The following is a 70,559-nucleotide window of genomic DNA, read 5'->3' on the forward strand; positions in this document are numbered from 1 at the left end:
TGTTAAAAATGAAAGACAAAGGTTATTTAATACTTCATGATGCAGACAGTCTCTATTCAGAGTCACAAAATGGGGTGGAAAGTCAAGAAGCTTTCATAAGATCAAAAATAAAGAACAAGGAAGAGAAAAATACAAGATATCTGATATGGCTGGGGCCACATAGTCTACCTGGTTTGAGGTGAGAAGGAACAGGGAAATAAGTTTAGAGCCAGAGTTGGCTTGTGTTTGGGAATTGGCTGACTGAATATACTGCATTTATGCTCAAGTGGAGTATTTACAGGACATAAAAATTATTTAAAAAATTTTGGTTTGCTGACATGGCACCCAACGTAGAGTAGCTCCATCTTAAGCCTAGAAAGTGATTTCAACAATTGTCTTTTTCTTACTGATTTATAAGGATTACATATTTAAGGAAAAAATCATTAAGGATATGAATTGAAAATATTTTTCCAGGTAATTATTTATATTTGGATGCCATTCATTGTATTTTTTACCAAGAAGAATTTTTTCCCACTTTTTATTTCTCTTGATATTTTGGCCAAGTTTTTTCTTTTTGTGATGTCTGGATTATGGTCTTACTTTAGAAAGGCTTTGTTATTAAATCAACAAATTATTTAAGGAATGCAACAGCAACAATTCCCTTGATTTCTTGTATCTTTATAGTTTTATATTTTACTAGAGGCCTGGTGCATGAATTCATGAATAGGTGGGGTCTGACCGGCCCTCCCTGATTGGGCCAAGCGGCTGCACCAACTGGGTGGAGGTACTGTGGGCAGTTGGCAGGTCGAACTCCCTGTTGAACTCCCAGTTGAACTGGTCAAGAGGACAATTTGCATATTAGCCTTTTATTATATAGGATTTAAAACATTTTAATCCAGATGAAATGAATATTGGTATATGGTGTGGTGTACGTAGTGATGCAGTTTCTAACTGGTAACAGTGGGTGCCTTTGTAGACGATGATCTATTGGCTGTGGAACAAGAGTAGTGGGAGACTGGTTTTTCAATAAATATATTTTTGTAATTTTGAGTTTTGTACCTTGTTCATGTGAAATATACCCCAAACTCATTGAAAGAAGTAACTTTTGGGCTGTTATGAAAAAAAGTTACAGAAGGTAGGCAGGCTCTACTCAAAGACTCAGCTCCAGTTAAATATCACCCGGCAAGAATATGGAAACTGTGTTGTCAGATCGTTCTATTTTTTTAAAAGAAGCTGAAATCTGGATTCTCATATGAAATCCCCTGATGTTTAAATGTCAACAACTAATTCAGAGTTTTAAAAACATTGCGTGGGCCAAGAAAAACACATCTGCATGCCAGATGGGGTGCACAGGGTGCCAGTTTGAGACCTGTGGTTTAGACATTTCTTCCTCTCATCCTCAAAGATTCATCTACGTGCCTTTTCTATGGTATATAGTGGGCTGCTCTACTATAATGTGGTCAGCTCTTATCACAATGCATTTGAACTGATTGTTGGTGGGCCAGTCTTTCTATTGAAGTATAAGATCCTAGAAGGCAGTATTTATAGATTTTTGAGGTCGCCAGGGTCTAGTAGTGTCTTGCACCTAGTAGACAATTAATATGAATGTTTGTTGAATGAATAAATAAATGGATAAATGAATTCCATTGAAAGTTGAATCCCTGCCAAACATATGGGCAAAGTAGCTCAGGGTCTCAGAGGTTACCTGGTTGAGAGCACGCCCCTCCCTGCCAAGTCCCCAGTACACCATGCAACTAAACCATTCTACCCCACAGCAATTTAGTAGGCAGTTGTGAATCTTGGCCACTAGATGTCTCCCTTTGCTTAAAGGACATTCCGAATCCCTGGGGTTTATTTGCAGTTTGCTAAAAAGAAACAATACTTAAGAAGAATGTCTTAATCTCAGGCCACATCCTCTTCAGATGTTTGTCCCCATGAGGAAGTTCAGTACAGCACAATGTCAAAGAAAAAGTGCCGGGACAGCATGACAATTATTTTGTTCTGGGAGAGCTTTTCATCCACCAGAATGCACTGTGGGGCACTGAGTGGCCTAGTCTGTTGGATTTTGTCCTCTAATCCAGCAGACCCAGGACTGTTCTGAAGCCTGTTCGGGGTTATTTTCTCTGCTGCTTTAGGCCAGCTGTGCAGAACTGCATGTCGCTGTTAAGGGCCTGGCACTCTAGACCTGTCTATTAAAAGCAGGATTCTTGTGAGGTCTATCAGACAACTTCTCCGCTGAGGCTGCCCTGCCCCCATGTGAATTCTGTGCATCATATGAACATGGGGTATGTGTTCAGTTGCCTGTGGTTGTGACTTTTGTGCCACCGCAGGATGGTTTGCTGAGCTTGGAGAGGTGGGCTATGTGATGCTGTATAATTCTTATTTTAAAGACAAGTGGAATGAAAAAAAAAAACCTCATTACTTTCATAGTCCATAGCTTTCTCTTCTCTGCATTATCTCTGATGTTTAAATACTGTACGTTCTGAACTGATTCAAGGCAATGGGTGGAATCCTGCTAGGCTCTGTTAAATTGAGCCAGGGCCTTGAATTTAGTGACTTTTGAAGCTTTACTTGTTGAATGAAATGGAAATGTGGATTCTGTAGGGTTCCGGTGGTTCTCCAAATTATTATGGAAGGCGCAGACGATAAGAATGCTGTCTCGTTAGTACTTGAGACACAGCTTTGCCTTTGCCTTTTCTTTGGTTATTTTGCAAGGGTTGGATATTTCTACTTGTATTGCGCATCGGTCTTTGAGAAGCAGCAGAGTATAGGTTAGGAACACAGACTCTGAAGTCAGGCTGTGTTGGGGCCCTGGCCCATCATTTACTTTACCCCCCTGTACCTCGATTTCCTCATCTATAAAGTGGGGATGATAATGGTGACTGCCTCCCAGGTTGCTAGGAGTATAAAAGCAGATGGAAACTGCTCAGACAGTACTTGGGACATAGTAAGTGTTCAGTAAATGTGAGCTAATACTCAGTGCTTGGTAGTTCATCTCTTTTTCTAATTGACTTCCAGGCCACTTCTCATGTCTATACATTGTTACCCTTGTCTCTGATATGGATAAGATTTCCTACAGTTTGCCAAACCGGTTTGGCTCAGTGGATAGAGCGTCGGCCTGCCGACTGAAAGGTCCTGGGTTCGATTCCGGTCAAGGGCATGTACCTTGGTTGCAGGCACATCCCCAGTGGGGGCTGTGCAGGAGGCAGCTGGTCGATGTTTCTCTCTCATCGATGTTTCTAACTCTCTATCCATCTCCCTTCCTCTCTGTAAAAAATCAATAAAATATATTTAAAAAAAAAAAAGATTTCCTACAGTTTTGTGACCTTTCCTTTTGTTCATTTGGATGCTCTTTATTTAATGGTAAATAGCAAGACAATTATTATGCAATGCCATCCCTCCCCCAAAAAGTTTCTATGTTACATTGACCAAGCTTTGCCCCCAAATGGTCTAATAATTCCCCATCCACCTCTTTAAATCCTAGTTCTGAGTGTTAAGAGACTACATCAGTTTTGATTGTCTTATTATATTAGGAAAAATTCTCTCTAATTTATGTTTTATACTCAATTCTTCCCCTTTTTGCTCCTCCTCTCAAGTTTCTTAATAATTTTACTTGAAACATTTTTATTGGGTTTAACCATTTCACAATTATGGAATAAAGCCATTTGAAACAGTTTAGGGTCTATCACACCCTTGAATCACCACATCATTCAAAGCGTCCATTTGTTTTTGCAGCCCCTGGAACAGAACTTCTATAAGACCAAGCTCTTCTGAGTATAGACACTGCCATCCAGGGTCCAACTGCTCAGGAAGGGTTCATGCCTCCCCCCTTCCAGGTGCACCTGCTGATCTGTCTAATCCAGATACTGCCTCACACCCAGTAGTCTTTCAGGGAATCTTGATTGACATGAGAAGACTCAGAGGACTAGTTCCTTCGGGGCCTCAGGTTTGTTCTGTTTACTCCAGTGACTCTGCTCATTTGCCGGGAAATCAAACGACCAGACCATTCAGGAATCCAACACAAACAGGTGAAGCTGGAAGGCTTGAAGCTCTTCTTCAGCCCCAGGTCTTCCTTCTTGTTCTTCTGTAGCATCTGTTGGATGCCTTGCCAAGGAAGCTCTGATGTCAAGATCACCAGAGAAAGAGATGTGAAGTAGACCAGATGGACCAGAACACATTGGGTTAGCTGTCATTGTGCACTCAGGTGAGTACTGTGCTCCTGCTTCATAGGTGAGTGTGTGTGAGATTTTGTGGCAGAAGGAGCTTTATAATCACTAGAGGAGCAATGCTTCCATTGGTGATCAAACTCATGCTGCTTCCCTTGCTTTATTTTAAGGTCGTTTGATTTCCTGGCAAATGAGCAGAGTCACTGGAGTAAACAGAACAAACCTGAGGCCCCAAAGGAACTTTAGCATGTAAGCCACCTTGGCAGGGACTGAGGAGCCCCAAAACCTAACCAGGAAGTACTAAGAAATTCAGCATCACATGCTTTAAGAGATTATTAGGAGGAAACTAGAAGGGGTAAGTAAGCAGTTTATTGGTGAGTCACCAGTAATTGAAAAGCATACCCTATTTGCTAAACAACCTAAATATTGGGCATACTATGTGTTAGGTTAGGTGGCTCAGGAGACGGCGTAGGAAATAAAGAGAGCTGAGTTAATAAGAAAAGGAAGAAAGGAAAGGCTTTATTCTGCATCCCCGGGTGACCCACGAACCCCAAAGACAGGGCACGTGGATCCGCGCCAACAGGGAGGGGGGCACTTTTTTTAATACTGCGGTTGGGTGAGGGGCGGGGACATGAGCTGAGGTATTCAGCTGAGGAAGTTTCCGCTGCTGGGGGTCAGCAGGGGTATTCAGGAAGGAGTCAGTATCTGTGTGGGGGTCGTGTTGATTCAGGGAGAAGCCAGTATCTGTGTCTGGCATGCTGATCTGTTAGAAATGCCAGGGGGAGTCCATTATCTCATCACACGTCTGCATGTATCCGATCCTGGGCTCTCTCCGACCTAATACTATGATCTTCTATTAAATATGGAATTCACAAACTAGCAAATGCATTCATTTGTTTGGATTTAAATTGTCACCCCCGGCCAGTGTACTCATGGAAACATTGATGTTTACTGGTTGCCTTATTTTCTAGAATCTGCTAAAATGTTTTTGGGCTAATAAGGAACTGTAGGGATCCCTTTGGTTCTGAGGGCCAGTCCTTAGGACATTGCTGGGCTTCACAACACAGTGAGCCGAAGCTGAGAACCAGAGCTTCCATCCGATTTCAAGCCCTTATCACCTTAAGCTCCATGCTGATTAGCCATTTTGTCTGCCCCACTACTGGCTTATTCCTCCTTCCTGGCAGAATCCAGTTCCACAGCCACTTTTCTCCCTAAGTAAGTAGTAAATTATTTAGTCACATTTATAAACACATTCCCACTAAGGTGTCAGTGATGTCTGTGCTCCTGCATGAACTTGCATTTTAATAGAGACAATAGGAAAAGGGCAGTACTAGGCTGAAAAGAAGCCCTTGACTGACCTTTTGTATTGAAAGGATATATTTTGTATATCCACTTACAATTGGTGGATCCTGAAAACAGGAAAAACCCAGTGGAAAAGGCACATGAGGAGAATGGAATTCACTTGATTAAATTGTGAGATCAACTCTATTCTGCCCAGGCTGGTTGATGGACAAAGGAGCAATGGTTGATACCCTTAAACAATGAGGGGTTGTCAAGAAGGCTGTGTTCTCTTTAGAACTTTCCACTGGACTAGACGCAGACCTGAGTGTGAAGGGTTATGATATAGACCAAGGGGCTCAGCTGGTGTTGGACACAAGAGGATAACATTGTGTTTAAGGCTACTTGGCACTAAAGGTCTTCAACCTGAAATTATGGGCTTCTATCTTATTAGCAGTTCACATGAAAAAAAGGTGTTTCTATTAGAATTTTGTGCTCCAAGGACCATTTTCTCCTTCCTGAGCAGATGGATGCTTCCTCTGTTCTGATAAGAACAATGTACCCAATCAGCTTTCCCTTTTCTTTGACGGCTAGGAAGCTCCATCCCTAGAGTTGAGTGTCAAACTTACACAATACTACAGATAACTCATAGGTTTTTATTTGCATTCTTTTTCTTAATTGACTCGTTACTTTTATAGTTTTCCCCTTTTTATTATTTACTTATTTTATATAGAACTTTTATGGTTTGTGTTCCTTTATTTCTATTCTAATATAATTTTATTTTATGCGTTAGCATGTAAGACACCTCAAGTAACTTGTAAAATATGGAATGGCTTCAAGTATAAGCCACCTCAATCATTTGTATACATGGAATGTTTATTTTCAAAGTTGATGACTCTTTAGAAAGGAAGAAACCTTTGTTAAAGAAGTTAATAAGGTTTAGCTCAAGGTTTTCTAAGGACAAAGAACATACTGAGAACATTCACCTGGGGGCAGACGTGCACACTGCTCTTCTCTTTTGCCAGCCTCCACCGCATATTAGCCCACCAGGAAGTCCGGGGTTCCTTTGGGAAAGTAGCAAGTTCATTCTTCAGCTTTGAATGAGAAAGTTGGAAAAAAAATGTCTGCCCCTACCCTCACCCCATTGGAATTACCTACCTCTCCTCTTTGGAATTATAGACTAAGGGCTGCATTCCTTTTGCTTTATGGGGTATGACCCTGGTATCCAGAGGATGGACATGAAAGTTCAACAGAGTGGCATTTTGTAGAAAACTGATTGAGAACAGAAGTGTTCCTCATTCCCCTAGAGCAGTGGTTCTCAACCTTCCTAATGCCGTGACCCTTTAATACAGTTCCTCATGTTGTGGTGACCCCCAATTTCATTGTTACAAATTGAACATAATTAAAGCATAGTGATTAATCACAAAAACAATATGTAATTATATATGTGTTTCCCGATGGTCTTAGGCGACCCCTGTGAAAGGGTCGTTCGACCCCCAAAGGGGTCGCGACCCACAGGTTGAAAAACGCTGCCTTAGAGCATGTTCCTTCTGTGGTTTCAGAAATCCATCCGTACCTGCCAGGGGAATTATCAAATCTTGGGCTCTGAGCTGCTTCCTCTTACCTGGCTGATATGGACTCAAAGCGGGAGGGAGGGAGAGTCAGCAGAAAAGTATTTCTCTTTTCCTTCTTGAAGGGGGTGTGTCCTGGGCTCCTTGGTGCACTAGGAGTTGTTCATGAATCAGTGACCTGTATGCATGCCAGAGGGCTGCTGTGATTCAGATATTAAGATCGTCTTTCCAACCAGCTTAAGAAGTGATTGAGCCACAAGTACGCTGGAGGAAGGGCTCCCTCGGGCTGTGATGTGAGGAGAGAATCACCAGGTAAGCCCAATAGCGGTGATTTGATTCCTTAGAACGTGTATTACTATCACAGGTACTACCTGTTTGTTTGAGATTACTTTTTCCTTCTGGGGAAGACTCTCAATATCTCATTTCCTGAAGGGAGGTGAAATAAAGGAACATAGAGTGGAAAGAGCAATGAGCAGCGATAACAGACTTCCGTGTCTTGGTGACTACATAAATTGAGGTATTGGCTTCAGATTCAAACTCCAGGTTTTCAGTCTCAAGGCACGGCCTTCTCAATTATAACACAGCACCCCTATTCTTTAGATGTGCTGGGAGTTAGATCAACTGGAATAAAGAAAGTTTCACTAAAGATAATTGTTAAAAATATTAATCATAAGGATTTCACTAGTGAGAAATATATTAATCTTAGCAATCTGTTTAAAAATACACTTGAGAGATTTAAGTTTATTTTCAGTTTAGGATGGATTTATTTAAGCTTTGACTGAATCAGTATACATCTGGGAAGCATTTTTCAATTTAACTCCCTTTCTGGACTCTGAAAAAATCCCAAAATTGATCCTTATAACCACTTACCCTGCCATTACCCCAAATAAATACAAAGCAGCACACTGTATTTTTTAACTGACAGGCCTTGAAAATTCATAATTTTTCTTTTCTTTTTTTCTATGGAAAATCTATTTATGTTCTATGTAATCTACCCGTGCCAGAAACTAAATGATGGGAAGTTACTTAAGGAGGTATAGAAAGAAGGCCAAGGTGGAAGAAGTATGGAGAATGATGACTTTGGCTTTTCCATCGTGACATCCATTAAACTAAACCTAATAACAACACACATAGGCTGGAGATCACAGACATCAGAGAACAAAAAACAGATAAAAATTTATCCGATGATTTGTCAGAATATTAGCACAGCCTTTTGTTATGCTCCTTTTTGCTATAATAAAACCACTACTCATTATTTATAACCGTAACTAAAATTAAAAACAGCTTCACAATAATAGTCTCAGAATACTTTATTAAACTAACAAATAATATAACTTTGGGCAAATTATTTCACTTTTCTTGCTTCGGTCGATTACTTTGCAACAAGCATGGAGATTTAAAATGGGCGTGTATTCATGTTGAGTCTTGGAAGCTTTGATATAAGTTGTTACTGACGTGCTTCCTAGGTTATGTATGTCTTGCTTCTCTAAAAAAATGGCATTTTAAAAAAAAAAATCAGGGGCAGGGTCTACATTACAGGGTGTCTCTTGCTGTGCTGAGTGAGGGTAAGGGAAACACCATGCTTTCGCATCCATATACCCTCTGATGTAATTCATTTCACAATTAAATAAATGCAAATATCCTCCTGGAAAAAATAAGTGGACGCATTCATGAAAACTCGTGTATCAGTGACTGATTTTGTCACTTTGGTGTGAGCCAGTGTAAATGGGAAGAAGTGAGAGGGTGCTGGGTATCCAAGGCCATTAGCAGTGGGTGGGTGCGTGTCACGGGGGTACATGGCCCCGGAAGTGGAGGGTGGCCTCCCCTGGAAAACTGTCACTGTATTCCCAGATTTGCCGAAGGCCACTTCTTGTAAAACCATGTTCCACCCAATCTAAACACATGTGTTTGCAACTTTCAACACATCTTGCCTTGTTCCCTTTTAGCTCTTTGGCAGGAAATACCCATAGCTACTGAGAAGGGGAAACCCTATTCCCAAACATACCATGGTGTTCTCTTAGATTGAGCTTGAGTAGCAACGTGCTCATGGGATGTCAAGGTCTTCACAGTTCTGGACTGGATAGCTACACAGTTTTAATAGCTGTGAAAATAATCAAGAGAACTGGAGGGATAGTGCAAAAGGTCTATAGCAAGCATGTCAAACTCAAAGGCTAACATGGGCCAAATAAGTGAGGCCCGTGGCCTGCGGGCCACGAGTTTGACATGCTTGGACTCTATAACGTAGAACATGCACAGCTGGTTCTAACCTTGCTTAGTGCACAAAACCAGTGTGGAGCTGAGGCCCTCTTACCAAACCTGCTCCCAGTAAGCCACAGGTAATCTCATAAAGGCTCCTATCCAGTGGTAGACGGAAAGCTGGGCGCTGACATGCTAAGAAGGAAAATCCTTTAGATTTAATACATGTGAAAGTGTCCTGGCATTTCATAAAATTATAGCAACTTGCCTGTGCACAGTCAGTTGAGTAAATAAAGTACAAAGAGGTGAGCAGTGGCAATGAGATATGTAGCCCTCAAACTGTGCAAAATTGAGTTAAATCTTGCTGATGAGGGTTATTAGGTCCCCGTGGGCCTCTGGGTCCTCAGTGAAAATGTCAGTTTTTAATCTCCAAAGGCCCACACGACGTAGATTTTTGGTTTTGGTTTAAATAAAGCCTCTTAAAATAAACACTTTAAATTAAATCTTTAAGATAGTTCATTTTTTCTTATAAAATTAAAAAAAAATCTGAGTTCCTTTATCGTTTAAGGATAAGTAGGCATTAACTATAAATTTGTGGTGTTAGGACAGCTTGTCACAATGGAACAGACTTACTCCTTCAAAATTTTGGATAAAGAGACTTTGTATTAAGCAGATTTTATTTTCTATGAAAACCTTTTGCACTAGTGTTTAGACTTTAGCCAAATTTTGCTTGAAGACTTCCCTATGCTCAATCTCTTAGAGAATCAGACTAATTCTTTCTCTTTTTTTAATGTTGAATTTTCTTTATTTTTATTTTTTATTGTTGACAGTATTACAGATATCCCTCATTCTCCCCCTTCCCCTCCTATTCCTTCCTAATAAGAAACTTAGTGATAAACCTTTTAGACATGTTTTTGACCAAGATACCAATTAAGCTAGTAACTGGCAAGAGAAATGGTATAGAAAGCAATAGAATTTAAAAAAATTATTTGTCATAATTTTATTATATGACAAAGTGGCCTTTAAAATTGATAAAAATTATCAAGATGATCTTGATAAAGAATATTTAGTCAATAAACATAATTGGGAAAACTGGTTATTCATTTGGAGGAAAATGAAAGTAAACCCTTAGTTCATACTAAAATCTGAAATAACTCTAGAAGGAATGAAAATTTAAATGCATTAAAAATTTAAAGAAGAAAATATAGGATGATATTTTTACAATCTTTTTATAGAAAAAATTTAAATCCATATAGACAGATTTGATTTCATAAATATTTTAAACTTTTGTGCAGAACAAACATAAAAACTTAAAAAAACCAAAGACCAATGATGACTAAGTATTTATAACCCGTGACAGAGAGTTAATATTCATGCTATATAAAAAGCTCCTAGGAAGCAGTTCTTAAGAAAAAATGAACATTCTAATAGAAAAACTTAGAATGACTTAAATAGACAAATGGCCAGTAAACATTTGAAAAATTATAGTACTAATAAGCAAAGACATGAAATTTAAAACCATTAGAAAAAATTTTGCCTATCAGTTTGGCAAATATTAAAAAGATGTTGGGGACAGTGTGATGAAATAGGCATTTCTATACCTTACCTGGGAGCATATACAGGTACAAATTAGGTGGGCAATTTGGACAGGTCTATAAAAATCCAAAATGTAGCCCTGCTGGTATGCTCAGTGGTTAGACCATCGACTCTGAACACCGAGGGTTTGAGAGTTCGATCCTCTCTCTCTCTTTTTCTCTCTTTCCCTTCCCTGCTCCCTTTCACTCTCTCTAAAAATCAACGGGGGAAAAAAATCTCCAGATGAGGATTACCAAAAAAATATTTTTAAAAAACAACTCAAAATGTATAAACCTTTTGAAGCTGCACTTTCATTCTAACCTAGAAAGATACCAGTTTGCCTGGAATTAAGGATGCACAAAAAGAAGCTGCATAGAAGGAACATTTGAGGGCAGATTCAAGGAGTCCAAAAGATGAATTTGCCTTGACAGCATGTTTTCATCTGTACATAGTATGAGCCTGGAAGGTTTTGTTTTTTTAAAATATATTTTATTGATTTTTTTAACAGAGAGAAAGGGAGAGGGATAGAGAGTCAGAAACATCCATGGGAGAGAAACATCGATCAGCCACCTCCTGCACACCCCCCACTGGGGATGTGCCCGCAACCAAGGTACATGCCTTTGACCGGAATCAAACCTGGGATTCTTCAGTCCACAGGCCGACGCTCTAGCCACTGAGCCAAACCGGTCAGGGCAAGCCTGGAAGGTTTTTGTGTATAGATTGACATGATGTTTGCAGGATAGGCGAGAATGCCGGTCAACTCATTCTACTTATAGAATCATTCAGGAATGAAAAACTGGCTCTACACAGTAGGAAAGTATGATGAAAATACTGTTAATATGCATAGAAAAACTTAAAGAATGTTTTTTGGTTTTTTTTTTTTGTAGGCTTCAAATAATTAAAGTTTAATCAGTATAAGCACTGCATGAAAAATCAGGTATTTGGCCTTGGCCGGGTGCTCAGTTGGTTGGAGCATCATCTCATACACTGAAAAGTCATGGGTTTGATTCCCAGTCAGTTTACATATCTAGGTTTTGGATTTGATCCCTGGTTGGGATGCATCCCAGAGGCAACCAATTGATGTTTCTCACATCCATGTTTCTCTCAGTCCTCTCCTCTCTCTCTAAAATGAATTAAAAAAGTCAGATATTTGGTTTATTCTTATTTAAAACAGACCACCCAAGAAGAGTTTGTAACATATTTACCTGAGTGCTCACATATGAAAACCCCACAAAGCCTGTTCTGTTGGTTCTTTCCAGTAGGCCTGAGTATCCTTAGACACACAATAACACTCAAATTTATTAGGAGATCAGCTTTGAAACATTTCTCCTCCTCCTCCTCCTTCTTTTAGCAGAGAGCTTATTTTTAAAGAAGTAATGAAAATTCCATTAACAATTATGACTTTATTAAAATCATTCCCTGAGCAACAAAATGAACTGACCCATAGCCTAAGAGAAATATTAGATTTTTTTGGAGAAAGAAATTTAGGGAAATAGAATTTAAGTTGATCCTTCTCATTTTCTGCAAGTGTGAAAAGGAAATAACTCCCATGTAATTGGCAAGATTGCCAAACAGTAGAACCAAGGCATATGAAAGCATTTTATAAATTAGAAAGAATTATTCTTATTTGTTCTTATTATAAAACTATCACCACCCTTGAGTTGCTGTTCAGATACTTTTTCAAGTAAACAATCCAAAAGGAAGCCCACATTCTCTGGGCTTTACCCATCCTATGTAAGCCAAGCGGAGTGGGGAAGGTGAGAAATGAGCCTCACCTGGGAGTTCCCGGGGGGGGGGGGCGGGGGGGGGGGGCGGGCAGGGGCCTCAGTGCTGAGCTGGAGGCTTGGCTGGAAGAAAGCGCTTGGCACCTTCTCTGGAGGCCATTTATTATCTTTTAGGGCTTGGTGGTAACTTGTGCTCGACTGAACTGTGAGTGACAGGAGAAAGTCTTCAGTTACAAGGGGTTGGAACAGAGCCAGCCCTTGAAGCTGGCAGGCTGTTTAGGAAGGGATTGAGCTGGACTCGTCATGACTTGTCGTCTGTGAGACATGGACTAGCTACTAGGTCACCAGAAGAAGTACGAGGTAATGAGTTAAGAACAAAGTAGCATCCTGGGTCTCTTCTAAGCTACAAAGCGCAGACTAAATAGATTTAAAAAAACACACCACCCAAATCCTTGTTAGGAGGGGACAGACAGCTGGCTTAGGCTGCCGGCTAACCCAGAAATGCTCTCCAGCTGAAGTTCCAATTAGTGGAAAGGACACACAGACTTCTAAAATATGTACCTCAATTTTTGGATCAAAAGAGGTCAGTTGAGGGGTGGGGGTAGGGTCACAAATTGGACTCTGAGGGAGAGCCATTCAATGAAACATCAGAGTTAAATAGGGACCCTGGAACAAAAAGGACTCCAGCAACCAGCGTTTGTTTTCAAAAGTGGGTCTGGATCACTGCTTTGGGGTTTCTCTTAGTGGGAGGAGCTATAATGAAGGAACACCTGCAGGAGGATGTGCCTGGCACGGCGCCTGGGACATTGGAAGCTCTCATTGTATAGTGGCTGACCAAATTAAAGTTGAGTCAAGTGTCACAGGGAAGGGACTGAACTAAGTAATTTCTTTGGTCTCTTCCAGCCTTATAATTCTAGAATTCTTAAAAATTATACCTCTATTCTCAACCCAACGACTTAATTCTTGGTAGATTCTCAGCCTATCTCGAAAGAGGTTCAAGAATTATATAACCACAGACTCATAGATACAGAGAATGAACTGACAGTTGTCAGAGGCTGGGTGAAAAAGGTGAAGGCATTAAGCAAAAACAGAACAAAACAAAACAACTCATAGACACAGACAACTGGTGATTACCAGAGGGGAAGGGGTGTGGGGGAGGTTGGAGAGGGTAAAGGGGTGATGGAAGGAGACTTGACCTTGGGGTTGTGAACACATAATACAATATACAGATGATGCATTTTGAATCGTACACCTAAAATCTATATAATTTTCTTAACCAATGTTACCCTAATATATTCAATAAAAAATTTAAAAAAATACCCCAGAAAAAAAAAGAATTATAATAACCAGTTTGAGAAGAAAACAGGAGTAAAGCCCAGTAAAATTTTTTAATCTTTCCAGGCTTAAATTCGATGACTGATGGACACTAATTAAAAGAACAATGAAATAAATAATGTGTAAAGAGGAACTGAGAAACGGGCAGGTAATAATAGAATCTGAATGTGAATGGATCTGATCTCCCCTTATTTTATAAAGGAGGAGACTGACTTTCATGAGTTCTAACAGATGAGGGACAGACTTGGGGTTAAGGTTGAATTCATTTTGGTCTCTTTCTACTGTGTTTATACTATGTAAACATACTAACACATGCTAAAATATAAAATATGTATTTAAAATTTTACTGTGCACAAATGTTTATGCAGACACTCAATAAAGTTGTAAATAGCTTTACATTATAGTCCTTCCAGAAGAAGTTTGTCTAGCCATAAAACTGACCAAACTTCCAAATTTTTTTTTCAGATATAAAATTGGTTAACTTTTCTGTTCCCCATCTATATTTCCACCTGTCTTCTCTACTGTATCTGCCACTTAAAAAGACATAAAGTCACTCTTCAAGGCAAATGGCCCAAGGATTTCTATGCAAAGACAGATTTCAATGCAAAGGTTACCAAACACATAAAATAAGAGGTAAAATAAAACCAAGGTTTTACAGGTCCTTTGCCTCAAAAACAATCAGCTCTATTTGAGTCATGATTTCGTTCAGATCCCAGCTGGAGACCTACTCTTTCCATTAGCCTGTGACTGAGAGGAGAGAGACAACTCTACTGGAAATTCTATTTATAGGAAAAGAAACATAATCCCATCAATATTGATGCCAGGGAAGCAACCCAAGAGTTGAACTGGGCCTAAGATTAGATTGTTGCTAAAAGTGCTGGAAAGTGTAGGTGTGGGCAGTTCCAACCAAGCACCACTGTTGATAAGGAGACCGCTGTTGACGAAAATAAGTGATGTTTGGAGACCATAAATATATAACTGGAAGAATGGGGAGACAATGGTCAGCCGTCTCCAGGGGCTTAATAGCGAATTCTGATTGTTTTCTGTAAATTGAAGGACAGGGATTATCAGCAGTGAATTTACTTGAATGAATTCAAGGAAGTGGGCGGTGTGTGTGTGTGGTGGGGGGTCCTACCATGACCAAGCCTTCCCAGGAAGCCAGTGTCAACACAGGCTCCACTGGCCCTGGGGGAGGAGCTGCCTCAGAGCGAGGTGTGACATAAACATGCGTACTCTGATGACAACAGCTCCTCACCTGTGTCAAGGACACACAGATTCTGAGAGTTATCTCTATATATATATAAGCCTAAGTGACCATTACGACCAGTCAACTGAATGACTGGTCGCTATGACGATGCACTGACCACAAGAGGGCAGATGCTCAATGCAGGAGCTGCTCACTGGTGATCAGTGTGCTCCCATAGACAACCTCCCTTTGTCCCTCCCCCCGGCCGGTGGGCCACAATCAGCCCGATTGGTCCCGATCACCGGCCAGGCTGAGGGACCCCACCCATGCATGAATTCGTGCACTAGGCCTCTAGTTTTTAATAATTAAGACTCTGCCAGCTTGAAAGGGAAGTGCTGAAAATGCCATGGGGTTCGCATCATCCCAGAAGCAGCTTTTATTTGATAAGTTCACTTGACTCTGAATTGAAGCCAAATTCTGACCCAATCCAACAAGAAACTATAAAAATACTGGTGGTAAGATTGAAATGCTAGTAATGCTAATATTGATGGCTAATAGTTGGGGCTTAGCACCTGTTTGGTGCTGTTCTGAATACTTCATATGAATTTCAGAAAAAACAACAAATAATTCTGGACCATAAATAGTGTAACACTAAAAACTTACTTGTTATTTATGTGAAAATCAGTCTTCCAACCCTATCCCAGAGGGAGTTGTATGCACCAAGGAAGTGAAGAAAAAGTTTTGATTAGTTTAAGCTTGGGTCCTAACTCCCCGAAGAGAATTCAAATCACAGGGTTAACTTAGGTGTAGAACCCTTTTTTTCCTATCTAAGAACCAGTCTAGAATCAACTCTCAAAGCTACTGGAGGTCAGCACCACTTGGGTAGCTTTAATAATGCATAGGGCTGGGACTGGGCTGTCTAGGATTTAGTATGTTTAGGGTGGGATGGGGGCACCTGTATTTTCTAATGGGCTCCTAAATGCCTTCTTTTCTTCTCTTCCTGTTCCTTCCCTCCCTCCTCTTCCTCCCCATCCTCTACCTCCCCCTCTCACTCCTCCTCATGGCCTATGCTTTCTGCTTTCCAAAAAGGATGGATATTTGTCTCTAGAGCAGTACTTTAAAAATAGTTTTGACCAGGCTCCATAGAAATAAATATGTATTTACATGCACACACATAATAAAACATGTGCATGTCAATAAATAGCTTAGTTCTTCATGGTAGGCCTACAGAGCAGTGCCTGGGAGTCGCTGGTCTGAAACGCTGATTGTAAATTAAAGTTTACCATTTCTACCCAGGCTGAAGAGACAGCCCAGAATGCACCCTCCAGCGTGGGGGGACAAAGGCGGAGAGTATGAGAATTTCCTCACAGTGCCCAGCACTGTCACCAGGCCTTCTGCAATTGGGTTTGTAGCCTCAGGCCTGGACTGCATGTGGGAGAAAGAAGATTGTTCAGAGAGTAAGAGACGGAGAGAAAGAGTCAGCAGAGGGCCAGGCCTCCCATTTGGAAGCAGGCCCTGGCACAGAAAGGGGACAGATCACACCTACACACACCAAGACAGTTGCCTTCTTTGAAAGCTCCAGCACTAAGACCATGGCCCCAACAGTCCCCAGGAATTCACAGTGAACATTTTCCCTGGGAGAGGAGGAAACCCGGGAAAGGGGCTGGAAAGAGCACCGCTCCCTCTCCAGTGTGGCTGACTCCAAAAAGGTATTTGGAAATCAATTTAGTAAAAAAAAGAAAAAGAAAAAAATAAACTAAAAAAATAGAAAATATACAAGGGCATGTTTCAGAGGAAGAATTAAGTTCTATTTCATAAAACTGTTCAGTTATTTTATGTAAATACTAGAGGCCCGATGCATGAAATTCTTGCAAGAGTAGGCCTTCCTTCTCCCGGCTGCCGGCACCGGCTTCCCTCTGGCACCCGGGACCCGGGCTTCCCTCCAGCTGCCAGCAGGCACCCAGGACCCGGACTTCCCTCGCAGCCCCTGCTTCGTCCAGAAGGTCTCCAGAAGGACATCCAGAAGGATGTCTGGTCTAATTAGCATATTATGCTTTTATTATTATAGTTTATTATAGATATACACACATTTTATTATATGTATACACACACACACAAATATATATTTATATATATATATATAAATATATACACACACACACACACACACACACACGTTTTATTATGTGTGTGTATAGATATATATTTCTTTCTATGGGACCTGGTAAAAAATATTGGAAAAACACTGCTCTAGAGACCAATAGCCACCACTTTTGGAGAGTAGAGAGCACAACCAGAGGCCATAGGGCACAGAGCAGGTAGGTTTTGGGATGCAGATCTGGAAGAATGAGGTCTGGAGCACAGGCTGCTGCCCAAAGGAAGTTAAAGCAATAGATCTAGGAGGAGTCTTGGCAAGGAGGGATGGGGGCATGAGAGGACTGCTCACCTTAGGAGGGAGGCAAATACCAAAGTGGTATGTGCTCCACCGCTTCTTTTCCTGCTTCCTTCGAAAGCCCCAGAAAAGATCTGTGCTGACATGGGGCCATGTCTTTGGAAGTCAGTCCCCGCCCCCTCATGTTTTTCTCTTGTCTTGTAGGTCAGAGAGCTAGGTGTGGGGCAGCGCTGTCAGGGATGGCAGGGTTTGTATGATCTTTAAAGTGCACCAAGGGCCTGGCCGGCATGGCTCAGTGGTTGAGTGTCGACATATGAACCAGGAGGTCACGGCTTGATTACCGGTCAGGGCACATGCCTGGGTTGTGGGCCCGATCCCTAGTGTGGGGCCTGAGGGAGGCAGCTGATCAATGATTCTCTCTCATCATTGATGTTTCTACCTCTCTCTCCTCCCTTTCTCTTTGAGATTAATAAAAATATATTTAAAAAAATAAAGTGCATCCAGGAAGCAAGATGAGGACTGGAAGGGAGGGCCCAACTCTGTGTTTAGTGCTGCCAAAAAAAGGCACTTATTCTAAGGATGGGTTATTGAGTTTGGCAATCACAGGTTTTTGTCTTTTCCTGTGGAGATGTGAAAGAAACACTGAGAGGCCACAGGAAGTGATTCTTCATGTCCAGTAAAACTTTAAAAAAGTCATGCTAACAAACTCACATAACATAAAATATACCAACTTAACCATTTTTAAGTGTATAAGTTCAGTGGCATGAAGTACATTCACATTCTGTGCAACAGATTTCTAGAACTGTTTCATCTGTCAAAACTGAAACTCATACCCATTGAATCACAACTCCCTGTTACCCCTTCTCCAAGACCCTGGCTACCAACATTCTACTTTTTGTTTCTATGAGTTTGACTTCTTTTAGACAGTTTGTACAAGTGGGATTATAACAGTATTTGTCTTTTTTGTGACTGGATTGTTTTACTTAACAGAATGTCCTCAATGTTTATCCATGTTGCAGAATGTAATAGCACTTCCTAATTTTTAAAAACTGAACAGTAATTCATGCCTAATAAAACATTTGGCAATGATGGAAGAGTTTTTGGTCTATACTGCCTGACACGGAAGCCACTAGTCACATGTGGCTACTGAACACTTGATATGTGGCTAGTGTGACTAAGAAATTGAATTTTTAATTTCACTTTATTATAATTAAAATTTAGATTGCCATGCATGCCTAGTGGTTAGCATACTGGACACAAAAGTTCCAACTTACTGTGACTTTTTTCATTCACATGAAATAAGTTGGGTATAAGTGATTAATTTTTTGACCATGACTATATGCCAAGTTCTGTCTAAATTATTGTGTGATAACCATAAACTTGAGGACAGTTTGTTGCACATTACATTAATTATAAAGAAGGAAATTGGCTGGATTGGTTCATGATTATTTTTTATGCTTAAACACTTATATTCTATCCTTATATTAATGGTTCTAAGAGTCCTTGATATTTTAATGATTTTATTTATTTATTTATTTATTTACTTATTTATATTTTTTTTACTGAGATGAAAAGGAAACTTCAGGGAAATATAAAAGTCTGGATGTTAAATACACCTAATTGTAAAGTTAAGCAAGTTATGATTTTAAAATAGTGTAACCTATATGAATGTCTACCTGCTGTGCTGTGTCCCTAAAGCTAATACAGAAAAGTGTTGAATACAAACTATAATAAAAAATGAAAATTATTATAAATAATATTTATAGAAATCTCAGATTTGTAAAGATGTAGCACATATAAATTGAATTTTGTGGGTTTTAGAATTATGAATTGAGTTTTATTCTTTTTTTGTTTATCCCCATTTTCTATTTTTCTTTTTTTATACTGAGTATTACTTTGCAATAAACAACAAAATTATTTTTTTGATGTAAGGGAAAAAATACAAGTTGACCCAGAAAAACAAAACAAAACCGTGTTTAGTCAAATTTGATCACCTAGAGGAAAGCTCTTGAGGAATTGTCTAGTACGTTTGTAGAGACAGAAATTTGCTACTTTTCAATGGAAATCACAGTATCTCAGGTTGGGTCCGGGAAGTGGAAAAATTATTAAACACTTAGGGCTTTTGATCAGTTAGGCCCTACTATTGTGTGCATTCAATTTTTTAGTTAGAATCACTTGTTTTTGTGCCTCAGCCTTGCCTGGTACACCTTGTCTAGTCACAGACTGTGACCCAGCTGTTTATGTCCAGACCAGGGACCCGCTGAAGATGAAAGTCCTGGTCTTCTGGCTCATCTCCCTCTTCACGATCACTGAGGGCAGTGATGGCTTCTTTGGGGTGAGTTGGCTTATGTCCTGTTTTTTCTCCCTACTACCTCCCCTCTTTCCTCTGGCACTTCTAGAATCCATCCCTCTCTAGGTAACTGAACCCACGTAATGAAATAGACTTGGAATCAGAAGTTCTGGGTTCTTGTCTCAACATTAGCAACATTAGCTGGGTGGCCTTGGAGCTTAGATGACTTAACTGCAAAATGAGGATCTTGGACTAAACCACTGGAAATCTCTTCCAGCTCAATTCATCCACTCCTACGGCCTCTTTGATAGAGAACAAGCATAGAGATTGGCATTAGCAATCCTTGGACTATCTCATTCCTGTCTATACATACTTTCTTGATGCTTTTATCTAGGGCAGTGGTTCTCAACCTTGGCTGCACATTAGAATCACCTGGGAATCTTTTAAAAATCCTGATTTCTGGGCCTCATCCTTCGGAAATTCTGTTTCTTTATTATGGGGTGGGGCCACAACGTTAGTAACAAAGAAACAGAATTTCGGGAGGATGAGGCCCAGAAATCAGGATTTTAAAAAGATTCCCAGGTGATTCTAATGTGCAGCCAAGTTGAGAACCACTGATCTAGGGTCACAGTTTTAATATTCTCTATACTCTGATGACTCCCAAATTTATATTTCCATCTCAGGCCTCTCCCTTGAACGCCACATTCATATACATACTACCTACTTGATATCTCCAGTTGGGTGCCCAAATAGGCCCCTCAACTTAATCTGCTCATATTAAACTCTTGACTTTTTTTTCTCACCAAACTTACTCCTCATTTTCTATCTCAGCAAGTGGTATCACCATCTCTCCAGCTGCTTAGGCACAAAATGTATTTTTATGCTTGATTTTTCTCATAATTCATATCTAAACCATTGGCTCTTTTTTGTTTGTTTTGGTTCTGTCCTTAAAATATATCTAGAATTTAAACACTTCTCACCACCTCCCTGGCTACTATGTTATCCACACTTTCTCTATCTCTCACTGGTATTATTTCAGAAACTCCTGGAATGCTCTCATTGCTTCTGTGCTTGACTATTCCCAATATGGCTGCAGGATTGAACCTTCTGGAAAATAAAGTAGAGCATGTCTTTCCTCTGTTCAGAACTCCCCAGTGGGTTCCAATCTCACTGAAGTAAAAGCTTAGCCCTTGCCATCGCCTATAAAGATCTACACAACCTGCCTCCCCAGAGATGCTCTCTGACCTCACTTTCTGCCCTGTTCCCCTCACCCCCTCCCTTTAGCTACTCTGGCCTCCTAGCTTTCTCTTCACATGCTGGGCATGGTCTTATCTCAGCCTTTGCATGGGCTGTTCCCTCTGCCTGGAAAATTCTTTCTCCAGGGATCCTCACTTCCCTACCCCCTTCAGGTTTGTGCTAAAAACTTGCCTCAGTGAAATCTTTTCTTGCCATCTCCCCACTGTCCCTGACTTGGATTTTTGGTGCAGGATTTCCGTTTATTGGGGAAATCCAACAAGGCCTTATGAAGTACAATGTTACAAAGCCTTGCCATAATTCTTCTTGTTTTCTTTTTAACAGCGAAACGATGGCATCAAAACAAAAAGAGACGTCACAGTGAATAAGAAAAAGCACCTAGGTGAGACACTACTCCAAGAGAATGGGGTTCTAACCCCAATAGTGTTTCTGACTGGTTGTATGATCATTGGCACATTATTAAACACCCCAAATCTATAAAGTGAAAATAACAGTAATCCCTTCTAGCAAAGCATTTGTGAGGATTAAACAATATAATAGAAGCAAAGTATCCTGTACCATACCTGGCAAGTTGCTCCATATTCTTCCTTTCCTTCCTTGTCTTGATCCCAACAGTGCAATTAATGGGCACAGCCTTCGGTCTGTGGTCTGAAATTTAACTTGTGAGCCTGATATTTTAAGCACTAAATGTGTTTCTTCATGGAAACAGTGATGCACGCAGATGGTTGTTAAGTTCCTAGGTCAGTTCACAAGCCTTTCTTTGGTAAATTTGCCAAACAGTGACATGCTACAGTGCCATAGAACTTAACCACCATGTGAAGCTGAGATTCTTCAGAAAAATGAAATAGAAATTTAAGTTGGACTGCAATGGATACATTTTCCCTGACAGTAATAATACAGCTAGTATTTATTGACCTATTACTATGTGCCAGGCATCATTTTAAATGCATTAGATGAAGTCAATCCTCACACTGACCTTCTGAGTTCGGTGCAATGGTCATCTCTATTTGGTGAAATTAAGGTATAGTGTTAAGGAGCAGGGGGCATGATTCAGGCCCAGTCAATCAGCTCCAGATTGACATTTAACATTCCCTTACTTTCAGGTGTACAGCACAGTAGTTGTATGACTTACACAGTGATCCCCTATGTCAGTCAATTTGGCTCCAGAACCACTGCAATGAGCCCCTGACCATGTGACCAAAGTCAACCGCTCTCTCATTCCATACTTCTTACCTGCTTGGGCTGTGGGAATGGAATCCTATTAGCTCTCCCTATGTGGGGTGACTCCCAAGGCCTGGGCTGAGGTTCCGATCTGCAAGGAGATGGGGCAGTAAGTGATGGAGCTGAGGCTCTATGGTGAGAGATGTGGGAGGTACAGCAGACAAGGGTCTCTTGTAAATGTCCTGGGACATGCCTCAGCCTCAGCTAGCTTCCTGCTACCCTCTTGATTGCCTTATGAGAAGCCTGAATTGAGTCAGCTGCTTTTCTTCACTATAAATCTCCTTTGTGCCTACCCCCTCAGAAACGGGGCAGTCTCATAAAAGCTCCTCATGTCATCTGTCCCTGCAAAAGCACAGTGGTGTCCTGAGAAATCTATTAGCTTTCTAAGAAATTTTACTGCCAATGGCAATAAAATGAGACCAGGATAAGAGGATGTTCACCTGTTGCCTCTTTTTCTCTAAGGTCCTTCACATCCTTAATCTTGGGTCCATAGAGGATCTTGAAATCCCATGGCACCTCGTGCTAATTTCATGTGACTGTACCTAAATCAGCCCTGGTGGGAGAAGACTCATAGGACTCTTCTCCCAGCCAAAAACACTTAACAGCCTCTCTCTATGGAAACAAAAGGTGCTGCTCAGAAATGGACCTAGAGTAGTGGTTCTCAACCTTCTGGCCCTTTAAATACAGTTCCTCATGTTGTGACCCAACTATAAAATTATTTTAGTTGCTACTTGATAACTGTAATGTTGCTACTGTCATGAATCGTAATGTAAATATCTGATATGCAGGATGTATTTAGGCTACCCCTGTGAAAGGGTTGTTCGACCCCCAAAGGGGTCGCGACCCACAGGTTGAGAACCGCTGACCTAGAGGGTATTATAATGAGTGAAATAAGTCAGAGAAAGACAAATACCATGTGATTTCACTCTTTTGTAGAACCTGAAAAACAAAATGAACGAACAAACAAACTAGAAACAGACTCAAAGATACAGAGAACAAACTGACGGTTGCCTGATGGGAAGGGGGTTGAATGGCTGGGTGAAAAAGGTGGAGGGATTCAGAAGTACAAATTGGTAGTTACAAAATAGTCTGGGGATGTAAAGTACAGAACAGAAAATATAGTCAATGTAATAATTACATATGGTGTCGCCTGAGTGCAAGACTTACTGGCGGTCATTATGTAAGTCATACAAAAATCTAATTACTATGCTGCACAACTGCAACTAATACAATATTAAATGCCAACTGTAATTGAAAACTTTTTTAAAATTAAAAAAACACCTAAGAAATGATAAGGTACAGATGAGGATATGTAAGGGACCAAGTAAGGTTGGGTTTGTTTTTGAATTTGCTATAAATACATTTTTACAGAAGGAAGGGTTCTTTGGAGGGGAAAGTGTGAGACCGATGTTTTATACAGAAGATACTTCAAGGAGCCCAGAGCTGGGGGGGGGTGAAGAGAGGAGTGGCTAGGATTTTCTCACCTCTTCTCCCTTCAGTCTTGAAGCCTTGATGCCTTGACTCTGGATGTGTCCTGAGGAAGTGCATCAAGTCAGGAGGGCAGTGCAGGTGCGGGTGAGAGAGCGCGGGAGCAGCTGGCTTGGCAGAAGTGAGAGGGTGGACATTGTCAGGCACCTGTGTGCTTGTCCTGGATGCTCATTTTTAGTCAGTGTCTGGGTGGGCAGAAGTCAATGGCAAGCAGTGTGGCATTATCTAGGGCCTGCAGGCTGAATCTGCTGATAATCCCTTGGTCACTGCTTCTGCAGTATTTCCCTCCCAGACTGAGCAAGGAGGTGTCTGACAGTCTTCCTGTCTTTAGACCCAGTGCAGGAATATGAGCTGTTGCTTCAGGTGCCCTATAGAGATTCCAAGGAGAAAAGAGACTTGAAGAAATTGCTGAAGCTTTTGAAGCATCCATCATTATGGTTCTATGGGCCAATGAAGATCATCAGAGTGAAGGCGACCACATGTAAGCCAGCTCTCTGGGGACAGAGATTGGAAGTGGGGAAGGTGGGTGTATCAGTGGAGACAGGTTAGGTTATGCTATGGAAACGATCATCCCAGCAGCATCTGTGGTTTACAAGAATAAGTGCCATTGCTTCTCCATACTACATGTCCATTGCAGGTTGCAAAGGGGCTGAGATTGCGATGGTCACTTGGGGACCTGGGCTGATGAATCAGACACTATCTCAAATACACCCATTCTGAGAAAAAGAAAAAGAAAAAAGAAAAAAGGAGCATTAGAGGGTTTAACATTGGCCGTTGAATTTTCTAACTCAGGAATTGACACACATTAATTCTGTTCACAACTTATTGGTCAAAGCTGGTGCCATGCCTCCACCCAACCTCAGGGGCCAGGTTATGCAATCATGGAAGACAGCATGCAATATCTGGCAAACAGCACTAATGACCACAACGGTGGGTCTCAGAGAAGTTAAATGCTTTGTCGAAAGCAAGAGTTCTCAAAGTGTGCTGCCCTGTCCAGCAGTAGCAGCAGCACCAGGGCTCCATGTTTCTGCCCTTTGATGAGAAATACTTGCTTCAGATTCTAAGTCAGAGCCGAGCATCAGAATTCAGCAGTCAGTAGTCGATTCATTAACCAGGCCCTGTGAAACCAAGCTCTGTTTTTGTGTGTGCAGACTGTGGCCACCAGAATGGGGTCCTCCGCTGTGCCTGTGAAGATGGCTATACCTGGTTTCCTCCTGCATGCCTTGATCCCCAGAAATGCTACCTTCACACGGCTGGACCACTCCAGACTTGTGACTGTCATCTCAAGAACCTTACCAGGAGTGTCAATTTCTGTGAGAGAACAAGTAAGCACATAAAGATACCAGGAGGGAGCTCTGGGCCGGCATCTCTCCCACCCCAGCAATGACAGGGAGAGAACTCTATCTAGCTCTTTGCCCATGTGTTTCTCTGTCTCCCCGAGCAGAGCTAGTGTTTGCAGGGAGATTGAAAGACACTGATGACATCCCCGCTAGGTTTGGCTGGACACAGGGAGAGCTGCATCGGTGCAGAAAATTCAGGAATGCAAGTTGATGTTTGGGCACCGCTTCAACCTTGCTCCAGCTCAGCTCAGCAAATATATGCTTCTTTGGAGATTTAACAAGATTCACTTAAATCCCAAGTTGGGGAACTGCTTGAGTAAATACAATTTTTCTCCCTGCCTTCTTTTCAGCTCTTTTGCCAACATCAATGTTCAGAACAGAGAAGTCTAGAGGTATGAGAGCAAGGAGGAATGCATAGTGATTATCCTGAAAGTAATGCTCAAAATTGCCAATGAATATGTGTACTGAATGCAATGCCAAAACAAAACAAAATTTAAAAGTCTAGCTTTGGAAACCATGGGAAGCTGAGGGAGCTCCTGTTGGCTTAGGTGTATGTTCAGTGGATGACGAGGTGTGCTAAATGATGTGGGCTCCAAGGCTTGAAAGACTTTCAGAAGTTTTCCCAAAGTCTAGTTCAGTTCTCCCGAAGCTCTGGCTTTTGGTAGAGCTGAGCAAAGAGTGAGAGAGGACATGAAATAGCCCAGTTTCCTGGGTATCCCTGCTTGCTTTCCCAGGACTGCAGCAATTCAGGTTAAGGCGACATGCATTTATTAAGCACCATCTTTATGCCCAGATTGGGGGCAAATTCTGGCAGGTCACTGAAGCATTTATCTTGCGATTGATGAACTCGCAGGCTACATGGGGAGGTCAGGATGTCGATGCAAGAAAGACAATGTCATTTCTTCAGCAATGTTGAGGAAAGCCTACGTTTTGGTCCACATCTGATCCATCATCAGACAGGAATCACATTCATAAAGAGCTCCCCAGAGTAGAACAAGGGCACACATACATGAGACATGTTCACAAATATATGTGCAGGTGCAAGAGGTGTAGGGAGCTATGGATAAAGTCCTGTAGGAGGGAAAGACTGTACCTGGGGAGCAGGGAAGGCCTTGGAGAGGAGATGCTTTGACTAGGCCCTGAATGAAGGATAAACGAGGTATGTCCAGACGGAGATGGGAAACAAGCTGTCCCAGGGCAGAAAAGCAAGGTAAGAAAAAGATAGGCAAGCAAGGGGTGTGTTGGAGTTAGCAAGTGGTGATTTAAAAAAAAATTTTTTTTAATAGGGCAATTTTTAAGTTAGATGGGGATATATTTCAGTGTGAAGTGACTGCCTATTTATTTATCATTATTATTTTCTTAAAATATATTTTTATTGATTTCAGAGAGGAAGGGAGAGGGAGAGAGAGAGATAGAAACATCAATGATGAGAGAGAATCATTGATCAGCTGCCTCCTGTATACCTACCCCCCCCCACCCCCCCACCCCGCCCCCCCCCCCCCGGGGATAGAGCCCACAACCCAGGAATGTGCCCTGACTGGGAATCAAACCATGATTTCCTGGTTCATAGTTTGACACTCAACCACTGAGCCACGCCAGCTGGGCTATTATTATTATTTTAATCATCACCCAAGGACATGGTAGGAGAGGGGAGGAAGGGGAGGAGAAAGAGAGAGAGAGAGAGACAGAGACAGAGAGAGAGAAAATGTGAGAGGGAAACACTGGTTAGTTGCCTCCCGTGCGCTCTCGGACTGGAAATCAAACCTGAAACCCAGATATGTGCCCTGATCAAGAATTGAACCGGCAACCTTTCGGTGCACAGGAGGACATTCAACCAACTGACCTACTCCGGCTGGGCTGACTGCCTTTTTAAATCACATATGAGTGGTCACATGTTTTCTTACTTATAAGGTTGCCTGGATTATCAGTACTTTCCCCATAATGTTCCAAATCCACGGCTGAAAATTCTGGTTGTATGCTTCCTATATCACTCTAGGTGAACATTCATTATAAAAATACATTGAAAGATTAATGTTAAAAAAAAAATGGGCTCCAAGTTGTACTTCTGTAATTCTATGCTATAATAAAATCAAGTGAATAATTCTTATATCTATATATTTTTCTGTTTCTCATAGAAGTTTGGGGCACTTTCAAAATTAATGAAAGATTTACAAAAGACCTTCTGAATTCATCTTCTGCTATCTACTCCAAATATACCACTGAAATCAAAATTCAAGTAAGTACGTTCTACTTATGGCGTAAGAAATTGTTGGCTAAACATAAGTTCAGATGTTTTCAATTCAACATGTTTATTTAATACCTATTCTTAATCATTCTTTTTCAATAAATTATTACATAGTAGTTAATCACTCTGCCCACAGCTGACGTACTTTGAACATTTTCTTTCTAGGAGAGTTTAGCAATTGAATACTTTTGTGTTCAGTTTTGTTCTTTTACTTGGGTAATATTATGCCAAAGCTTCTTGGTTATTTTCTGTTTTTTTTATCTGTCAAAAGAAATTTTTCATTATCTAAGCTCAATTGTCAGCATCTGGGATTTATTCCATAAAGAAGCCTTTCTTGTTAGAAGCTAGACAGAGTTACTGAGCAAAAGTTCTGGACTTTATAATGAAGTAGCATAAAACTAGATCAGTGTGCCTCTGCTAGGATGGAGTACGGTGTGGGTTTCACTGAAGACATGCACAAATCCTTGGTTCAGTTTAAGCATCTATAAAAATGGCTCATTTGGGGGAAGGATAAAATAAACTTTGGTTGAATTTATAATATTATCTGGCATCCAATTCACCCTTGAGTCTAAGCAGTTGATTCTTCATTATTTATTAGCAATCTCAAAAATAAATTATGTGCATATATTCTCAATTGTCATTTTAACCGTATTTTTGTAACATGCAACTACCTCCTGCTGTATGTTTTTCCTTTGCTCAGTGTTTGTTAGTTTATTTAATGTCTGCATCCATGTTTTGCTCAAATGTTTTCCTTGAGTGAAGACAAAAATCAACATGTCTACCTTTGTTTGTGTGTTTTTTTGTAAGCTTAAAGAAGCATACAAAAGAATTCAAGGTTTTGAGTCAGTTCGTGTCACTCAATTTCGGTAAGTACCACAAGGCCCAAATCAAGGCCATCCCTAGATTTGTGTATCAGTCCCGAAGAATGCCTAGTGCTGTTTGCCAACTGTCTTTGACAGGATATAGGTCAGACCTGCTCTTTATAGTCTGATTCTTACCCAAACTGGATAAAAGTCTGAAGGGAAAAATCTATATTCTTATGTAAGTGAGCTTAGGAACGTAAATATTAAATGGCATTTTCAAAGCTATGGAGCAGAGAATAGAATTGGAAACCCCAATTTAGAATTTAGAAGGAAGCAGGAGATCTTGTTGTGTATGTATGGGAAGAAAAAGGGGTAGGGATGAGGGTTGTAGAGGGATGGATTTTCTTCTATAACCACAGCGGGGTTTGGTGTATCATTGGAAGCCAGAAGGGAGGCCTTGGGTAAAATCGTATGTTTTTGTGTAGATATCATGTATTTGCCATAGCTCAAAACCCCATAGTCATTGTCTACAGCAAATAAAGAGATATTTAGTAAATCATTCTTTTGTTTATATTTTAATTCCAAAGTTATTTGGTTAGTTAGCCATGTGTGCATTGATTACCAGCTATTTGTAGTCTACTTACTAGAGAAAGTGGCTTAGAGGTCAGAAAACTTGACTTCTTATAAGACTTTTTCACAGGTAACTTGAACAACAGCTAGAGGAAATTTCCATTTGCTATAAATATATTGCCCTGGGCACTATTCTTTAGTTACTCATGACTTTATAATGTCTTTATAATCCAATGCTAGGGAAAAACACTACTTCTTTTCTTAAATCTATGTTTATATAATTAATCATTTCCCTGTTGGACTTTTCTGTCATTAAACTCATTAAACAAAACTGAAACATGATCATAACAATTTTTATATTCAATATTCATATTTTTCTTTTCTGTTGTCCTGGTTTTCCATTTATATTTCTAACACATATTCCATCATATATATCTTATAAGCTGTCTCCAATAATTTGTAGACAAAATCACAGTTTAGGTAGGCATAAGTCTATAAAATACAATGATGTATGTTTTTCTCTTTACTGTATGAGTTAGTTTCTCACTGTCTTCATTTAATTATTTGCTGAACAGGATTGTTAATATTTGTGGAAACTGATTTAAGCTAATTAAATCAAATGAAATACTAGGCAAAAAAAAAATACTTTGTAAAGAATTAAAAGGGCCATACCAATGCAAGGATATTATGCCCATCACTACATAAAAGGGTATTTGGATTTATTTATACATTGTGAGTGGTAATTCAATGTATTTGAGCTTTAGCATGTCAGAGATTTTAATACATCAATTAAAAAATTAATAATTACCTGACTCAAATTCTCCTTGGGACTCAGCTCCCTTATTTACAAAATGAGAATAATACAGTGTTTACCTCATGAAATTATTGCAGAATTAACTTAATTAGTACATGCACTCTCACTTGTCTTCATAATCTTAAACACAGTCTGTAAGCTGATGGTTTCTAAATGTCTTACTTGAGCTTTGGCCTCTCTCCTAAACATCTGACCTAAATATCCAATTGCCTATTACATCTCCACTGATTTTCTAGGAGGCATGTCAAATGGAATATGTTGAAAACAAGGGTCCTCCCACTCTGTTCCTCATGACCTCAAACCTACTTCTCCCATCTCAATTACAGCGATGCCATTTTCCCAGCTGGACAGACCCAACCCCTGGAGTCATCCTTTAACTTTTTATTGAGTATAACTTACATTCAGTGATATGCTCTGACCTTAAATATACAGCTTAATAAACTCTGACAAATGGTGGCGTGGAAGAGGGTATGGGGGGAGGGGGGGCGGCGATAACTGGTAATAAAATAAAATAAAATGATTTGTCACTAAAACAGAAAAGAAAAGAAAGTGACAAATGCTTGTACAAGCTACCACCTATCAACACAAAACATTTCCATCACCCTCAAAGTTCCCTTGTGCCTCCTTCCAGCTAATCTCCATACCCACCTCACCCCCCACCAGAAATAACCACTGATCTTATTTCAGCATAGGCTAGTTTTGCCTATTCTAGAACTGCACATAAATAGAATCACTCAGTGTGTAACATTTGTGTGTCTGGCTTCTTTTGCTCAGCATAATGTCTTTGAGATTTATCCTTGTTTTTTTGAGTATCAGTGCTTCCTTTCTTTTTATTGCCCAATAATCCTCCATTGTATGCATATACTATAATTGGTCCATTCCTTGCAAATCGTGCTTGACTGGTTTCTTTCTCCCGTACTTGAAATCTGCTCCATTAGCAATTCCTGTGGCTCAGTCTTCAAATATAACATGCATCTGACCACTTCTCTCACATGCTGCTGCCCAACTAGTTCTTGCTATCATCTCCTCTTTCCTAATCAGCCTTTCTGCTTCCCTCCCTTTTGTCTACTTTCTACAGCAGCCAGAGTGATTATCTTAAAAATATATCTAATCATATCACTGACTTTTAATAAAGAATAAAACCTTCTAATAAAAAATAACATTCAAACTCGAAGGACCTCGGCGATCTGGTTCCTGGCTACTTCTCCAACATCATCTCCTACTCATCTCTCTCTCACACATTGAACATTAGCTATGCTAGTGTTTCTTCCTTCCTTTCTTCTTTTTATTTTGTCTTCTAACTTAAATTGATTTTATTCAGCTCTTAACTTACTCTCACCTGGGGTTCTTAAAACCCATATTGAAACCTTTTAGGCATTGAGAAGCACTCCCAATTGTTGAACTGAAACCTAGTCTTTAAATTTGTCACACTCATAGACAGGTTCCTGCCTCAGGCCCTTTGCATGTGCTGGCATGCCACACCAGTGGTCTTCTCATTATTCAAGCCTTAGCTGCAAAGACCCTCCACACAAAGAAAGCTTTCCTGACCAGCCTTATTGAAGTGGGCCCCATATCTATCTGCTATTCTTATCACTGTACCTATCTCACATAACACTTAACAAAAAATAACATATATTACATAAATTAAATAAATGCTTATATAGAGAGGTTATTTGTCTTGCCTTCTTTGCCAGAAAGTAAGCTCCATGAAAACAGGGACCAAATCTGTTTGATTTATTCCCATGGACCCAATGCTATGCCCTGAATGACTGAATAAATTAACCTCACTTTTCTTTCCACAAAATCATGAAAGAGGTGGCAGCATCATTGCTGGGTATGAAGTTGTTGGCTCCAGCAGTCCATCTGAGCTGCTGTCAGCCATGGAACAGGTGGCTGAGAAGGCCGAGGAAGGTCTTCAGAAGCTGTTTCCACTGGAAGATGACTCCTTCAGAGTATTTGGAAAAGGTAACACTAAATTCCCACCCTCTGCCTAGGTGAGTCCTTTAATTAGTTGCTCATTCATGTCTTTAGGCGGCAGATTGGAGAGGTTTCCGATACAGAATTATTCTAAGACTGACTTTCAGTAGAAACAGGCAACTGTTTATGATGAAACTCAACTTCAGCCTGACTAGTTCAGATCCTTGCTAATCGGCGATCTGATCTCCACTGTAGTAAATGTTGTGGAAGACTGATTTCACCGCAGGCTCTGATGGAATGATTCAGCAATAGTTTACTGGTAGTCATGTTGAAATATTTCTGTGGTTGGCAATATTCCTGAGTAATAATTCAAGGAGCCAAGGAAAGAATACATATATCTAGGTCTTTAACACTCACACAGACACACACACACACAAATACACAAACAGAGACACACACACACTACTTTCCTTCAGGTATTTTTTTCCACACTTACTTCTTTACACCCAATCTTAAACCTCTGCTATAAAAATGTGTGCCACTTTCAACAACACTCTTTCAATAAATATCTACTAAGTGTTTAAAGTGTCTAGGCACTTAGGACACAGCAATGGGGAAAACAAACCCAAAACACAGCTCTTGTCTGTCGTCCATTCAAGGTCTCCTTTTCCTAGTCCCAATCATGGGAAGACTGTATTATTAAGGGTCAGCTGCAAGAGTAACTAGTGTCTGGTCACAATGTGAGAAGCTTTTGCAGGGTACAAAGTAGGATATGTCCCCCCAAAATGGCAACTGCCCTGCTTTGTTCCATAGCATTTTGAAGATTTTTCTGGTTTCCTAGCACTCCCTTAAAGAGTAAAAATATTTCCTGGGAGTGGTCATACCCTGTCTTATTTTCACCTAACACGTATTAGTTGATAGCCCACTAAAAGTAAGATCGTTGGCAAAGATCAGACACCTGGAGGGAGAAAGGCCAGAGTCAGGGAGGGTAGGGCATGGAGAAGGAGAAAAAGGTGCTGATAGGGCTGAAACTGGGCACCAAAGACAAGCTTCTCCTAAATATTGTCTCTAAGAATATGGTTTCTAATGCACAGCTCTATGTTGCATAGAGAGTGCCAGGATATTCAGAGACATTTTCTCTCTCTGTTTCCATTCTCTTCCAGTTCAGTGTAATAGCATTGCCTTTGGATTTGGGTTTAAGAATGATGAATATACTATTCCTTGTAGCAGTGGCTACACCGGGAACATCACAGCCAAGTGCCAGCCCTCTGGGTGGCAGGTCATCAGGGAGACATGTGTGCTTTCTCAGCTGGAAGAACTGAAGAAGGTAAAAATTTCCACCTTGCAGACTTGCCCTGGTTTTGAGTTTCACAGTGGGCACCTACCACTGAGCATGGCCGGGTGGAGGGTAAAATATATCAAATTGTCTCATTTGTCAATATGCAGAACATGAGGGTGACATCAGACCCTGGTAAACCCAAGGCATTTGGGCATGAGTAGCAGAGTCTAGGTGGCAGCTGAGAAGGTCAGAAAGTGTCAGAATTGATGGTTTTCATGTGGAGGGGTGCTGCAATAGAGTGAATAAATGCTGAAGGAGTCTTCAATAGATGGCAGAACAGCAACTAAGCTGGAATCAGAAATCCAGAAAGCCTGGGAATCAAAGACCCAAGTGAAGGTGTGAGTCCAAAGTTATAGGCTTAGTACAAGTGAGAATGTCAGAAGCCAGGGTAGGGGTTGGGATTAGCCAAAGGCGAGCCATATAGAGCAACAGAACTACAATAGATTCTAAGGGTCATCCGGTTTATCAAACTCCTTTTATAGATTAAGAAATGAAAGACTAAGGGACTAACAATTGGTCCCTCTGGTAGCAATAGTGTTAAATTAGAAACATGGTCCTTTGGCTCCCAGTCCAGGACTGTGACCTTCACACGATGCTGTCTTTGGAAAGTATAAGTACTTAAGACAAGGCAGATATATAGAAGCAAATGGTGAGGAATTAGAAGTCAAGTCACAGGAAAGAGGGACTCCAAGACTAGTTCACAGACACTGTTCTGCAGATAGATCTCCATATTGAGCAGAACTTCTGTCCTGGCATGAGATTCTGCTACTGCAGTAGGGAAACTCAGAAACGTATATCTTAAAGGACTGTGGAATGTTCACTTCTCCCTCCTTGGACCTCAGTTTCCTCATCTGTAAACTGGGAAGGGAGATTGGCCTCTAGGGTCTATCCTTGCTCTTGCCTTCTTTGCCTCAGATATGGACATGGGCCATGGTGAGGGTGAGAGCAGGCAGATCCCAGGTACTTTGGGCAGAGAACAGCACTGTCAGCCAAAAAGAGCTAAAAGGAAACCATATAGGATCTGAATTCCTTGATTGACTTGTTTTGACTGAAAGGGAATATCCCTTCTTGGCTGCCTTCCAGGCTAGCCCAGAGTAGTGGAAGCATCTGGAAGTTTTAAGGAAGAAGGAAAATTCCGAATGCAGTGGCAAAGTGTGGTCAAATCTCCCTGTATGTCCCTCTGTCTTCCCATCCGACAAGGATGTCTCAGTATACTACAGTGATTCTAATAGAATTTAGTGCTGCTTCCTAGCTGGGTACAGTTTGGAAAGTCACTGAATCTCACTGAACATCAGTGTCTGTATAATTAGGATAATAATTCATCTGAAAATGCGTTTTAATAAATCTCTTCAAGTTTCTATGTTCTAAATGGTACCTAGCTCAAAAGGTGGTATAAGAATTAAATCAGTGAATCCCTGGTAAAGCATTTAGCACAGAGTAACAACTCTGAAATACAGAAAGCACTGAGTGAAAGCCATCGTGTTATCATTGTTATATAATATCCTACATTATAATGCACCATACACATTAGTGATGTAGCCCAGAATTCTGATTTAAATTTGAAGAAACACAAGCATATGTGTTTTGTTTTTTCTAGAACTTAACCATTTTTATTTCTAGAATTTCAGTGTGATTGCAAGCAATGCCACTGAGGCAGCCATGTCATCCTTGGTGCGAAATCTTTCAGTCCTCATTCAGCAAAACCCATCAACCACAGCTGGGAATCTGGCTTCAGTGGTGTCCATTCTGGGCAACATCTCATCTCTGTCACTGGCGAGCCATTTCAGGATGTCCAATTCAACAATGGAGGTATGTTCTGCCTGTGCCTGAAGGGCTACTTTATTTATTATTATTATTTAAAATTTTGTTTTAATTATTCAATTACAGTTGATACTCAATGTTATATTATTCTCAGGTGTACAGCATAGTGGTTTGACATTTATATAACTTACAAAGTAACCCCCAACACCGTACATAGTTATTATAATACTAGAGGCCCAATGCACGAAAATTTGTGCAAGAGTAGGCCTTCCTTCCCCTGGCTGCTGACATGGGCTTCCCTCCAGCACCTGGACCCGGGCTGACTTCATCAGGAAGGATGTCTGGAATGACATCTGGAAGACATCCGGTCTAATTAGCATATTACCCTTTTATTATTATAGATTACTAACTATATTCCCTATAATGTACTTTACATTCCTGTGACTATTTTGTAACTGTCAACTGCACTTTTTAATCCTTTCACCTTTTTTCACCCAGCCCCTATCCCCCTCCCATCTGGCAGTCATCAGTTTCTTCTCTGTATCTATGAGTTTGTTTCTATTTTGTTTGTTCATTTGTTTTGTTTTTTAGATTCCACACATAAGTGAAATCATATGGTATTTGTCTTTCTCTATCTGACTTATTTCACTTAGCATAGTACCCTCTAGGCCAGTGATGGTGAACCTATGACACGCGTGTCAGAGTTGATACGCGAACTCATTTTTTTGGTTGATTTTTCTTTGTTAAATGGCATTTAAATATATAAAATAAATATCAAAAGTATAAATCTTTGTTTTACTATGGTAGCAAATATCAAAAAATTTCTATATGTGACACAGCACCAGAGTTAAGTTAGGGTTTTTCAAAATGCTGACACGCCGAGCTCAAAAGGTTCGCCATCACTGCTCTAGTCCCTTCCATGTTGTTGCAAATGGTAAGATTTCATTCTTTTTATGGTCAATTAATATTCAATTTTATATATGTACCACATCTTCTGTGTCCAACCATCTATCAATGAATACTTAGGTTGCTCCCCTATCTTTTTATTTATTAATTATTTATTTTTAAAAATCCTCACTCAAGTATATTTTTCCATTGAGTTTTAGAGAGAATGGAGAGGAAGGAGGAGGGGGAGAGAGAGAAGGAGAGGGAGAGAGAAACATCAATGTGAGAGAGATACATTGATTGGTTGCCTCCTGCAGGTGCCTAGACCCAGGCCAGGGATAGAATCTGTGACCCTTCAGTCCATGTGCCAATACTCGAACCACTAAACAACACTGGACAGGCTGCTTCCATATCTTGACTATTGTAAATAATGCTGCAGTGATCATAGGGATGCATATATCTTTTAAATGAGTGTTTTGGATTTCTTCAGATATATATCCATAAGTGGGGTTGCTGGGTCATATGGTAGGTCTATTGTTAACTTTTTGAGGAAACTCCATACTGTTTTCCATAATGGTTGCACCCATGTGCAACTCCACCAGCAATGCATGAGGGTTTTGAAGGGCCCACTTTAAAACTACTTCATACCGAGGAATGACAAAAGCCTGAGTTGGAGGGGTGCTGTTGAAAAGACCGAAGAGGCACATAACACTCTGTGTGATTTTTACTGCTTCCTTCGCCACGTGCAAGGAACTCATGGGATTAACCGTGTGAGTTCAAAGTAGCAAGGAGCATCCTCTAGGCAGGTAGTCTGGGCATCACTCGGCTTAGAGGAAGGGAAGAGCCTCTGCACCCGATTCGACTGTGTTGGCACAGGTGTCAACTCTCAATACCTGCGTGCAGTCTGCAGTTGTTTTTTCCTGTGGGCAGGAACTCTGGCTTTAGTCATTTCTACTTTAAGAACTTCCTCTTTTTTTGACTGGGAGATCCATGTTTTGATTTGGATTTTTAAAAAATTAACTTAAGCCCTAGCCGGTTTGGCTCAGTGGACAGAGCATCAGCCTGTGGACTGAAGAGTCCCAAGTTCGATTCTGGTCAAGGGCACATGCCTGGGTTGTGGGCTCGATCCCCAGTGTGGGGCATGCAGGAGGCGGCTGATCAATGATTCTCTTTCATCATTGATGTTTCTATCTCTCTCTCCCTCTCCCTTCCTCTCTGCAATCAATATATATATATATATATATATATATATATATATATATAAGTTAACTTAAAATTACAGAAATAAGACTTGGTCACTAAAAAAAATTCAAATAAGCAAAAGGAAAAAAAAAAAAGACCTGTAATCCGGTCACAGTGGAATAGACACAGCTTACACTTTAGGTATCCTGTCAGTGCCTAGATGGTGGTCGGCAAACTATGGCTTGCGAGCCACATGCAGCTCTTTGGCCCCTTCAGTGTGGCTCTTCCACAAAATACCACGGCACGTACAGTGCGACTGAAACTTCGTGGCCCATGCGCAGAAGTCGGTATTTTGTGGAAAAGCAGGTATTTTGTGGAAGAGCCACACTCAAGGGGCCAGCCAGTTCACTGTCGCTCAGACCGTTGGAAGGCCGGACTATAGTTTAAAAAAAAACTACGAACAAATTCCTACGCACACTGCACATATCTTATTTTGAAGTAAAAAAACAAAATGGGAACAAATACAATATTTGTATTTGCATGCGGGCCGTAGTTTGAGGACCCCTGTGAGGAATGGCAAGTGACATGTAGCAGGTACTCAATAAATATTTATTAAATAAATATCCTTGGATGTATGCACTTTATGTTAGAGTATGCAGTATTTTTCTGAATTGGATTATATAATGTATAATGTTACATAATCACACAATTATACTTAACCTCATATAAGGTGACCATTGTGTCAAAATGACACTAAATATGAATAAATTAAACCCCCTGAATCAAAGAAAAGACACTTAAAAGATTTTTTTAAGTTTGACCACGTGTTGTTTGCAAGAGACCAAGTAAAACCAAATGACATAAAAAGGATAAAAATTAATTAAAGAGAAAAATAGAGCAGGCAGATAAAGGCAGAGGATCCTGGAGGCAGCAGAAGAAACCAGTTATGGGATCCTTAGCCAGAAGCCACAGAGGGCTCGGTTAGGGTAAATAGTGGCCCAGAGTGATAGACACTGGGAACTAGAGTTCTAAGAAAGACAGAGGATAATGAGGGACAAAGTGGCCATGTTTAAGCACTGGTTTGGAAGAGGTAGCGCTCAAACTAAGGCTGACCATTAAAATCAACAGCAATTCAATACTTCCTTGCCTCCAAGGAATTTTACTTCATATTTCTCTCTTCTATTAAACAAAAATAATAAATACACACGAATTAAAACTTGAACATCCATGACATGAATTTAGAACTTCTGATGTTAGCAAAACAAGCATAGCGTGGGAAAGCAGTTAACAGTCATGTCACACTCTGAGTTGAGGAGTAATGCACTCACGTTTGCCGCCTCCGGAGAAGGAAGTGCACACCACTGCAGCCCGATTGCAGCGTTCGTTCTCATCCCTGCCGAAACCTTGGCATGCCCACGAACGCCCTGGGGCAATCACCCTGCAACTGACACGATCCTGTTGACCCAAGTTTTTTAACCCAAACTTTCCACTTGTAGAACAAATGAGCTGAATTTCACTGATGAGTTTTAATGTGATCATCAACTGAGCCAATTCTCAGGGCCATTTTCCTACCTTTAGAACTAATGACTCTCCACTGTTAGTCCCCTTGCCCGTTTATTCAAAATACAAACTGACTCGCTTCCTTGCATTTCAGGATGTCATCAGTATAGCTGACCACATCCTTAATTCAACATCAGTAACCAATTGGACAGTATTACTGCAGGAAGAAAAGCATGCCAGCTCCCAGTTACTAGAGACACTGGAAAGCATCAGCGTTCTGGTTCCTCCAACAGCTCTGCCTCTGAATTTTTCTCGGGAATTCATTAACTGGAAAGGGATTCCTGTGTCCGAAAATCAACATAAGACAGGTTACAACTATCAGACTGAAATGTTCCCCCCAAACACCTCCATTCCCATCAGAGGCCGTGTGTTAATTGGGTCAGACCAATTCCAGGGGACCCTTCCAGGAACTATTGTCAGCATGGCCTCATTGACCTTGGGGGACATTCTACCCATTACCCAAATTGGAAATGCTCAGGTCAATGGGCCCGTGATATCCACGGTTATCCAAAACTATTCCATAAATGAAGTCTTCCTGATTTTCTCCAAGATAGAATCAAACCTGAGTCAGCCTCATTGTGTGTTCTGGGATTTCAGTCATTTGCAATGGAATGAGGCAGGCTGCCACCTAGTGAATGAAACTCCAGACACAGTGACGTGCCAGTGTACTCACCTGACCTCGTTCTCCATGCTGATGTCACCCTTTGTCCCCCCTGCCATCATTCCGGTTGTGAAATGGATCACCTTTGTGGGGCTGGGCATCTCCATTGGAAGTCTCATCTTATGTCTGATCATCGAGGCTCTGTATTGGAAGCAGGTCAAGAAAAACCAAACCTCGCACACACGTCATATTTGCATGGTCAACATATCCCTCTGCCTCCTGATTGCTGATGTTTGGTTTATTGTTGCTGCCACGGTGGACGCCACGGTCAGCCCTTCCGGGGTCTGCGTAGCTGCCGTGTTCTTTACACACTTTTTCTACCTCTCCTTGTTCTTTTGGATGCTCCTGCTCGGCCTCCTGCTGGCTTATCGGATCATCCTCGTGTTCCATCACCTGGCCATGCCTTTGATGATGGCTGTTGGGTTCTGCCTGGGCTATGGGTGTCCTCTCATTATATCTGTCATCACCATTGCGGTCACACAACCTAGCAATGGCTACGAAAGGAAAGACGTGTGTTGGCTGAACTGGTCCGGTGGAAGCAAACCCCTCTTGGCCCTCGCTGTTCCTGTGCTGACCATTGTGGCTGTGAACCTGGTGGTGGCGCTCTTAGTTCTCACGAAGCTCTGGAGGCCCGCAGTTGGAGAGAGGCTGAGTCAGGACAACAAGGCCACTATCGTCCGCATGGGGAAGAGCATCCTCATTCTGACCCCTCTGCTGGGGCTCACCTGGGGCTTTGGCATAGGAGTAATGGTGGACAGCCAGAATCTGGCGTGGCATGTTATTTTTGCATTGCTCAATGCATTCCAGGTGAGAATAACCTATCATGCTATCAGGTAACTGGAATAGTTGTAGAGAACTGAAGTTGGCAAGACAACTCTTGAAGCTATCTTATCTCCCTGCCTCCAGCAGAACTGTAACCAAAACTTCCTGGCAAGAGTGAATAAAAAAAAAAAAGTTCCATTTCCCCAACAGTTACTCTTATACTGAAGCAGCATATTAAACTTCTTCAGCAACCCATTCCAGCGCTCTAAATCTGCTAGGCTTCACGAGCTAATGTTAATCTCTCTTGCTGCTGACTCAGTCCTCTTTACCCCGGGCGACCTGTGTGAAAGCACACAGGGAGAGGGAAATAAATAAAGAGCCCTCTTGACTCTGAACGGTGCAAAGGTAGTCCCCCGAGTGAGATAGAGCAGAAGCTGGCAAACTGCAGCTAGTGCTGTTTTTGTAAATAAAGTTTTATTGGAACAGAGCCACACCTCTTCGTTTACATATGATCTGTGGCTGCTTTCCTTATGCCAGCAGGGTTCAGCAGTTGTAATAGAGACTGTGTGACTTTTAAAACCTAAATATTTACTACCTGGCTCTTTATAGAAAAAGTTTGCCAACCCCTGCTGCAAAGAATGGGTTTTCCATGCCCCAGTCAGAGAGTGTTTGGGGAGTAGGTGGACAGAGTAATTCCTAGGTTTTGATGAATCTGGAAGAGAGCCTTCAATCTGGTTCAATGATGGTTTGCTGGGTCACCTCTGCACAATGACTCAGAACCTTAGTGATGCACTGTCTGCACTGAGGGTGCTCTGGCTGGGAGGAGGATCTCAAGGTCCAAGAAAGCCTCTGCCAAGGGTACCCCACCCCAAGGACTTGATGGAAAGGGTGCTGATAGAGGTCAACTCCCTCCACCTGGCCTTAGGGTTGGACCACAGTGCCTCTGCCATCAGAGAGGCTTAGCAAATGTTCACTTAATGACTGTCCTAAAGAAAGGCTAAGATATAGAAGCAAACGAAATTTATTTGTTTGGGGTTGAGGATGACACTAAGGGGAAAATGAAGCTCTGCATGCATTTAAAACATTATTCCCTCAATTTATTTATTTATACATTTGACTAAAAATTTTTGAGTACTTTGTGGCATGCTAGGCATTGTGGAGGTCACAGGGTATCCTTGCCTTCAAGGAGCCCTCAGTCTAGCGGGCAGACAACTCCAATGTTGGGTGATAGAATAGAGGATAGTATTACATATGCTTTCTTTTCTGGAAAAAATAAAATGTGATTTATTATTTTTTTTAGGGTTTTTTCATCTTATGCTTTGGAATGCTCTTGGATAGTAAGGTATGTGTATTCATTTATCTCTTTATCCCCTAACTGAGGCAGCTAACCTTTCCTCTTCAGTTCTGAGGCCCTTACTCATATAACAGAGCCAGATTATGGGTACTTTTGTAATAAAATTCTGTAATTTTACAAAAGGCAGGCTCAGTCAGGCGACAAAGGAACTGAACACTCACTGCTGATTATAAGTTATATAGAACTAATCACAATCTGCAATGCGACATCATAGAAAGAAGTAGAAAAGTGTTTTTACTTTAAATTTTTGTAAATTACTAGTACATTTTGGTTTGTCAATCATTAAAGAGCAAAAGTACTCTCCTTATGGGGAAATTCCCTTTTGTTCTTTTAATTTATCCATTTACTTAGAATATACTGAAAGACATATCTACTTCTATATATCCAGAGTTTTAAATAGTAAATAGCTTCTAAAATTAAATAACCTAAAAAGGATGACCAATGTAAGTAAAAAATAATAGAAAAAAACTTAATAATCTCGTTTTATTATTTTCCCCAAGCATTGAGCAATTCTTTTGAGAGAGGTAAAGGTAATAAGCTAATAGATGTAGGCTTTTTTAAAAAATAAGAACTAAAGAATATTTTATAATTAACACATGCACAAAACTGCTAATTACAGAAAAGCAATTTGCTGTTCTTGATTGGCCTAAATAATTCTCTCATTTGTACAAAGCACATGGTTAGCAAACTCTTCAACTTCAAAGGTAAACTTCAGTTTAGCAATTATTTTCAGTTACGAATGTCTAGAATTTGAATTATTGTGGCTTTTGCTTCTGTTGTTCTTTGTTTAACTCTAGATTTGTTTACAGATAAATAAAATAAATAAAGGAAGTAAAAGAAGATAAATCATTTCATCAGATACCCATGCTTATAGTCTGTTAGCTTCCAGGAAATACTACTCTAAACTACAGTTTCAATCTGCAGTTTTGTTCTTGCTTTGCCTATGTATGTTTGTAGATGTGCGTCTTAGTACTTCTCTGTTGCCCTTACAGCTGCGACAACTGCTGTTCAACACGTTGTCTCCTTTAAGCTCTTTGAAGCAACCATCAAAGGTAATTATCTCACAGTGCCATGCATTCAAGGCACGAAGGTCCACTTTTCCATTTTCCTTTTTCTACAGCCTCACAGAAAGACCACTTTTGTGTAAACCCCTTGAGTTTCTGTCACCATTATATTCTGGTTATATGTCACAGTGCCCAGCACATGGTCAATACTTATAGAGTTGAGTGAGAGAGGAAATGAATGAATGAATGAATGAATGAGAAGACATGGAAAGCTTCAGGACATTCAAGGATCCAGGTCTGTGGGTGCTATTGTGAACAAATACCTTTGAACAATGTCATTTGCTTTAGTCTGACTTGTCTCCCAGCTGCGAGAGTCGGTAAGGCCCTTTTCTCTGCCTGTTTGGTTTTCCTATAAACCATTTTTCCCTCTCTAGGAAACTAAAGGGTGAAGTCTTGACTAACTTCTAATATATAAAACTCAGCCTCTGAATTTCCTCTCTTAAGCTGGTATAACTGACATTGTCCCATGCAGTTCTGGTTTTTACGTCTACAAGCTGACATTTGTATAGAAACAGAGGACTCCTCTTTCATGCTTCGCCACAAAGGTGTCATTCACATAAGGAGAGTATACTTAGAAACAAAAGTACTTGCACGCATGTTTTGTACTTTTGAAGTTAATTTTGACGTTCATCTTTCAGCAATATACTGAGGGCTTTCAGAAAAGTTTCTAAAGAGATTTCTGTGTTTGATAAAAGTCTACTGACGTAAGTGCATGAAAACCTATGTGGATGTTTAGAGATTTTTACAAGGGACAAAATAACCTTTGAAATAACAAAAAGTGAATTAGCTTCTGACATTAAACATTTTTTCCTAAGTGTTCATTTCATAGTAGATGGAGAGCATTGCTATAAATTAGGGATCAGGGGCCCACAGGCCAGCAGACCTCCCCTGTATTTCCTCCCCACACACACTTTTATTTCCTTTTATTATTATTTTTAAATTTAAAATAACTGGTTACTAACATTATATAGGTTTCAAGTGTACAATTCTATAATACATCATCTTTGTATTGCATTGTGTGTTCATCACCCAAGGAGATCAAATACATGGTGACAGAGGAAGACTAGACTTGGGGTGGTGTGCCCTGTATTTCTGTAACTGGTGGTACAATCTTAGGAAACTCACTTAGTACCTTTTGGTTTCTACTTTCTCAACTGTTAAAAATAAGTGTTTGACTAGTTCCTCAAAGTAGAAGGGCTAACGTTCTGTGATTTTGAGTTTATGTCTTGAAGAACTGAAATCCCTTGAGCCACACATGTGAAACTAATAAATAAGTCACTGCTCTTAAGAAAAGGCGGGAGCTACAGCATATGCTACTGCATTGAAGGAAAACCTTACCTTGATAAACTGAGACAGGACACTCTTCACCCTGCAAGCAAAGAGAGAAAAACACCCTAAAATAAGCAAAAACAAAAAACAAAACAAAAACAAAAGCAGAGATGCCTGACAGTGTCTTTTCTGCCTGTTTCTAACATAGTGTTGACACTTGTCAGAAGGCCCCAGTGGTCAGTGAGGGGTCTTCGTCTCCTGGATTGCACCCTATCTCCAAGTATATTTTCAAACAAAGTGATAAAAATGAGGTTTTGTTTTTTGGTTAGGTCACTTATTCGCTTTAAAACAAAAGTACATTGAGCAGAAGAGATGAGTATTTGTAATTTCAAGAGGGAGTCGGAATGAACCTGCAGCAACCCTGATTACACTGGTTGAGGAATGATGAGAAGTAGAAGAGATTACACTGGGGATGAATTCTCCTGTCCTGATTCTCTCGTGGGAGAGGAAAGAGAGTGAGGATGGCAGACACAGAACCATGAGGAGCAGGGCGAGCTGAGTTGCCAGGATGTGAACAAGTCCATTTGTCAGGAGGAGCCAGCAAAAAGAAAACAATGAGAGAGGAAGGACAATTGACAGAAGAAGATTCCTGGGAAGTCAGGTTGAGCAGTTGGACAGCAGATGGAGGGATCAGGCTCTTCCCTGGACACAGGAAGTTTCAGGCTGGTGCAGACAGGGCAACATGTACAAATTGGGGACATGATGTGGGACAATTCAGACCTGGGTTTGTTTGTTTTTTTAAGTAGGAGACAAGGCCATCCATTGAGCAATGGGCAAAGGGTTGGTGAGTAGAGAATCCTGAAAACAGCAGTGAACATTTGAATAGTTGGCTGAAGGGAATGGAAGCAGAAACCAACGATGTTCTCAGCAAATACTAGCCCTCAAGATACCAGAACTCTGTGGGGACCCACAATGATGTTTCTTTCAAAATCCTCCCCCTGCTGAGGGCTCAGGGTCTCTTCTTGGACCTTCCATTGTCCCTAGCCACAGTCTACAACTCTGACCAAGAGTCAGACTCCAGTGACTTCTACAGGTATCCTCTCCACAAAGAAGGGGTTTATTTATTCCTATTTCCCATGACTCAGGCCCTGCTTTCAAGCAACAGCTGAAACGTATGTAACTGTACATGCCTAAGAGGCTAGGCTGCTTTTCCCCAGACTCTGTAGAGTCCTTGAGTTTGTTGCAACCTAAGACTCTTCTCTCCAAATGGGGCAAGATGTAGTTTAAATGGCAATGATCACAACCTTAAAATTTTTCTTTAGGGTTATAGTAGTGTATGTTTATGAACCCTGAATTCTAGAAAATTTGCTTTGGAACTTTCAGACTTTTCTCATTCTTTTCTCTATAATATATATATATATATATATATATATATATATATATATATATATATTTTTAGAGCTTGATGTGGGGTAGACACTTTTAAATTTCAATGAAAATCAGGAGGCTATCACTGGGCCATCTACTACCTATAAGAACCTATTTCTCCTATGTTGATTTAGCTTCCTCATGACATGAACTGTAGCAAGAAATTGAGCTTACTCCTTTTGATATCCATGGTGTCTAAAATAGTATGTGGCATACAACAGCACTCAATATGAGATGTTAAATTAATGAATAAATTAATTAATGAGTGGGTAAAGGACATAATGTGTCTTAACACTTTTACCTTTCCAAGTAAGTGCATGCTGTTTCTTTTAAATATTTTATTTCAGTTTGATAATTTAGTTTAAAAATTTTAATTCTGTTTTAGCCTCTGCATCAATGACAAAAGCATTATTCACAAAGAGATTTGAATACTAAGAGGAGGCAGAATAAAACAAAGCTTTACTGGAGACCGTTTTTTACTAGAAGTATTGTTTTCCCATGATAGGTTTTTTTAGTGATAAATATGTGAACCAAGAAATGTAAGCCGGGCATAAAAAAGGATAATATATCCTTTAGAGCTGGTTTTTTTTAGTTTGTTCTTAGAAGTTCCAAGAATATACAGGAACAAAAATTCACTTAGAAATAAGTTTTAAGCATTTCAAATTGATTAAAGCAGAATAAAGAATAAAGAAGTGAGTATTCAAATTTCTTAAAAGGATAATAATGTGCTATGTAGATAGAATAAAGGATTGTTAATGACATCAAGAAGTTAGGAAATGTTCACCGTCACTGAAAGGATACTATTAATGCCCAAATGACTCATTTTTCTTTTGTGCAGCAAAACTCATCAGAATTATCTGCCAAACCCAAATTTGCAAAGTCTTTCAACCCAGTGCAACACAAAGGTGAGTCACAATAAACCAAAGGATATAAAAGGTAGGAAGAGACTCTGAATACATCAAATAAGGAAAACTCAATGGCAACTTTTTAAATATATATATTTTTTTATTGATTTCAGAGAGGAAGGAAGAGAGAGATAGAAACATCAATAATGAGAAAGAATCATTGATTGGCTGCCTCCTCCACACCCCCCACTGGGGATCCAGCCCACAACCCAGGCATGCGCTCTGATCAAGAATTGAACCGTGACCCTCTGGTTCATGGGTTGATGCTCACCTACTGAGCCACACTAACTGGGCTCAATGGCAACTTCTTAAAAATTCACTTGAGAAGTGTGAGAGTATCAGCCAGCTGTGTGTCCAGAGTTTGTCTGAATGGTGCTCAGGGTTGACACAATAATACAGTATTGGGGATTTGACACTCCTGGAGATCAGCGACTATCATGTTTAATTTCATTACAAAATACTAGTATTTTCTCAATTAGACAGTGTATAAATCTGTGACATTGATCACTGAGGCCATGGGGCGAAGAAGTGTGGTTAAACTAACATCAATTGTGTCCTTACCAGAGTCTCTCCTTCTGTGCCAGCTGCTGAGCAGTGGGCATGGGCCAGGTGCTTATGCCCTAGTGTTGGACATACTCTCCTTCCCTAGAGTGTTCCTGGAAAAGGAGGAACCACTATCTGCTTTGGGGAAGACAGCACTGTCCCCTCTGCCTATGACATGCCTTGTTTCTATGCTCAGATATTGGCTGTTGTGAATGACATTGAGCTCCCAGAAGACTGGTATTTAAGCATTGCAGATAGTTGCAGTATTGCTGGAGGAGAAGGGAGCATGTAGCATTGAGGCTGAGGGAAAGACACCACATTACAAATTAAGCTGAAGTCATACTTAAGAGTCCCATTTCATGTTAAAATTACATTGGTACATTATTAAGGTAGGGAAACAGGCAACTCAGTGAGATTCCAATCAAAATTATTTGAATTCAGTCACCAGATGAAGTTTAAGTGTCTGAATTTGAGAAGCTACTTCTCTCCCAAAATGTTTAATGTGCTCATTCAGGAGCCTTGGGTCCCAATATTACTGCCACCAACCAGCCTGAGGGCTTCTGACAAACTTCTTTACTTTTTGGATTTTGTTCCTCATCAGTTAATGAAAAACAAAACAAAACCAAAAAAATGAAGAGATCGCTAAGGCTCCTCCCAGCAATGACATTCTGTGATCTCAAATCTGCCTTTTCTCATTTCCCAGCACTATCTGAAAAGCATGGTGCTTCTCTTGTCAAATGAGAGATGTCTGACAAACCCCAGTTTCTGTGGCATTAATGAAATGCTGTTCGTGTTGGCCAGCTATATTCTAGATCTTTCCCTACTATCTTCCTAAAAGTGTCCAGAGTTGCAAGGAATTGCATCGGCTTCTTTTCATTTTGGTTTCATGCTTCGTTCCAACTTAGTAGCCAGAGTTCTAACCATCTTTTTCCTCTCTTAGGCACTTATGCATTTTCTCAGACTGGAGAGTCTTCAAATGACATCATGCTAACTCAGTTTTTATCAACTGAATAAGGCTGGAAATCATAAAATCAAGAAAAAAAGTTTTGGAGCAACTTGACATTTCTAGCTAAATGTCAGGGAAGAAATTAGCTCAATATTAGATGGAATTTTCTGATTGAAAAGTCTGGGACTAAAAGTAGGAGGTTTTAGGTTTGTCATGGCCCTCTTTATCTTCAATGAAATGGAAAGATTGATTTTCATGTGGTTTGAGTCAAAGGGATTGCTACATAAATGTAGAAGAGTAGGTTTTGTCGGAAATTATGTCAGTTGTACCAGTCCCTCACTGCCACAAGCTGCCTGTCCTTTTTCATAAAATAGCACTTTTCATATGGCACTTCCAATCCTCTGAATCAGAGTAAGAAAATGTCATGAAATCGCCTTAGATACATTGATGGGCCATGCTCACATTCTTATCAAAAAGTCATTGGTATAAATTTTCTTAGAAAAATAGTCATTTCACTCCCACATTTTCCAGTTGGATCTTATGCTTACTTTTGCTTTTTAGGTTCAGTTATTCAACTTTGAAAGTTAATCAGAAATAAAATGAGAACTTCCATTTCATATTTAATGCAGTGTTTTTCAGTTTGCAAGGCACTTTCATCTGGTCCCCAATCCAGTGATGTGAGGTGTGCAGGCAGACCTAGTACAGAGGTAGGGCATGGAAGCTTGGCCAGGTGACGTGACTGGCCAATGACTGTAAAGCCAATGACAGGTCGTTGGGAATTTTTAGGACTTTTGCTTCCTAGTCCTTTTCTACGGTCCCATAAGAGCTTTGAAAATTACTTGTGATCCTAAGAAAGCTTTATGAGGTTATACATGTGGTTCATTACTTCCAGAATTTTCTCTATGTAAGCAGCAAAATGTGGGAGAGTTTGGTTGTTAGTTAGCTTCAGGGAGATACCTTAAAATATCCTGGATTTCTTTCATAATACATTGGAGGTACTTTCTGGAAGTTATTTACACATATAGCCAGTGCCACTTGTATGTGAAATACAGAACAGCAGGCGAATAGACACCGTGTGAAGTGACATTTTCTTCCATATTTCCATCCCTATTGGCTCACCTGAGTTCCAGCCCCAGAAGAACCAAGAACCTTTGATTCCTCCCTGTTTCTAGAGTTTCCTAGAGATTTTCACTGTAATTTTTAAGGCAAGAGTTGATTTCTTTTAACAATAATTGTGATGATGATGGTGGTGGTGGTGATGGTGGTGGTGGTGTGATGGTGATGACAATGATGGTAAGAAGTCAAAGAAGAAGAACCAACATTTATAGAGTACTCACCATGTGCCAGGAACTATTCTGAGTGCTTTGCATAGATTAACTCACTGTGTTAAAAGCAGGCTGGAGTAAGAGACTCTTCTTGCAAGCATAAGGACATAAGTGGCCATGTTGGAGAATCCCATGTGACAGGAAAGTGAAGGTGACCATGAGGGTCTCAGGTAGCCTCTAACCAAAGGTCAGCAAAAATCCAAGGTTCTTAATCTCACAATTGCAATGAAATGAATTCTATCAACAACCCAAATAAGCTGTAAGTGAGTTCTTCCCCAGTTGAGCTTCCAGAAAAGAGATAGTGCTTAAAGTCATGGGACTAGATCTCATACAGCGGATACAGGGAGAGAAGTAAGAGGGTCCAAGCACTGAGCTAGGCACCCCATCATCATGAGGGTGGGGGGGGGGGAGAGGAGGAGGACCCAGTACAGGGGAATGAGAAGGAGCAGCCTGTGAAGTAGGTAGGAAGCCAGGGGAACCTGCCGTCCCAGAAGCTAAGAAGAGCATTTTGAGAAGGATTTCAATTGGGTTAAATACTGCCGAGTCAGGAAAGATAAAGCACCTGACTTGCCTATCTCAATTTGAAACGTGAAGATCTCTGATATCTGAGTCTAATAGGCACTTAGAGGAAGAAATCCCACTGCTGGATGTTTCACAAAAGAATGGAATCATGTTTAGACTTTGCCTGGCCTTTTATCAGATAAGCTCTTCCAGATCTGTAACTTGCTATTTTAGAAAGATTAATTTCAAGTTTTTCTCATGCTCCCAGAACAAATACAGGGGCCGACAACTAGTCATTCGATGGCACCTAGAAAGTTTTTCAGACTGATGCAGATTTCTCTAAAAGCCCCAAACGTATTTCCTTCTGAACGATTCTTAATGGGAAAGACTGCCTTTTGTTAAGATGGCAGAAGGGCTGTGCTGTACTTACCTTTATCAAACTTCAGGGGGCGAACTCGGACCGAGAAATAAATCCTGGACAAATTGCTGGGAGAGTAGACACACCTGCGGTCCACTCTGGAATTTGGGGGTTTGAAACACATTTTAATCCAACTTCTCTAACTAGGAACAATTTACAGTGTTCCTGCTGTGATTTGTCTAGTAAAATAAATTAGGGAGTTAGAGCATAATAGCTCTGCTTCGGAACAGCAAACAATACCTCTGTTTCCTGGGCTTATGCCCAAGGATACTGGTAAACAGTGAAGGCTGTTTCTAAGCAAAGCAGGAATTAGCCATGGCTGGTGTGGAATTTTCACCTGCTAGGAAACCAGCTAATTCAAGTACGTGGTGCAAAACAGATTGGGAGCACTCTGGGGATTTTTTATTTTTTATTTTTATTCATCTCTTCCTTTGGGAGAAAATAGTTTGGTAAATTGTATAGTCTTGTCAGACACGAGCCACACTTCAGTGACTGAGTTACCCAAACTCTAGAGATTCCATTTTGTATCCAGGGTCTCTAGGATGGAGAGAGCAAAACAGAACCAACCAACATAGACCAGTAACTGCATTTAGAGAAGGGATTCAGTAGGTCCTCCAAGGCGGTCAGGAAGGACCAGAGCTGATGGCAATTTGCTACTCAGCCCTCGTCTTCCTATGAAGAGTCCCATAGGTCACTGCTACCACGAATTCTCCGGGAACTGGTCTGCATTTCACCTGGCTTGATCCTAACCCAGTGTGTCCAAATGGCTTCCTGTGGGGCTAGTGTGGAGGGTTCTCTCCAGGGTGGAGTCCTTGGGAGGCCCGGCCTCCACCTTGCCTCTATCATTCCTCAGATGCTTTCACGTTTCCCATCAGTAAAACCTGTATTTGTTAGATAAGCTCTGAGATCCTTCCAGTCCTGACTTTCTCCGATTCTGTGTCTCTTCATAGGTAACACCCTGGGAGAAGAGAAATTTATCACCAAAGAGTACCAGCCCAAGTAGGTTTGGCAAGGCCTTATCTTGCTGGGTAGGAATCACAGATAAAGCATTGCCAACAGCGACGTTTATGCCAACCAGATGGGAGGCAACACCCCTTTGGAATTCTGACCTGATGCTTGAAACCAGAGCCAAGGAGCACCCCAGTGTGATGTGTTGCCAAGGGACACACTGCTTTTGTGGATAAGATTTCCTGGTTGTTAGATCTAAGCCGTGTCCCCCAACAGGGCACGGGCAAGGCAGCTGTGGATTCCATGACAACACGAGCCGGGCACTGCCAAGGACAACGCTCTGTGGCCTGCGAGCTTCGCCTGGCGCTGGTGATAATGTGGTTTTGTTTCCCTGAAGTCAGCTGGGCGGGGAAGCCAGCCCCACCTGTCCTCTATTTCACCTGATCATGGAGAATATTATACAGCCCCCTCCTTTCTGTGAATTAAGCAATAAATAAATAAGTTGCATTTATGGAATCACTCCTAGAATTGACGTTGACAATTTTTTATACAGTAAAGTTTGCACACAAAGTGCTCATGTCCTGTTTTCTATTAAATTAAAGTAATGACTCTCTAATGTTCCCCCCTCAGCAGTATCAGCCTGACCTGGAACTTGTTAGAAATGCCAATTCTTGGGCCCACCCCAGACCTCCTAAATCAGAAACGCAGGAATGAGGTTCAGAGTCACCTGTGTTTTTTTTGTTTGTTTTTTGATTTCTCACCTGAGGATATGTTTTTTATTGATTTTAGATAGAGGAAGGGACTGAGAGAGAGAAACAAAACCCATGTGCCACGACTGGGGATGGAACCCTCAACCGAGGTGTGTGCCCTGACCGGGAATCGAACAAACCCTCCAGATGACTCTAATGCAGCAATTTTCAACTGGTGTACCACAAGAATTTTTGAAATATGCGATACCTAGACTTTTTAGTCTAGGGCATGGACCTCTTTTTCCTTAGACTGTCAAATTTAAAAAATGACAACAGCCAACACAATAGCCATCTGGTGTGAATGAATCAAAATTATACCTTTTTTTTGGTGATATTGGCAAAAATCATTATATATATATCTATATATATCTATATATATCTCTATATATATAGATATATATAGATATATATAGATATATATTTTATTGATTTCGGAGAGGAAGGGAGAGAGAGAGGGAGAGAGAGAGAGAAACATCAATAATGAGAGAGAAACATCAATTGGCTGCCCCTTGCATGCCCCCCACTGGGGATCGAGCCCGAAACCCGGGCCTATGCCCTGACCGGGAATCGAACCGGGACCTCCTGGTTCATAGGTCAATGCTCAACCACTGAGCCACACCAGCTGGGCCCATAATATATTTTTTGGTGTCCAGCAGAATTTTAGTAAGTAGGTTATGTGTACCACGAGATAAAAAAATTTGAAAATCGCTGCTCTAATGGCTGCTCAAATTTGGAAGCCCCTGACTTAGGGAACCCAGAAAGGGAACTTTGAGACAGGTTCCTAGCCTCCCCTGATGCAGGAGGGTGGGAGGGGTGGGAGTGAGGACCTCCTGCAGTTTCATTTCCTGTTGCCAACACTTCTGAGAGCCTCAGGAATGAAGCTAGTCTGTGGAATGGTGGGCGCAGAGACGTGTTTGGAGGTGGATGGCAGCACTCTGGGCGCTGTACTATCACTGTTAGGAAGGAAAGGGTTGGAGGCCTGGCTCCAACACTTACTAAGTGCATTAACTCGGTTACATGACCAAACCTTCAGTCACTCCATCTGTCAGTGAAGTCATTGTTGGGAGAACATGAGAGAAGCCTGAACATTCCCAGCATACTGCCTGGTATTTGGTAAGCATCTAACAAGTTGTGGCCAATAATAATATTCAGAAGGTCAATAACAAAGCACGAAGTCTCCAGGTAGGACACGGTTACTGTTTCAAAGCAGTGAGCTTAGAGGAAGGATCCAGTCTTCGGGGGCCGTCGACAAAGGTTCAGATCTCAGTTCTGCTACTGACACTTTGACGGGCTACCTGATCTCCCTCACGTGGTGAAATGGGACAGTTGACAGTCACCTTGCAGGTTTCCCTGGGAGGCTTGGGTGGAGAAGGAAGTAAAGCAGCCTGAATACTAGAGGCGTTCAATACTTTTTCTTTTCTCTTCCTCTTTTTCTGTGGGAAAATACACCCAAATGTTTAGGAGTATGAAGGTCAGCGTGCCAGGGATGTCCTCAAGCAAAACACATTGGGGCTTTCTGTCCAGATGGCTTAGAAAATACCCCTTACAAGGTGAGGGGAAAGAGGCAGGAACCCCTTTGTATATTTCTCCTTCTTGCTCATTATCCTATAGAAAATGTAATGACCCTTGACAAGTAGAAAGAAAATTAGCCCAGGCAAAGAAGTTTGTACGAGAAAGAACACTGAAGCCTGACTAACCAAAAGACATTTCTAATTATTTTTTCCTTATTAGCATACAATAGAACTTAAAGTATATTCCAGAGCATTGCTGTAGCTTCGAAAGAGGGCATTTCCAACTGTGCAGCACTCCCAGGTTCCTAAACACCAACCCCTTCTGGCCCCTCTCTTCCTCTGCCCTTTGTTTTTCACTTGAAGGAAGACCAGCCACCAGCCTGAGATGTCCTTTTCCGGCCTCTCTTCCTTCCGCCCCGCCCACCACCAGTATGTGCACGTTGCCTCATCCGGGCCCTGCAGCTGTGGGGAGGGGCTGTGTAGTACAGAAATATTCGTTTGAGCGTTTAAATGAACCAAAGTTTATATGCAAGTATAAGCACAAGATGTATAGGAGGTGTGACTATGAGGTGTGAGACTGACTCTTTGTTTCCTCAAAAGGAATCTTAAGTTGTATTTTTTTATTCATTGAGGAAGTGTGGTACAGTGGCCAGGAGTATAGGAACTGGACTCCACATTTGTGTTATAGCCCTTACACTTAGCCTAACGTTCCCTGGCGGGTGATAGAGGCCCTCCAACGCCTCGATTTCCTCAATGGTGAAATTGAGACAGTGGTGGAACCTACCCTTGGGGTTGTTATGAAAATTAAATGCAATAGTGCATGGAGCAAAATTCCTAAAACATAGTGTGTGCTCAATAAATCTTAGCTATTATTACTTTTCACATTTATTTTATTATAGAAGTATTTAAGAAAGAAAATAAAAATTCTTTTCCTGTCCTAGCTGGTTTGGCTCAGCCGGACTTTGGATGGAAGGGTCCTGGGTTTGATTCTGGTCAAGGGCACATGCCTGGGTTGTGGGCTCGATCCCAGTAGGGGGTGTGCAGGACACAGCTGGTCACTGATTGTCTCTCATGATTGATGTTTCTATCTCCCTCTCTCTTCCTCTCTGAAATCAATAAAAAATATTAACAAAAATAAAAATTCTTTTCCTTATTATACTTTTGCCTCCCTAGTTTCCCCCCACCATCAAATAACCATCATTAAACATTAGAAATGTATCTTTCAAGAGTTTATCCTGCCACATAAATGGGACCCACTTTATACAAGTACGTATTCTGCCTTGCAAACTTATATTTGCTGTTTATTTCAAAAATTCACAAAAGAAATTTGGAAATTTTCTCTGAGCCTGAACTGTGTATGAAATACAAAAGGAACAGATCTCAGAACTTTAGAGCATTTATACCTAATTTTCAAAATAAAAACTGCCTTATTCCACATGGTTACTTCTATTTATACACACACAAAAAGTGGGTCTGGATGAATTTCATTTTGTCAAAAAATTCACAACCCTCCCAGAGCTGCTGAGAGTGTGATCATAGCCGATATGCAGAAGACTGTGATGCTGGCCCTGAAGGTAACGGGAAGGGAAGTGTTAAGTCTGCACACACCACCCTCCTCCCCATGTCCCTGCCAGCTCGGAGGTGCTATAATGCCCCATATATCAGTGTTAACTCTGGGGTTCTCCCCACAGTGCAGCCGATCACCCACCCTCATGTGCAAAGATACACAGCAGACACAAAATGGGCAGTGAGCAACTCTGTTCAGAATCAGGCATTATCTGCCCCTTGGTAGGGACCAGCAACTTCTACTGCCGAGAGGTGAAACTTCACCATTGAATTCCAGCTTTGCCTTTGCAAATGCCTCTTCCTGATAAACAAAAGTATATTATAACACATGGTTCCTACACAGACTGTTATCTTAAAACTTTCCCAGGAGGAGGAATGGTAGCGAGGAGTCCGGGAGTTAGCGTCCGTCCACATATATCACTTTAAGACACAGCCTTGGCTCCTGGTTGAGTGCTGGCGTAGGTACAGGTACCTTTTCCTTGTGCCACACAAACTACCAGTAAATGCTCATGCAGATCATCTCCACCTTGTTCGGAGTCCACTCACAGCACATCTTACTGAAGATCAGTGCCTTTTAGGCTGAACAAGCCTGTTACAGATCTCTGTGTCCCACCTACTGTCCCAACACTAGATTCTTTACACAGAGAATGTCACTCAATCTTCTTTATCATTCCCCTCTCAGTTCTACTGAGATAGAAACAGAGGCCAAGTTCACCTAGAAAGTGACAAAAGTGAGTAAACCCAGGTATCTCTCACTCCAAAGCCCATAGTAGTTCTGCCCCAAAAACTACTAAAGACCCCAGAATGACTGAAGTGATGGTCATGGAGTGGTAGTTACCAAGATGCCCCTTGATATCTATCACATTATTCTTCTTTAATTTCTTCCTATCCCCCTGTTAATTTAGTCGTACCAGGAAATGTCATCTCTTAGCCTCTAAAATACATGGAGTTTATGGTTGACAGGTCTTTTTTTTAAAAAAAAATTTAATATGTTTTATTGACTTTTATAGAAAGAGGGAGAGAAAGAAACATCGATATAATTCATTGATTGGCTACCTCCTGTACGTCCACCACTGGGGATCATGCCCGCAACCCAGGCATGTGCCCTGACCAGGAATTGAACTGGTGACCTCTTGGTTTCTGGGAAGAGGTCTACTGCTGGGTCTACCTATGTCCTTTGCAGGTGGTGTAGCTATTTCAGGAGTCAGAGGCTGTAATCTTTGCTTCCCCAGCCATAACTTCCACAATCTATGGACAATGAGAAAGTCAGGAATGTCAAACGGCCTCCCAGGAGACTTCCTAGGAGTGTCAGTGAGAACACTCTCAGGAAGCCCAGCTTCCAGGCTGAATTTCTTGAATGGGAAGATAACTGTTCTTTCTCCCACAGTGGAGAAGTCAAAAGTCACGTCACATGAGAAGCCCCTCAGAAATCCTCCATGTTCATTCTCAGCCCATCTTCAGGGGAACAGCGGGAAGGGAAGACCTGTCCAATAAACAAGCAAGAGAACAAACAAGTAAAAAGAACAAACGACTTTATTGGATGTTAAAAAACATGAAGGCATGAGGGCCAGAAAAAAAAAGTAAAAAGGAGGAGAAAAAGAAATATGTTATATTTCTACTGCTACTGAAAGCATGTTGTGGAGAAATTACAAAGGGTTTTATATTCCTAGAAGGCAAACAAAGTGCAGACGGTAAAGGTTACTGTCTGAGGGCCATTGACCTTCCTATTTTCCTGAAGGGCTTATGAGACCACGCAAGGAAAAAAGAGATGCCTACTGAGTTGGATCTATTTAATTTACTCTATTTGTCTGAAGTAAAGGTCAGGGTGGAAGAGGTGGAAAGCATAAGAGGAAAAGGGCCATTTTCAGACAAAAGTGACATATCACAGTTACCCCCAATTTATAGGATAAAGAATAAAACGTATTCTGCTTTCTATTTTCATCAGATGAAAAGACATCTCAACTCATTCCACTTTTCTTAGTTGGAACATGTTCTTTCTTTGTATATAGTTGAAACTAATCAAGGGATTTGACTAGATTTGAAGCCATTACGTACAAGAAACTCTACCACACCTAGTCACTCTTCAGCCTGTACAGATGAGACAAGCAAAATAAATATCTGGCTTGTTTGTAAAGGGCTGAACACGGTGACCTTTAACATTGGTAGTCAGGCAAACTTTGGAATGAGCAAGCACACTTCAGGCTTCTAGGCAGGGAACAGCTGGGCTTAGCAAAGAACCTGACCCTCACACACTTCTGAGGGGAAGAGAGCATTCCTGGAGTTCTTTCACCTTTACTCGAATGGGGAAACGGGCTTGTATTTTTAGCAAACACCATTAAACTCATTCAGGAAAACAAACAGAGCATTAGCCCTGCACGTCTCTGAAATGGTTCTGCTGGGAAGTGTGTGAGCCTGGGTCTCACTTGGAGCTTTTCCAAGATTCATTCATCCACTCAACAGAAGTCCAGGCACATTCTAGGTATTGGGGACACCATGGTGAACAAGAGGAACAAGCCAGAGGAGGTTCCTGCCCATGTGGAACCTATGTGTCTCTCACCCAGCATGCGTGTGGTTACAAACCCGTCACAAGTCTACAGCTTTTTAGCTTGCCTGGTCGGTTTCTTCTTCTTTTCTCCTACCCTCTGCTATCTTGCAAGGTAGAATTTTTATTTCTTTGAGGACTTAGGTCCTGTCAATAAATAACTTGGTTTATCGACTTTTATGCTCCAGTTCCAAAAAAGAAAAGAAACCACTCGCCATGTTGTTTCATTCACCTTGAAAGCCCACCACACCCTTTTCCACCTTTGCAAATCTCCCTGGTTATTCAAGCTTCCATGGGCATCTTATGCCCTGCATTGAAGACATTCTTGTCTGCTCCTTCCTCCATCAACTCCCCTCTCCTCTGAACCTTGTGGTGCTTAAGTAGCCACCAAGATGTTATAGGAGGGTATTTACTGCCTACTTTTTCTAACATTTGCTGTTTTTCATCTCCATCAATCTTGTTTCACCTGCTAGATTATGTATTCCTTGCTAGTGAGGACTGTACTTTAATCTTGAATAGTAGAGCTAGCTTATTGGCATTCAATTTGAATATGAATTATGTACATTTGAAATACACCTTTTCATATATTACTTTAAATGCTTTTAATCATTGAGATGTTCTGAGTCATATATTTATAAATACAAGGGGAGCACCTTGTATTTAAAAATATTTATATATATGAATATATATAAGTAAATATTCATATATATGTATATATATATATATATATATATATATAGATATATTCATTCAACACATTCTGAGTTCCTATTATGTTCAAAACAATGTGGTGCTGTGGTGGATAGGAAGGAAGTTGAAAACACAATATATGCCCTTGAGGTGTGCATGTTCTCCTAAATGAACCCAGAAAGGCCAAGAAACAATTTAACAATTTTGAAATTAAAAATAACACCATGCTGTAACTCTTGGCTCCAGTAACTATAAATTGCTTGAGTGTATGTATGTGTGTCAGTGCATCCAGGAGTGTGTGTGGTGTCTATCACATTTGGCTTGTAAGAGGAAAGGTCGGCTTTGCAATATTTCAGAGAGCTTTTATATTATGCTGAAATTGTCCACAGGGGAGCTAGATGATTGAGTAAAAGCTAGAAAAGATTCAGTTGGCCATCCAGATGTTGAAATGCAGAGGAGAAACCACCAGAAGATTAACCTGCCTTTTCTCAACAATTACCAATTAATTTGTGAACTAGTTCTAATTCATCAGTTGTTAACAGACATTTCCTCTTCGTGCAATTTGAAACATGGGCATGGCTCTGCTCCAAACGATTTTGCCTTCTCTATTATTCATTTGTAAATCTGGTGTAAGAAAAAAGTAGCTGTGGATGTGATAGAGAAAATGTGGTTGGAGGAGATGAGGACGGAAGTCCCATTCACTTAATATGACTGTATATCGACCTCAGCACACCATGATCCAGAGCCACTTACATCTCCCTGTTCTTCTTTTAAACAGACGAATAAGCACATCAATTAGCTTTTCGGTATTTCCCCGTCTCACTTCTCTCCTTGTTTGCCAAGCCCTTCAGGACAAGCCAAAATGACATGCATTTCCTTCTTGGTGGTTGTTTGGTCTGTGGACCTGTGTGCGTGCGTGTGCTTGCGTGTGCACTGCCCGGCTGGCAGGTGGATGGATTTCCCCACGCCCTGGGCTTTGAAAGGAGCAGAAAGTGAGCATGTTTTTTGACTTGGTAATAACAATGCTGACTAATGGAGTGCTTTGAGAAAATACCAAAAGCTGCATCGAAACCAGCTGACGTAGATGTTATACATAGCGGCTGTGAGTGTCATTAAAATGGGGCCAAAGTCCATTTTTATGGGTCCTGGGACCAAATAACATTGGGGGGTTGAGGCAGATGCAGTGTGCGAGGGGATGGGAAGTGACATTTTTTCCCTAAGCGAGATGTGCTAATTTTGTTCAGGTATTTCTATAGTCTTTTTTTCTGATGTACAGTCTTTTCTACTTTGTGTGTATGTGTGTACACCTATATATAGAGGGTGTCCCAAAAAATGTATGCACAGACTTTGAATAATTATAAAGACAGTGTTTATTAAAAATACATTTCATTTTCAAAATTGAGTTATCAGCTGTTAAAGTGTGTATACATTTTTGGGGGGCACCTTGTATTTAAATATATTTATAATTTATTCTTTCACTCAATCCTTTATTTTGATGGAAAATAACTCATGTTTTATTTCATACTTATTCATTTTGTTTATTTTGCTCTACAATAAATGACAGAGCCAGAAATGGTTCCAGGTAAATTATGGTGAAATAACTAAAGATTAAGTGTGGAAACTTTGGAATCATTTGAAGCGTTTCCCGTAGGTGTCTGTCCTGCTATTCTAATGTCTTGAATAGCAATGTAATGTGCATTTTGAGTAGGAAAGTTGAAAGGGGAGCAAGAGATCAAATTCCAAAGTAAATAGAAGAAAAAAAAGATAATTGGATTCTGAGTCCATGAGGTGGCAGATGCCTGAGTCCCCAACTTAATACCACGTCCTAGGATCTGTCTGTGACCTGGAAGGAGAGTTCTGTGGTAAGTGCCCCACCTCTATGGCTCCAGCTAGAGTAGAACTCTCCATTGATTGTCCAAGTTTCTAGATCGCAACATGCTGAAGCACTTTGGGTTTTCATGGGGTTAGAGGACACCTTTATCATATATGGTAGCTTACCTTTTATATGTTTCTTTCTGTCACCAGATTCCCAGCACTTTGAGTATAAGACCACATGGCTTATTCATCTATATGGCCCCGTTTCTAGCATTTCTAGCACAAATCTATCAGGTTTGTTCAATGAATGAAAGAATAAATTTAATAGGCAGAGAAACTAGAGAATTCTTAGGGAGAAACTCTATTCTCTCTACAACTGACTTTCCAAGGTGAATTTTCCTTCTTCGATGTTAAACATTATTACCACAGGCCTGCTTGGGAATAAAGGTAATAGAAGGGTAGGAGGAGCCTCTGTTATTCTGTAAGAAAATGCAGAACCTGAATGGGTAATAAAAATGCATTTCATGGAAACTACATGTGGACAACTGAAAAAAATCATTAAAGCAGAATAATGCAATTGTATTATTGGTTAGCTAAAAGACGTCTCTCACACACAGGTACACACACACAATGTAAGAGATACGCATAAGACTACGCTCTGCAAAATTCCCCAGGGCATAAGTAATTTCAAAACAATTGTAACGAGCTGCATGCTCTTCCATCATGCTGTTGTAGTTTCAATTGGGGAGCTCTGTAGTAAAACATTCATCTTACTCAAAGAAAGGTTTGGCTTTTGACTTTGGCTCCTGGGAATTTTTTCTCTTGGCTTTTGGGATGTCCTACCCGATGAGTGTCTTCATTTACTTTAGGATCTCATGCCACACTGAACAATTGAACAATGAGATTTATGACAGGGGCTGGGCCATGCAGCATCTACTATACTTCCAGAGGGGTGTTAACGAGGTAGGATATGACAGTCACACAGGAGTCAACCGTGTCTATGTGATTGAACCCCAATAACACTCTGAACACCCAAGAACCAGGGGGCCTTCTCAGGTTGACAGTACTCTGTGCGTATTGTCACATACCATTGCCAGAGGGTCTCATGCTATCCATGATTCTATTGGGCGAGGACAAATGGAAGCTCCACATTGGAAATTTTCTGGGGTTCTGCCCTATGCACATCTTCCCTTGGCTGATTTTACCTGTGTTCTTTCACTTAGTAAACTATAACTGAAAATATAATAGTTTTCAGTGAGTTCTGCAAGTCCTTCTAGTGAGTTATCAAACCAAGGGTGACCTTGAGAATCCCCAAACTCTGCAGCTGGTGGTAGAAGTCAGGTTCGTTTCGTGAACTGTGCTCCTTAACTTCACAGGAGCGTTAATTAAGTTCCCTTTATTCTGAGATGTAAATGACTTTTTAAAAATAAGGGGAAGGGATTAGCCAAAGAACATATATGCATAACCCATAGACACAGACAACAGTGTGGTGATGGCCAGAGGCAAGCGGGGCAGGGGCTGGGTGGAGGGGACCAAAGGGGAGAAATGGGAATACCTATAATAAAAATACAGCATGGAGGGACCTGGACAGTATTATGCTAAGTAAAATAAGCCAGTCAGAGAAAGACAAGTATCACATAATCTCACTCATATATGGAACCTAATGAACAAAATAAAGTGATGAACAAAATAGATCTAGAGACATAGAAGCATGGAACAGACTGTGGAATCTCAGAAGGAAGGCGGGGGTGGGTGGGTGGGTAGGGAGAGATTAACTAAAGAATTTATATGCATATATCTATAACCCATAGTCACAGGCAATAGTGTGGTAAAGGCCTGGGGGTGGGTGTGGAGGCAGGTGCAGGATGGAGGGAGTCAATAGGGAAAAAGGGGGGCATCTGTGATACTTTCAACAATAAAGGTCAATTAAAAAATAAAACAATGAAGATAAAAATAACATTTTCTAGAATAAAAAAAATATTACATTCAGTGTTCATTATTTGTAATATGCATTAGAAAGATGAAATGTGCTAAAGCATGGCTCTTAGTATTAAATAAGGAAAAGTATTTCAATTTTTACAATGTAAATCATATAGTAATATGTAGTACACCCATGTATATGTAACTTTGATCATTTCCTTTTATTAAATTAATAAAAGTAGGGTCAATGGGTTAAAAGGCCTGGACATCAGGCTTGAAGGATGTACAGCCTTTGTGTGTATTGAATGAGATAAGGGAAGGGAGGGAAGAGCCTTACTGGGGGGCCACAGAGAAGAGGCAAACACATGGAGGCAGGGAGGCATACATTTTTCCGGAGGTCAGTGAGAATGATCTGTGCTAAACAAAGTGAGATCTTGGACAGGTGAGTATTTGAGTAAACGGATCATGCAGGTACATTTCATTACCAAAAGTGAAATAATCCAAGATACTTAGAGGCCTGCAAGGCAGGGGATATTGAGACTCTTGGGCCTTCTCTACAGCTAGATGTCATCGAACCTCAATCCACAAAGGATACGAAGGAGCTGATACTCCTATAAAAGGCTGAATTTTAAAGTTGGTCATTTCAGAATGTCCAGAGGAAATAGGTAGCAAGCTGATCATATGTCATATGGGCACAGGGTAGGCTCAGAGGCTTCTTAATATACGGGTAATTCCTAAGAATTCAAAGATTTTATTGTTTTTACACACAATCTGAAACAATGACAGGTTCTCTTCTGAAAAATAATAGTAAGAAATTGGTTCTAAAACTTTGCTAGGAGGAGTATTAACACTTTGAATGGAAGCTTCCAGGTAGCTCCCCAGCTCCCAGGATAGACTCTTGAGCATAGTGAATACTTGATAAAATGCTATATTAAATAACAAATTGATGGCTGGATGGAAGCTAGAACCCAAATTATAGACCTAGTATGACCTTCCAAAAGCATAGTGTGGGACGGGAAAAAGATGTGTGTCTTTCCAACAATTTGGTTCATCCTCAAGGCGAATATAGTCCTACTCACTGCCAGTGTAGCCCAGGAGACAATTCTGCTCTCTGGGTGCTCCTACCTGGGCCAGCTTCACAGGTGTGGGCACTGTGAGGTGCACAGGGTCCTGCATTCAAAAGAACACATGCTCAGTGTAATGCTCTGCTGACACCGTCTTGAAGTTCTTTGAACAAGGAGCCGACCTTTTCCTTTTGTACTGGGCTCAGAAGCTATGCACCAGGTCCTGGCCCCTACTGAGAGGTGATCCTCCAAAGGTTTTACTGATTAGAGCAGCTGAAAGCTGTCAAGAGTGCTAAGTTGTTAATAAGCATTTCAAAGTTGCTATAATCACATAAAGAAATAGGATCTTACCAAAGAAGTTTTCTTTACTTCGATTAATACTTTGAAACCTACTAAAGGTTTTTGTTTGTTTGTTTGATTGTTTATTTTTTTGTGTTGTTGTTGTTTTTCCAGCCTCCTTCCTGCCATGTCTTAATATCTGAATGATTTTCACTCTGTTCTTATCTAGGTCTGCCTTCCCTTTCTTTATTCTTAGATTTTTTAGTTTTCTTTTCCTTTTCTCTATATTTCTGCTTTCAGGATTCATTCTTGCCTTTAGTATAATGAAAAAACAAACAAACAACCCAGCTATATTTAAAACCAAATTTGAATTTATTTAAAGAAAGTATTAACATTTCTCATTTTATTTTTTAAATAAGTAAGTTAGTATTCTGTATTTTTACAATTCCACAAAAACTTTAATTATAATATTTTATTGTATGGCACTCAGCTATATTTTTAACCCTTTACCGGTAAATTTGGGATTTGAACAAAAGCAAAACTAAAACAAAAAACAACAACAACAAGAAAAGCAAACAGAAACAACAATAAACATTCTAAACAAAGCTAAATGATTTCATGATTCTTAAAAAAAGATGGTTCATTTTAAAAGCCCAAATATAGACTTTTCTAGGGGAATATATTAGGGGAAATACATACATATTGTCTCTTTGTACATTGGTTCATATCTTACCTCTTTCTGGAAAACACATAAAGAATACATTACTAGAGATACGTATCAGTGTTCTATCACTTCATAACACATTACCAAAAATTTAGCAGCTTAAATCAATACCCATTTATTAACTCATAGTTCTCAATGTCAGAAGTCTGGCTTGGCAAGGCAGGGTTCTCTGCTCAGGCTGATGTCAAGATCAAGGTGTCAGCAACAAAATGGAAAAATATCCTGTGCTCATGAATAGGAAGAATCAACATAGTTAAAATGGCCATATTACTCAAAGCAATATACAGATTTAATGCAATTCCCATCAAAATCCCAATGTCATTTTTTAAAGAAATAGAATGAGAAATCATCAGGTTTCTCATTTGTGGTATGGAGCCACAAAAGACCCAGAATAGCCAAAGCAATCCTGAGAAAATAGAACGAAGCTGGAGGTATCACCTGACTTCACATTATACTACAGAGCTACGATAATCAAAACAGCATGGTATTGGCAGAGAAATGGACACACAAATCAGTGAAACAGAATAGACAGCCAGCTATAAAACCACATGTATATAGACAAATAATATTTTTACAAAGGAGCCAGAAACACATAATGGAGTAAAGATGGACTCTTCAATAAATGGTGCTGGAAAACTGGAAAGTCACATGCAAATGAATGACACTGGGTTACAGTTTGTCCCATGTACAAAAACTATTTCAAAATGGATCAAAGTTCTAAACATAAGACCCGAAACAATAAGTTACATAGTAGAAAATACAGGTACCAAACTTATGGGCCTTGGTTATAGAGAACATTTTATGAACTTGACCCCAAAGGCAAGGGGAGTAAAGGCAAAAATAAAGGAATGGGACTTTATCAAACTGAAAAACATCTGCACCACAAAAGAAACTGACAACAAAACAAAGAGGCAGCCAACCAGATGGGAGACGATATTTGCAAACAGAAGTTCCGACAAAAGTTTAATTTCCAAAACATATAAAGAACTTATAAAACTCAACACCAAACAACCCAATCAAAAAGTGGGCAGAGGACCTGCAAATATACCTCTCCCAAGAAGACATACAAACAGCCAATAGATATATGAAAAGATGTTCAACCTCACTGGCAATTAGGGAAATGCAAATCAAAACTACAATGAGATACCACCTCACACCTGTTAGGGTGGCCATTATCAATAAAACAAGTGTTGGAGAGGTTGTGGAAAAAGGGAACCCTCATTCACTGCTGGTGGGAATGTATACTGGCACAACCACTATGGAAAGCAGTCTGGCAATTCCTCAAAAAATTAAGAATAGAGCGACCATACAACCCAGCAGTCCCTCTCCTGGGTATATACCCAAAAAACTCAAAATTGTGTATTTGCAAAGATAAATTCACCCTTATGTTCATTGCAGCATTATTCATAGTGGCCAAAACATGGAAACAACCAAAGTGTTCTGTGATAGAGGACTGGATAAAGAAGATGTGGTACATATACACAATGGAATATTAGCCATAAGAAAGGATAAAATACACCATTTACAATGACATGGATAGACCTTGAGAATATTATGCTAAATGAAATAAGTCAATCAGAAAAAGCTAAGAAGCATATGATTTCACTTATGTGGGATATAAACTGAAACTCATGAACACAAACAGCAGTTTGGTGGATTTGACTTTGGATGGTGGGCACACAGTGCAACATATAGATCTTGTAACATAGAAACCCATCCCTGAAACCTATATAATTCATATTGACCAATGTCTCCCCAATAAATTTAATATATTAATTTAAAAAAAGATCAAGGTGTCAGCTAGATGCAGTCTCATGTTCTTCTAAGGAAAAGCTGCTCTTTTTTTGCTGGCTGTTGTCTGGGGTCTACTCGTAGTAACTCAAAGCTATTTCAGTTCCGTGCAGGAGGGCTCCCTCCATCTCGCCTTTCAAATCTCTCTGACTTTCTTCTCTGTTCCCAGCTAAAGAAAACTCCCTGTTTTTAAGGGACTCATGTCATTAGGTTAGGTGCACTAGAAAATCTTTCTTTCTTAAAGTTTTTCCATGTACAATAATCCTATCCCTGAGTTAGAGCACAAAGTGGCATTCATGGCGGCTGTCTTGGAATTCAGTCTAGGGCAGGAGAGACTAGAACTGGTTCAGAGAAGGACCCCAGAAAGGAGCATATAAAGACCCGCAGTGAGCCAGAGATCCTCAAAGCATGGTCCAGCTATCAGAGTCCCAGAGAAGCCCAGGAGGGCAAAACCATTTTCAAAACAATATTAAAATATAATTTGCCCTTTTAACTCTTATGTGCAAGGAGGCATTCCAAAGGCTGCATGGCGTGTGATAGAAGAACAGATGGATACAGAAGCAACTGTGAGGATGCTGCTGGCTTCTATTGTAGATGATAAAGAGGTTTGCACCCTGAACGGGTGGCTCAGTTGATTGGAAGTTGTCCTGTACATGGAAAGTTTCTGGGTTTGGTCCTGGGTCAGGGCACGTGTCCAGGTTGTGGGTTGGATCCCCAATTGGGGTGAGTGTGGGAGGCAACTGGTCATTGTCTCTCTCTCTCTCTTTCTCTCTCTCTCTCTCTCTCTCTCTCTCTCTTCCTTCCTCTCTTTAAAATCAACAGAAACATAACCTCTGGTGAGGATTAAAAAAATAAAACAGGTTATATTGCAAAAATATAAAACAATGCCACCCTCGTAACTCAATTTATTTTTGTTTTGGAAAGCATGATTATTTTTTTACAAAAATGTTATTTTTATTAAAACATAATAGGTTTATTGTTGTCATTTAAAATAAATTACTAAATGTAGTTTTAAAATTTTCTAACTTAATTCCCAATATGGCTAATATTTATAATGTTCACAGTATATCAACATAACATAAACACAAAGAGTAAAGAGATCCTGAGGCTGACAAGTGTGAGAAACACTAGTTTCAATAAGAGAAATGTTTTGAGCAAAACTTACTAGGAGAAAATGTATTTTATCCCATTAGATTATTTAAATAGACTTTTTTCCCCCACTGTTAGCATTATGGGAAAAAAGCTCATTCAACTGAGTTTCCCAGAATAGTGACTTAGTAAATACTTCCCCACCTGATGAGACAGAGAATAAAAATGTCATTAGCAGCCTGTACTCTTCCTGGACATTGCAACCTTGAGAACCAGGAAGCACATTTGGAACCTTGGTCAAGTTTAAAGTGCTTCTACTCTGCTCCTACGTAGCCAGGGAGAAACACATCATCTTCTCAAGCATGTGCGTCCCTTAACCAAGATTTCAGTCTCAAAGGAAGACCGTGTCTCCTCTCCGTTTTCATGATCATCTCTCTGTCACTTTGGTTCCCAGTTTCCATAAGAGCAACAGTGTGGTTTAAATACCAGTTCCGTCACTAACCATGTGACTGACTTTGGGCAAATATTTAATTTCTCTAAGACTCAATTAAAAATGCACATATTCACTTCCATCTTGAAAAGTCATTATTAACTCAAAATAAGAACATGTATGTGAAGTACTTATCACAGTGCTTGGTACACAGTATATTATAACCATTATAATTGTAATAATATTAAAAGAATACATGGAGCATGATTTTTCAATTTTTGTCCAAAAATATGCTATTCCACCCTGCAGGAAACCTATTCTTAGTATGTTTCACAAAAACTAAGTATTATGTCCCTAAGTCTATTTAAAAAGTAAATAATAAGTATAATAACAATATTAAAAATATATAGAGCACTTACTATATGCTAAAAACTGGTTTAAGTACTTTACATATAGTAACTCATTTAACCCTCACAGTAGGTCCATAGAGAGGTATAAAATGTCTATCCCCATTTTATAGATGAGGAAACTGAGGCACAGAGAGGTTGAGAAACTTGCCCAATATGTCATATGCAGAGGTGGGGTTCCCCTGATAGGCTCCTTCTTTATTTCTGTCTACACAACTCAGTCCACAGTCTGGGTTTACATTCTTTCCAGGTGGAAAAACTTTCTGAAGTCAAGGCCCATGCCTTACATGAATCTAACCTCTTACACAGTTGAAGGTGCAGTGGAGGGTTCTTGAATAATTGACCTTTTCTTGATGCTGTTTGCATTTTAGTTTAGGAGAAAGTTTTGATATTTAAAGAAATATAGTAGTATTCCAAATAAATGATTACCTAGCCTAAGTTTGAAAATCTTTAAGTCCTCCCCCTCATACTTTGTCCATGTATTTCCCATGACCTCACTCTATTATAATTCTAGTTCATTCCACCTTCTTTGAATGTTGCTCACCATTATGATATGCATTCCTCTCTTTTTTATTGATTTTTTTTTCATGGTCTCATTCTGGTTAACTTTGGCTTTTCTACGTCAGATGAGCCAGATCCTCAGCAGCACCCAAACAACAGCTGACGTTTCTTCTGAAATGAAAGCATCTGAATGCATCCTTTCGACAGAAAAGACAGCCCGTATGTTTTCGATTGGATGGGACTAGTCTTAGAATGAAGACCTACTTCTCTTTGAGTGTTTGCTGCCCTATTTTTCAAATCTCCCCCCAGAAAAATCTCAATTACTGGCAGTGTCCTCATTCTTAAAGCAACTTCGCTTTTCCTAGTCCTTGAAAATTAGCTCTTGTAGATCCTGCAACACTATCTTCCTCCCTAACAGTTAGGTGCCAGGAGACTGGCTATGGAGCATCAGAATAATTCAGTTTCATCGGAAGTGGCATGGCCTCCTATTGAAGCTTTGATTCAGGGCACAGGAGCTATATTGCTGGGATTAAGGCTGAGTATGAAGGTTCCTTTGTGACTTTTTAACCAAACAGCAGAGGACCCAGTTTTTATAATGGGATTTTAAGACTTGACTTTTTGTTGTATATTCTTCCTCTTCTCTATAAATATAATTATTTATCTTATGCTCAAAGCACTTACTTGTCTGCTCTAATCAATCAATTTGAAATTAGGCAAATAAGAGGGTTGGTAATACATGCCCTTGTCATTCTCAAATACCTGGCAAATAAATAAAATGTCTACTTTATCCCATGCCTCTGATTTGTCTTCAGACAAATTTGAGATCAGACCCAAATAATCTCACTTACACTTTTCCCAAATATGTACACTATATGAGCCTTTATTTGTGTTTTTGTTTTTACACTCTGTAAAAGTGTAAGTGAGATTACTTGGGTCTGTAGTGTAAGGGCTACAGTCACCAGAAGGCCTGGCAGTCTTTTTTATCAGCATGTACATGTGAATAGAGCGAAAATAAAATATAGTCAAAATTAACCTTGAAAAATCCCTTCATAAGGTATAGATAGCTATGTAAATGCCCATACTGACAGGTCAGACTGGAGACAGACATGACATATGTCACTTAATAAGTCCAATGATTTCTCAGGGTTGGAAGTGACCTACTTGGTATCAGATGACGAAGCTGACTTGCATTTAGGGACAATGCAATACGAGTAATGGGCATCCCAATCCTAGAAACATACCCAGTGTGGCAGGAGTCACTCTCAGTGTGAGTGCAACATGGGCACTAAGCCCACCTGAGGAAATAACTGACTCAAATCTCCCTTCTCCAGGCTCTACCCTGAGTATTTGTGGAACTTGGAACAAAACCACGAATAAAGGCTCATACAGTCTACGTATTTTGAAGTTATAAACCAAGAAAACAAACTGTTAAATAAAATCTATTTCATCTTTTTCTCCTTGACCAACAGACTTTCATAGTGGCTTGGAAGGGCAGTTACAAATTATGAATTTGTCAGACTCCTGTAATTTTGTGTCAGATTATGGCAGTGCTTAGAGAGTTCACCCTCCAGCTATACTTCTCCCAGGGCCAAAGGGACCAGCCCATTCAGAGCCCATGCTCCCTACCCTCTAGACTTTACTTAGCAACTAACTCCTTGCTGAAGATCCCAATCTAGTTTTCTGAGACTGTGAAGACTTCTTCCTTGGAATGGACTGTACCATTGGTGTGCACACCTCTAACCCCAAAGGATGGTTATTTGTAAGCCTTATGGGTAGAGTTTAGATGTGCTGACCCTATCCAGAGGGATGTCCATACCCCTATGCATGAGACCCCTTGGGGTACAGGAGGGGCCAGGAGTGGATACATCTCATGTGTGAGGTTGGGCAAGTCTCTTCCTGCTCATATCTATATATGGTCATCTCTGGCTTAGTAGGAGGCCTATGTTGATTAAGATGGCAGGCAGAATCCCCTCAACTGTTTAAATTATTTCTCCCTCTTTATTCTTTTGATGGATGGTGTAGAACTGAATCAGTTTAACTTCAGCAGTTAAAAGACCCATCTGGCTAGGGCAGGCTGAGGGCACAGGAAGTGATGCAGGTGGAATAAGAGGTATTGGGAGGGGTGGAGAGCTCACCTTATTTTCAGATTCTGTGCTAATGTCTTTCACCCTCACCCCCTGTGGAGGAAGCCTTTGGTAGTGAGTGGAAGCATCTGTGACTCTTTTCTGATCTTAAACACCAAACAGGATCCTCCTTTTATTTTTCCTGTGTCAGGAAATGTCCCCATCATTGATCTCCTCAGCCCCTCTAAACAACTAAATCACAGTCTTTAACTCCTTCCTCTCCTACATTATACTTCCTCCCAATCAGTCTACCAGCAAATCCTCTTTACCTCCTAAATATTTCTCACATCTTTCCCCTCCTCCCCAGTTCAGAGAAGGACACTGGAGATTGGTGGTATCAAGCCTGACATAGTTTAAGCTCAAGGTTCTCTACCTGAGGGCTAGTGATTACTAAGGTGGTCAAGAATTGAACAACAGTTCAAGGTTATACTGTTCTTGTTTTGTTCCATTGCTTTTTACAGGTGTGTTATACTGTTGTTTCTGCAAATATTTTGTATTATGTCAGACTGTGTGTGATGGAGTCAAGTATAAATCATGCAAGATAATAAATGACTGTGGATATTTAAATTTTTTATTTAAAATTTTATACCATGCTGTTTGAAAACCCCCTTCCTTCAAACTAAGAATGCTGTGTAAGAAAAAAATATATTTTCTTTCCAAATTTTTACAGAGTCCCCAACATACCCATGAATTTGCTCTTTTATAACTTTCCTTTCTAAGACTGATATGCACCTGAAAAATCAATTTTGTGTTGGTCACAATTGTATTTCCTGATGGCTTGGGTAAATATTTGCCTTAATGTTTCAGAAGGATAGGAGCAAAGTGTTGAAATAAATGTATCATTTACCTTCAATGTGAATTGCCCTAGTAAATCTCAAAATGTTTGCTTTCTTGAGGCAGGGACTTCTCAGTTATGTCAGGTGATCCACACCTTATCAGCAGGTGTCTATATTTTTGGGGCAAATAAGAGGATTGGAGAGAAAACCCACATTGGTGAAATAAGAATTGTATTATGAGGAATGAATTAATTATCTTCCATTAACAACATGTCACATTTATGGCTTGACAAGATTAGCTTTAGGGAAAAAGATACTTCCATTTTTCCCAGGCTCAAGCATTGTTCTTTCCTTTCTCCTTCCAGAGGACAGAATGTCCCTCAGCAT

General features: G+C 40.5%; 1 protein-coding gene across 2 annotated transcripts; it reads left to right on the forward strand.

The window, feature by feature from the left end:
* The first annotated feature begins 7,160 nt into the window (after nt 1-7,160).
* Nucleotides 7,161-50,723, forward strand: ADGRF1 (adhesion G protein-coupled receptor F1). 2 transcript variants are annotated; one of them, XM_070418457.1, is made up of 15 exons: nt 7,161-7,306; nt 19,651-19,737; nt 21,271-21,328; nt 23,987-24,136; nt 24,807-24,980; nt 27,131-27,231; nt 28,048-28,106; nt 31,241-31,392; nt 32,508-32,671; nt 34,304-34,492; nt 38,166-39,539; nt 40,795-40,836; nt 41,841-41,900; nt 45,448-45,514; nt 50,198-50,723. In XM_070418457.1, the coding sequence occupies exons 2-15, from the start codon at nt 19,669-19,671 to the stop codon at nt 50,248-50,250; spliced, it is 2,712 nt and encodes a 903-aa protein (XP_070274558.1). In that variant the 5' UTR covers nt 7,161-7,306; nt 19,651-19,668; the 3' UTR covers nt 50,251-50,723. The 2 variants fall into 2 exon arrangements, with proteins under 2 accessions (XP_070274558.1, XP_070274559.1); XM_070418458.1 differs by having other exon boundaries at nt 7,247-7,306; nt 19,595-19,737.
* The last annotated feature ends 19,836 nt before the right edge of the window (nt 50,724-70,559 follow it).

The sequence above is a fragment of the Myotis yumanensis genome, unplaced genomic scaffold (assembly GCF_028538775.1).
Source record: "Myotis yumanensis isolate MYYU_CA2020_CCGP unplaced genomic scaffold, mMyoYum1.0.hap1 SCAF_6, whole genome shotgun sequence".
Classification (NCBI taxonomy): domain Eukaryota; kingdom Metazoa; phylum Chordata; class Mammalia; order Chiroptera; family Vespertilionidae; genus Myotis; species Myotis yumanensis.

Coding starts and splice junctions, on each gene's coding strand:
- ADGRF1 (XM_070418457.1), top strand. CDS start 19,669: ATGAAAGTCCTGGTCTTCTGGCTCATCTCCCTCTTCACGATCACTGAG. Junction 31,393..32,507: donor CTTCAGAGTATTTGGAAAAG/GTAACACTAAAT, acceptor ATTCTCTTCCAG/TTCAGTGTAATAGCATTGCC. Junction 41,901..45,447: donor CTTTGAAGCAACCATCAAAG/GTAATTATCTCA, acceptor TCTTTTGTGCAG/CAAAACTCATCAGAATTATC.